Source organism: Leucoraja erinacea, unplaced genomic scaffold (assembly GCF_028641065.1).
Source record: "Leucoraja erinacea ecotype New England unplaced genomic scaffold, Leri_hhj_1 Leri_105S, whole genome shotgun sequence".
In the NCBI taxonomy this organism is placed as follows: domain Eukaryota; kingdom Metazoa; phylum Chordata; class Chondrichthyes; order Rajiformes; family Rajidae; genus Leucoraja; species Leucoraja erinaceus.
Window position 1 is genome coordinate 241,696 of NW_026575297.1, and position 72,089 is coordinate 313,784.

General features: G+C 43.4%; 1 protein-coding gene and 2 long non-coding RNA genes across 4 annotated transcripts; 1 reads left to right on the forward strand and 2 right to left on the reverse strand.

Moving 5' to 3' along the window:
• Window positions 1-8,226: 8,226 nt before the first annotated feature.
• On the reverse strand, window positions 8,227-9,752 carry LOC129715221 (uncharacterized). The gene is made up of 2 exons (XR_008726459.1): window positions 9,448-9,752; window positions 8,227-8,401 (listed from the first exon to the last, which is right to left on the reverse strand). It is a non-coding gene; the product is annotated as an uncharacterized LOC129715221 (long non-coding RNA).
• A 121-nt stretch (window positions 9,753-9,873) lies between these two features.
• On the forward strand, window positions 9,874-30,127 carry LOC129715220 (nuclear factor 7, brain-like). Of its 2 annotated transcripts, XM_055665081.1 has the most exons (7): window positions 9,874-9,995; window positions 11,972-12,559; window positions 12,650-12,745; window positions 16,608-16,841; window positions 24,853-24,875; window positions 24,972-25,090; window positions 29,170-30,126. In XM_055665081.1, the coding sequence occupies exons 2-7, from the start codon at window positions 12,149-12,151 to the stop codon at window positions 29,700-29,702; spliced, it is 1,416 nt and encodes a 471-aa protein (XP_055521056.1). In that variant the 5' UTR covers window positions 9,874-9,995; window positions 11,972-12,148; the 3' UTR covers window positions 29,703-30,126. The 2 variants fall into 2 exon arrangements, with proteins under 2 accessions (XP_055521056.1, XP_055521057.1); XM_055665082.1 differs by lacking the exon at window positions 12,650-12,745 and having other exon boundaries at window positions 29,170-30,127.
• Window positions 30,128-48,771: 18,644 nt separating this feature from the next.
• LOC129715208 (uncharacterized) lies at window positions 48,772-52,385 on the reverse strand. Its single transcript, XR_008726458.1, has 2 exons — window positions 51,757-52,385; window positions 48,772-49,621 (listed from the first exon to the last, which is right to left on the reverse strand). It is a non-coding gene; the product is annotated as an uncharacterized LOC129715208 (long non-coding RNA).
• Between the last annotated feature and the right edge of the window lie 19,704 nt (window positions 52,386-72,089).

Here is a 72,089-nt window from a genome sequence, read left to right on the forward strand (position 1 = left end):
AGTCATGATTGAAACTGACCACCAACCTCTGGTCAGCATCTTTAACAAACTGATTCATGTTTGTCCAGGACATTTGCAGCGGATGTTGCTGCAACTTCAAAAGTATGACTTTGTTCTGACCTACAAACCTGTCTGACACTCTCTCGCGTGCACCCCGAAAGACCTGTGAGGGTCTGTCATCACCACATGATGACTTTATCAGATGTGCCCTTTATTCCTTCATCCTGTGTGGAGGACTAGGTTGCCCACACTGCTGCTGATAGTACCTTGTGGTCGCTCGCCTCCATCATTAATCACAAACATTACATTGTACCGCCGCCAGTTCAGCCTTTCTTTGTCGTCCGCGATGAGCTAGTACTGCGTGATGGCTTTATCGTAAAAGGCCATAAAGCTGTGGTCCCTGCTTCACTGCACAGCAAGTATTTTAACACTATCCATGCAGGGCACCCAGACACTGAAGTCACCGTCCTACGAGCAAAAAAAAACATGTTTTACTGGCCTGGTATGGCTGAATACATCAGTGAGCATGTGGCATCCTGTGCAGTGTGTCACAGTTTGGCACCTCATCAACAAAAGCAACCACTTCTCTCACATCCAGCTCCTGCCCTCCTGTGGTCTACAGTGGCAATTGACATATTTGAATGGCATGGCAAGCTGTACCTGGTGCTTGTCGACTCGTATTCCGGATCGTTTGACATTGATTTTCTTAGCAGCCCCACCTCGCGGGGTGGTTTTAAAGCTTGCTCGCCATTTTGCAGACCACTGAGCTCCTTGCATACTGCTATCTGATAACAGCAATCAATTTACTAGCCAACACTTCAAGGAGTTTGCTGCACGCTGGGGTTTTTGCTACATCACCAGCAGCCCTGAATATCCACAGTCGAATGGACTAGCTGAGCAGGCTGTCAGGAGTGCCAAACAGTTCATGGAACGATCGCACAGAGCAAATTACAACATGTACCTGGACTTACTCAACCTGCGTAACATCTCCCGTGACCCCATTTTGGGTTCATCTGCTCAACGTTAATTGTCAAGGCAGACCCGAGCCACGGTGCCTGTGGCAGATCAGTCATTCCACCATCAGAAGTCCAGTCCAGGCTGCAACAGAAGCATGACATTCAAAAACAGTGGTATGACAAAACAAGTAGGCGTCCGCCACCATGAACCAAGGGGCAGGTGATTCGTTTGCAAACTGACAGGGGTCATGACCGTATCGGTGTAATTTCTGGAACTGCCTCTGAGCCAGGCTCATATCTGGTCAGTGCTGATGGTGGCACCTACAGGCGGGACAGACAACATATCCTGCCTGTGAATGAGCCGGTTCCACCTCCGTATTATTCTGACCGTACAAGTGTAGTTCCGTCCACGTCCAGCAGCATCCATCCACCTGTACCAGCCCAACAACCCACTGGAGCGGTTCTGCCAATGGCAACGCTTCCTCCGCCTGTGCCAAAGTCCCCTGTTTCATCACCGGGCATGCTGTTTCAATCTCCGTCACCAGTCAAGCCATCGACTGTCCCTGGTGGAGAAAAATGGAGATGGTTTTCATCGCACACGTGCTGGTTGTGTTTGCAAGCCCACTGTGAAGTACCCGGCTATGTTTGACTTTCCTCCAGCTTATTATCAATTGCTATGCATGCCTTATTTAATCAATGGTTTTGTACTAACATTTAATTCTTTCAGAAGGAGGATGTAGATCACTCATGTTATGAGTCATACTTTGTGGCTCCATCCACTAGTTAACAGAAAGCTTCTCTTCCCTTTCTTCCTCAGTCTCCGGTTATGTGTTAAGATCAAAGTTACCTATGCTGTCTTGGTTTCTTGGTCCTCCAAAATATTCCAAATGGAATTTAAACTGGAGGTGGTGAAAGGAGGACTTAAGCCAGAAAGGGTTATTAGGAAGAAAGAGCTACTTTCATACTGTCATGCTAATAAAGTATTTGGATCTTAATCACTATGCCTGATCTAAGTTATTCAAACAGCAGAGCTCAACGATTGGTGGTAGGGTGAAAGAGTGATTTCATTGAGCTGTGAACCTGTTGAATTCAGCTTGATTCTTCAACAATTCAAGGAATCCATCTTGATCTCCTTGGCTTGGCACAAACGAATGATAGACAGGCCTCTAATAATCGTACTGGCTTGCTCAGATCAGGCCTTGGAAAAGGGTACTGAGTTGTTGGTTTGTCCCGAGCCTCGACATAAGTCCTTTCGGTCTAGCACCCAGTTGCTGAGATGAGGTTTTCCCCATCTTTTGGCTGCGTGTTAGTTCCGAGTCATGTGGCTGGATATCCTCTGGCTGCAGATTTGATTTAGCTGTTGTTTCCTTTTGTGCAGTTCCTTTTCTCAAATAAGAGTTTAACCCATCAGATGTTTTGGAGCCGCATCTTGAATCCTCACTTTCCATTATCTCCTTCTTCGATTTGACAACCGTCAACTTTGTGGCTAGCTCCAGCTGTTCTTATTGTCACCTCATCTCCTTCTTCTTGTCTCCTCATCTCTCCTTTCAGCTGTTCTTCTTGTCGCCCAATCTCATGTTTCTTCTCCAAGGCATCCGCTTCCATTGAGAGAGCGACTAGATCGGCTTCAACTTTCATTCGAGCAGAGGCCCTAGTCGCTGAACTGGCTATAGAACCAGATTTATGTCCTGAGTTTTGTGTAGATACATTCGAGATACTATCTTGTGGTGTAATCTCCTCTTCCATTTCAGCACCTTGTTGCATTGTACTTTCAACTCTACCATAAGTAAGTTGTCTGATTTCAATACCCTGCTAAGTAGCATCTCCTTCTATAACACATGCAGTCCTTTGTTCAATTTGAGCTAACCATGTCTTGGCATCTTCCATAAAATCATCAAATAACTTCACCTTTTCTTCGAACCACTGGGTGTATCTTTCGCGTTCTTCCTGATGCGTCTTTGAACCCAGCAGTGCTTTATGCTTATCTCCAACCTCTTTACTGAGGCTGAATAGTTGGCCCAGATTAGATTGCACTTTGTTCACATTCCCATCTGATTCCATTAGTTCCTACTGGACACCAAATAACTTTACCATCTTCTTCCACAACTTGTTTCTCTTCTTCTGGGTTTCTTTCAGAAATGCAACTTGGGCCTTTTCGGTGAATTTAACTAGTCTCTTCTCATATCTTGGCCTCTCTCCCACCACCTTGTGGCTCTCCTGACTCACCTGCTCCATGGATTTAAATAGGTCTTGGCAGATTGCCAAATATGCTAATTGGACAAACAGTTTGCTTCAGTCACTATTGATAAACAGTGATGAGGAATGTTCCAAAACACCACTTAAGAAACTAAAACAAACTGGACTTTCAGAAAACTTCCAAATATTTTTGAAGTACAGAAGTGACTTCAGTTCAGAAAGAATCTTATCTCAACTTCAAATCAAACCAAGGCCAGGGTCCTGGATCTTCAGTCACTCTCTCACCTTTGGCTGCCTTCCAAACTTAGCAGAACCTGCTTCTAATAGTTTTTCCAGACTCTTTTCAGAGCCTGTAACTTTTAAAAAACACGACATCGATCTTTAAGGGCCTGTCCCACTTGGCCGTCATTAACTCAGCATGACAGGCAGCATCACTGGAGAGAAGGAATGGATGATGTTTCAGGTCGAGACTCCTCTTCAGTCTGAAGAAGGGTCACGACCCAAAACGCCACCCATTGGTTCTCTCCAGAGATGCTGCCGGCCCCACTGAGTTACTCCAGCATTTTGTATCTTGGCCCCGCTCTGGGAGTAGGAGTGGGATGGATCTGGATCCACAATGGCTGTGAGCCCCAGGCCGAGCCTGGCGATCGTTTGCCTGCTTCTGCTGCGGTTGGAGATGAGATGTTGCAGGGTCTTGAGCCTGTCCCACTGTGGCCGTCAGTTATGCGACAGGCCGGTGGTGTGCGAGAAGAATTTGTACAGGACGAAGTCCACACTCCTCCACACCACTCCATGCGCCCATCCCGCACTACCCACGCGCTACCCACACGCTAGCCGGTCGCGTAAATGACGGCCAAGTGGGACGGGCCCTTTACTTTCACAACCTCTTATTAAAAAGCTGTTCTGAATTAAAGAGTTCCAGCTTTCAAATTCACAGCATAACAACAATAGCTGTTTTACTCACGATTTTGTGGTGAAGTTTTCCTCCCTTAGATAAGTCGCATGGTTCTCCATAAATCTTGAAGCAAATCCCTGGCTAAGATCTATTTTCCTCAGTTCTTCTTCTGGAACTAATTCTTCTGGAAGTAATCTCTCTCCAGAGATCCAGCCCAATCTTCTGCCCCTCTTCTTTGGGATTAATTCTTCTACGTCCTGTCTGTAAGGTAGCTTTTGACTAGATGTAATGGCAGATTATTATATCGTTCACAGAATTTTTTCCTCTAACCAATATGTTGAAAACAAAGGGGAAAGGAGATAGCCTCGTTACGCATGGGAGATCTCCATGAGACATTCAAAGCAAACCAAAGATAAATCTTCCCTCCAGGCTTCTTCGACTAAACTAAAACCTATTAGCGTCTGCGCAAGAATCCCAGCAGCAAACACGCCCCCGACTATGTAATAAATCCTACACACATAATTATAGGCAGACAAAAATTAAAGGCAAATGGCCATAATTTATAACATAATGAGTTAAGCGAAATGGCCACTACATCCCCTACTCCCAATTCCTCCATCTACTCCTCATCTGCGTCGAAGATGAGGTGTTCCATACCAGGACATCGTTCCATACCAGGACATCCACATCCTCATTCTTTACGGAACGAGGTTCCCTTCTTCCATCATAGATGAGGTCCTCTGTACCCCGCAGCTGTACTATTGCTCTCAGTCCGCCCCAGTCTCAACAGGGACAGAGTCCCCCTAGTCTCTACCTTTCACCCCATAAATTGTCGCATACAACACATAATCGTATGACATATTCACCACCTCAAACGGGATCCCACCACTAGTCACATCTTCCCATCTCCACCCATTTTCTGCCTTCCGCAGACACCGTTCCCTCCACATCCCCTTCAGGGCTCTCGCTTAACTTTTTTTTCCCCTGTTGCCAGCCGGGCAAACATGGCAGCTTTTTATGTTGCCAAATGACAGTTTAGGTGGTCATTTAAGATGGCTTGCATGACGCGTGCGATAATGTGCTCGGACGAAGTGCGTAGTCACCAGTCGGAATTATGGTCAATGAAGCAGTCACATATTATTTCTACTTCAAATAAAGTCACAAACTAAATATATTCACCAATCAAGACATGATATATCCCACAATGACATGCAGCAAAATTATATGACAGTATCTCAACTCCTTTTTACACATTGCAATTAATGCAATTTCTATTAGTTCTTTCCACTTCCAAACAAAAATGTGGTTGGATTATTCAGCGCATGATCAATCTGTGTCAATAAATCCTGGACCGTGGTAACATATATGCGTACGTATAGTTGTGAATGATGCTCATTAAATAACTACAGTACTGATACTCCATATTAAGAGCATTGATTTGTCGTTAAAATGAATTCTGTAATAAAGTGTCAACGGCAGCAATGACAATCGAACACTGCGGTTTTAATGTTTCCTGCGTTCACAATTTTATTAATCCATCTTTATGGATTAAAGCAAATAATGGGAATTAAAACACATTTGATTGCATTCCGTTAAAAACAGAGTCAATGTTCGCTCTGAAGACATTTCCAGCACAATAGGGTCAGGGAGGGGTGTGTGTGTGAATCAGTGCGGGGTAGATAGATGGCGGGGGGAGGCGGTTAGAAGGCAGTCGGTGCAGAATCGATGGATTGAGGCAGGTAAATTAGTACATGTTGGTTGGAGTAGGTAAAATTGTGAGGGGACAGCACGGGGGATGTCAGTGGTGTTAAATGGGGGGGGGGGGGTTCAGTACGTGAGGGATGGGAGTAGACAAAAGTGCTGGAGAAACTCAGTGGGTGAGGCAGCATCTATGGAGCGAAAGAAATAGGCAATTTTTCGGGTCGAGACCCTTCTTCAGACTGTTCCCCCCATTCTTCTTGAATGGGAGGATCAATACAGGATGGATGGGGGGGGGGGGGGGGGGGGGGGGCGATCAGCGCAGGATGAATGGAGGATGGGGGGGTCAGTGCAGTGTGGATCGGAGAGTCTGTGCAGGATGAATGGGTCTTCACTACAGGATGAATGAGGGGAAGGTGCAGGGTAAATGGAGGGTGGGTCAGTACGGGATGAATGCATGGATTAGTACGGGATGAATGGGGGATCAGTACAGGATGGATGGAGAAGTGCAGGATGGATGGAGGAGAGAGTGCAGGATAAATTGGGGGACCAGTGTAGGATGGATGGGGGGGGGGGGGGGGGGGGGGGGGGGCAGGAGAATCAATGCGATGTGGATAGGGTGATCAGCGCAGGATGAATAGATGTGTGGAGGCCCCCAGGGGATGGGGAGCACAGGGGATGTCAGTGAGGACTGAATAGGCGGGAATGGGGATCAGTGCGGGATGGAGAGAGGGGTCCCGGGATAAGGGGTGGGGGGTACAAGAGAGAGAGCGAGGGGGTGAGGTATGGAGGAAGGAGGGTCAGCGCCCCTCGGACATCATCCTTGGCCGTTGGGAATAGGGTGATTTCACCAAATGTCAAATGAGCGTAGATCCCCCCTCACGTGACCGAAAAGTAAGGCATTATTAACTTACTTTTGATGAAATTCAGCGAGCAAACGCGATAATTCCCGATATTTTGGATCTTTAAATCTCCACGGCAAATGTCAGCTGTTCACTTCCGCTGTTTTCCACCTTCAGTTCCCTCTTGTAATTACCTCACTTTCTATCTTTCTTTTTGCCTGAAAATTTAGGTCGCTGTGCTTCACGGTCACCCCGGCAGAAAATTTCAGCTCAAAAATCGGCCGTTTTCCATATTTTTAATGGGTGGGAAAGTGCGTGTTTCCCCATTCACTAACATGTACTGAAGTGAGATATGTCCTCCAGTTAAAATTTTCGGTCACGTAAGGGGGGATCGACGCTCATTTGATATTTGGTGAAATCACCCTATACCTCGCCACCGCCTCCCTCCTCCGCCAGCCAACAGCAAGGTGCGGGGCCGAGCGGTGCAGCTCAAAGATCCTATAGCTATAGTATATTTGGTGCAGCTGCTTCAGAAGGGTCGGAGCGAATGACGGGTCCCGCAGAGGCAGCAGTGGCCGCGGCTCCATCTCCTCCACCTCCCGCCCGCCCTGATAAGAGCCTCTGCTTGCAAATGCGCTAACAATACAAACCCGCACGGCAGGGAGGGGGAGGCCTCGCCGTGCGGGTTTGTACTGAAAGCGCCGTTAGCGCATTTGCAAGCAGTATCTTTCCCATGCAATACAGCCGTCACCGCCGGCACAAAACGTTGCGGTCCTTTTCTCCAGAGATGCTGCCTGACCCGCGGAGTTACTAGTTTTTTTGTGTCTTCGGTACAAACCAGTATCTGGTTGCCAAGCCGGGCAAAATGACTCGGTGTTTAGGTTGCCCAGCGGCGCTTTGAGTGGTCAGTGGCACCCGGGCAACCGTTAATTTCGAGCCCTGCCCTTGGTTAACATCGCTTCCCATTCAAACCACTCCCTCTCCAGGTACCTTCCCCTGCTACCACAGGATGTGCATCACCTGTCCCTATACCTCCTCTCTCGATGCTGTCCAGGGACCCCAACAGTCCTTTCAGGTTAGGCAGAGATTCACTTGCAACTCCTCCAACCTCATTTACTGTATCCGTTGTTCAAGATGTGGACTTTTATACATCGGCGAGACCAAATGTAGACTGGGCGATCAATTCGCTTAACACCTTCGCTCAGTTCGTCTGGACCGACCTGATCTACCAGTTACCAACAACTTTAATTCCCTGTCCCATTTCCATATTGACACTTCTGTCCTAGGCCTCCTCCATTGTCAGAGTGCGGCTGATCGCAAATTGGAGGAACAGCATCTCATATTTCATAATATCATAAATAAAGGAGCAGAATTAGGCCATTCGGCCCATCAAGTCTACTCCGCCATTCAATCATGGCTGATCTCTACCTCCAAACCCCCCGGGACTAGCTGCAGTTCCCAGGTCACCTGGGAGCCCCGGGTCTAGCAGCGGTTCCGCTGTCCGGCCCCGGCAGCCGCTCGCAGCCACCTGAGCTCTGAGTGAGTTTTTAAATGTGAACATCTCATAACTAAACATTTGTGGGTTAGCAGTATATTGCATCAATCCACTCAATTTTAAATCATTCTACAACAAAATTCATAAACAAGGATAACACTTTTTATTTCTGTCATTTATGGTAAGATTTACATAATTTATTGTTTTATGTGTGAGATATACAGGGTGTTCAGAACAAAGACGGTAGTTCTTTGACAAGTACTCCGTAGTTCGCTAGAGGAGATCTTATCAACGAGTATTCTGGACCCACTGTCAACATCTGAAATTACAGTAAAATATCATATAGAATTAACATAAGAACAAATCTGATTATAACTACATAACTGCAGAATGGATGATATGTCACTTAAATACAATTGTTTTCAGGGGTTGGCAGAGACATGTATATTTGAAGATGCATTTTTCCTCTAATAGGTCAATTTATGCCTACTGAATACATTCTGTATTCATGCCTACTATATTCTGTTGTGCTGAAGAAAGCAAGAATTTCATTGTCCTATCTGGGACACATGACAATAAACTCTCTTTACTTGACTTGATTTATCTTAAATGTAGAAGAGCTTACAATACCATGCATGCTTTACGACAAGAACAAAACCAAAAATGTACAGCAGTGTAAAAATTGATACCTTTATTATTGTTTAAGACGGAACTGCAGATGCTGGAAAATCAAAGGTAGACAAAATTGCTTGAGAAATTCTTCAGTATTTTTGTCTACCTTTATTATTGTGCTAAGTCTAGATCTATAAAAGAAGACTTTCTAATAACTTGCTCATGTACCAAAAAATGTCTATAATATAATACATTGTCGGGATCATAATAATAGAATTATATATGTTACATTGGGAAGGAAATTAAGGCTTTAATGTGTGCTCCTCGTGGCATGTCGTTGTTCCCTATAACTCTATTTATCATGTATTTTAAACATAAGTGTGCATTGTGTATATTTAACACGATTTATTCTGTATTTTAAACACTATTATATATCCGGCTTAAACACAAACCGATTCGGGACCTCCGCTGCTTGGAGATCCTGAATCGGCCGCCTCCTACTGGAGACCGGGGCTTCATGATGTTATAGGCCGCGGGCCGGCAGTCGGAGCTTTTCACCGGCGAGGAATCCCAGACTCCGCGAGGGTAAGTGCACGCTGACCCCGCGACTAGAAGCTCCACACACCGCAGCTTCAGAGTGTTATAGTCCGCGGGCCAGCGATCAGCGCAATTCTTCTGGCGACCCCCGGCTCCGCGATCTGAGCTCTAGGAAGAGATCGGCCTCAAGACAGAAAGTTATAATTTTTTTCTTACCTTTCGTCTTTAGTGGGGAACCTGAAGAAAGACGGCAATAAAGTGTTTGAATCGCTTACATTGGTGATTCGAGCACTATAGCAGAACGGCTCGCTACACGTGTAGATGTGGGCGCCACAACAGAAGCCCAGTCAAACCCCCTCTCCCCCTCCTCATATACATCAAAGATCGGATCTTTGATATATATGATTCCCAAAATGGCGCGAAACAAATTACAAATTACGACTACAGCTTTTTGGTCGAGTGGTTTATCTTGCTCCTCTCCTCTAGTATCATTGGTCCAGATTGGCCCAGATGTTCTGTGGAGCGCTCTGCTATTGGAGCGTTTAAACCGTCCTCATCCGCATCCTTTATTGGTTAAAATGTGCCATGGGATCGGCATTCTGATTGGCTGTTACTCTGCAGCCTTCAGGTGTTTTTTCGAAGGAACACAAACAAGCTGGAGAAACTCAGCGGCTGCAGTAGCAGCAACATCTATGGAGCGAAGGAAAAAGGCAACGTTTCGGGTCGAAACCCTTCTTCAGCATCTGCAGTTCCTTCTTAAACAGGTGTTTTTTCGATCCGTTTATGTAAATGAGATGTCCGGTTATTCTCCAAACGTTTGCTGTTGGCTGATTTGAATGTTCAAACCTGCAAATGAAAACGGGAAATGGCAACATTTTAATGATATTAAATGGCTTTAAAATATCCCAAGGACTGTTTCGATGGTCAATCTGAATATTTGATTGACTTTAGGAAAATATTTCCGTTGTCTGGCGAGCTAAATTTAGAATTGTATTTTTGTACAATGGTGAAAACATTGCGCACTCCAGAAAGTTTCGTATTTCATTTCTGTATTTATTTATGTCACAAAGGCTTGAAGAGACTTTCAATTGTTCAATTATTTAGCTTTTTCTTATTTCAGTAATCTAATTCAAAACAAAGCATTGAGATAACCCTCTCTCTCTCTGCCCCTCCTCTGCCCGCTCCCTGCACTTGTCTCTCTCTCTCTTTGCCCCTCTCTCTCTCTTTGCCCCTCTCTCTCTCTTTGCCCCTCTCTCTCTCTTTGCCCCTCTCTCTTTGCCCCTCTCTCTCTCTCTCTCTCTCTCTGCCCCTCTCTCTCTCTCTCTCTGCCCCCCTCTCTTTCCCTCTCTCTCATTCTGCCCCCCTCTCTCCCCCCCCTCTCTCTCTCTCTCTCTCTCTCTCTCTTGCCCCTCTCTCTCCCTCTGCCCCTCTCTCTCCCTCTGCCCCTCTCTCCCTCTGCCTCCCTCTCTCTTTCTGCCCCTCTCTACCCTCAGCCCTCTATCCCTGTATCTACCCTCCCTCTGCTCTCTCTCATAGTTGCTTAATCCCCTTTTTAAATGACTTGACATCGGGAGCAGCACATGTGTTGGGTGGTAAACTATCCCATTATCTATTTCAAAAATATACCATTCCAAATCCAGAGTATGCGGCAGGCGAACCCGCACGACCGGCTGAAGTGACGAGGCAGCTCAGTTCAGTGGTGCCCTCTCACAGGCTCCAAGATTCCATCATGTTCAATTGTCATAGTCACCAGGAACGGAACAATGGAATTCATACACACTGCGGCTTTATAGGCCCATTAACACAAAAACAGTACAAATAAACAGTTATCAAATATATAATGAATCAGTTATTCTAGTAACCATCCATTTAAGAGGCGCGTGTTATGTTTACAATAAACTTTAATTAGTGAACCCAGGAGCGTGTAATTCAGCTTCAGGGCTGAATAGTTGACGTCACAGGCAGAGGGAAACAGACGTGTCCGCTTGTGGGCCCAGTCCAGAGAAGGGTCTCGACCAGAAACGTCACCCATCCTTTCTATCCAGACATGCTGCCTGTTCCGTTGAGTTACTCCAGCATGTTGTGTCTACCTTCAGTGTAAACCAGCGCCTGTAGTTCCTTCATTTGCAGTGATGACCTTGCCTTACATTGGAGCGTATTGTGATTAAGTCAGTAAACTTCTTCAGAGAAGACAGTACATATTGAGATACTCTCTCACCCCAAGAGTTAATACATCCCACCCTGTTTGTTTTTTAGTTTAGAGATACAGCGCGGAAACAGGCCCACCAACTCCGCACCAGCGATCCCCGCACATTATCCTACACACTAGGGACAATTGACACTTATACCAAGCCAATGAACCTACAGACATGTACGTCTTTGGAGTGTCACGGGGAGAACGTGCAAACTCCGTATAAATAGCAAACCTAGTCGGGATGGAACCCTGGTCTCCGGCGCTGTCAGGCGGCAACTCAACCGCTGCGCCACCCTGTGTGGTACAGTTGTATGTCCTGTTTCTCACAGGTTATCTCAGTAAACCCCACTGTATCTATTACTCTGCACCACAATGTTAGCTTCAGGTCTCATGTTTGGTGACAAAACACACACTTTATTTGCCCTTGCTCCGAATTTACACCTTTTTGCATCCCAGGTCCATATAACTTTATTTTTAATTTCGCGTCTCTTTATCTCCTGCATTAGACTGTTACATGCAATTCTTTCCGGTTTTATTGATATCCAGGTTATTTAATGTTTGACTGAGTCCTCACGTGAGATTGGAGTTGGCATTTGCAGCAGAGCATTCAACCCGAGACGGCGGCGTGCGCAGTGGACACTCGCGGTACTGTAAGCAAAGCTGTCAGGGTTCAGCCGCTCTCGGAAAGTGAAAGCATTTTGAACCAGGAAGTGCCGAATTAACATGGCTTCCAAAGAACAGATCGAGAGTTGGACTGAGTTAGCAATTTGTCCCATCTGTCTGGATTTCTTTACCGATCCGGTGTCACTGGAGTGTGGGCACAACTTCTGCCGCTCCTGTATCACGCAGTATTGGGAAAGGGAGGGGAGAAACTCCTGCCCGGAATGTAGAGAGGTGTTTAGAGACCGCACTGTCAGGGTAAATCGCGTTTTAGCAAATCTATCTGAGAAAGCTCGGATATTGCACCTGAATCCCAAAGAGAAGGACGATAAACTTTATTGCGAGAAACATCAGGAAGAACTGAAACTGTTTTGTGAAACTGACAAGAAACTGATCTGTGTGATCTGTCGAGATGCGCGGGAACACAGAGATCACCGCTTCCTGCCCAGAGAAGAAGCTGTGGAAATCTACAAGGTAAAAGCAAAGAGATTTTTAACGACAACGTTGTTGAATCGCATGTTTATTGTCTAACTTTTATTCTCTGATTCCTAAAACTAATTTCAGGATAAAGTTAAATCTTGCTTCGAAATTTTCACTGAAAAGAAATCAAGGATCCAGCAAATGGAGCAGCGACAGAATCTGAATATTTATAGAATTCGGGTGAGGCTCTCCAGTTTCGATTTCCTGATCTTACTTAGATTTTTTTGTTGGTAATTATCGGGCAGAGTCGTGGCACAATAACTCACACCCGTGTCTCACAGTGTCAGAGACCGACATTTAAGAGTAGGAAGGAACTGCAGATGCTGGTTTACACACAAAATGCTGGAGTAATTTAGCGGGATTGGCGGCTTTTCTCGAGAAAGGAGCGGGTGACGTTTCGGATCGAGGCCCTTCTTCAGACTAGTAAGGGGAGAGGGAGTTACAGAGATAAGGAAGTGTAAGAGATCATAAAAGATGTAGATCTAAGAAAATGTAGAGTAGATCATTGCTAGCTAGGAGAAGTTGACAACAAAGCAAGCAGAGATAAAATGTAATCACGGGGACAGTCAGGCTAGTTGGAAAACTTGGAAGGGGGAGGGATAGAGAGGGAAAGCCATTGTTACATAAAGTTAGAGATCAAAATTCATACCACTGGGGTGTAAGCTGCCCAAGCGCAATATGAGATTATGTTCCTCCAATTTGCGCTGGGCCTCACTCTGACAATGGAGGCCCAGGACAGAAAGGTCAGTGTGGGAATGGGAATGGTAGTTAAATAGTTTAACAATCAGGAGATCAGATAGGTTTAGGCAGACTGGGCAGAGGTTCTTCAGCAAAACAATTGCCGAGCCTGCGCTTGGTCTGGCTGTTATAAAGGAGTCCACACATGTCTCAGCGGATACAATATAATATATGATGTTGTAGGAAATGCAAGTGAACCTCTGCCTCACCTGACAAGATGTTTGGGTCCTTGGATGGAGTCGACGGAAGAGGTATAGGAACAGGTGTAGCATCTCCTGCTGTTGCAGGGGAAAGTACCTGGGGAAGGGGTGGTTTGGGTGGAAAGGGATGAGTTAACTAGGGAGTTCTGGAGGGAATGGTCTCTGCGGAAAGCGGTGGAGATGGGAAGATATGGCTAGTGGTGGGATACCGTTGGAGGTGGTGAACATCTTAGAGGATTATGTGCTGTATGTGACAGCAGATAGGGTGAAAGGTGAGGATTAGGGTAACTTTCTATCGTGACTGGGAGAGGGAGAACAAGTGGAGCTGCGGGATATTGAGGAGGCCCTAGTGAGGGCCATATCTATGATGGAAGAGGGGAACCCCCGTTCCCTAAAGAGTGAGGACATTTCAGACGTCCTGGTATTGAAGATCTCACCTTAGGCGCAGATGTGGTGTAGCCAGAGGAATTGGGAGTAGGGGGGCAGAGTCTTTGCAAGAAGCAAAGTGGGAAGAAGTGCAGGCTAGATAACTGTGGGAGTCAATAGGTTCATAATTGATGTCAGTCACTAGTAGGAGATGATGAGGTCCCTTACAATCAGAGACAGGTGAATTTATAATGGGAAACGAGGAAATGGCAGAACAGTTAAACTAGTACTTTGGTACTCCACTAAGGAAGACACAAACAAACACCCAGAATGACTAGGGACCGAGGATCTAGTGGGAGGGAGGAACTGAAGGGAATCCACATTAGTCAGGAAATGGTGTTAGCAACCTGTTGTGACCAGAGGCAGATAAATCCCAGGGCCTGATGGTCTGCATCCCAGAGTACTTAAGGAGGTGGCTCTTGAAATCGTGGATGCATTGGTGATCATTTTCCAATATTCTCTCAACTTTGGACCAGTTCCTGTGGACTGGTGGGTAGCCAATGTAACCTCACTTTTTAAGAAAGGAGGGAGAAAGAATATAGGGAATTATAGCCAAGTTAGCCTTACATGGGTAGTGGGGAAGATGCTTGAGTCGATTGTTAAAGATGTTATAGTAGCGCATTTGGAAAGCAGTGACTGGATCGGTCAAAGTCAGCATGGATTTATGAAGGGGGAATCATGCTTGACTAATCTTCTGGAATTTTTTAATGTAACAAGTAGAATGGATAAGGGAGAGCCAGTGGATGTGTATATGGGCTTTCAAAAAGCCTTTGACAAGGTCCCGCACAAGAGATTAGTGTGCAAAATTAAAACACATGTCATTGGGGGTAGGGTATTGACTTGGATAGAGAACTGGTTAGCAGACAGGAGGTAAAGAGTAGAAATTAACATGTCCTTTTCAGAATGGCAGGCAGTGGCTAGTGGGGTGCCGCAAGGCTCAGTGCTGGGACCCCAGTTGTTTACAATATATATTAACGACTTAGACAAGGGAATTAAATGTGACATCTCCAAGTTTGCGGATCACACAAAGCTGGATGGCAGTGTGAGCTGCGATGAGGATGCAATGAGGCTGCAGGGTGACTTGGATAGGTTGGGTGAGTGGGAAGATGCATGGCTGATGTAGTATCATGTGGATAAACGTGAGGTTATCCACTTTGGTGGCAAGAACAGGAAGGCAGATTATTATCTGATTATTATGGTGTCAGATTAGGAGAAGGGGAGGTGCAACGAGACCTGGGTGTGCTCGTACATCTGCCACTGAAAGTAAGCATGCAGGTACTGCAAGGCAGTGAATAAAGCTAATGGCATGTTGGCCTTCATTGCAAGAGGATTTGAGGTTAGGAGCAAGGAGGTCCTAATGCAGCTGTACAGGGCCCTGGTGAGACCGCACCAGCAGTATTGTGTGTTATTTTGGTCTCTTAAATTGAGGAAGGACATTATTGCTATTGAGGCAGTGGGGCGTAGGTTCACCAGGTTAATTCCTGGGATGGCGGGGCTGACAAATTATGAAAGAATGGGTTGACTGGCTTGTATTCACTGGAATTTAGAAGGATGAGAGGGTATCTAATAGAAACATATAAAATTCTTAAAGGATTTTACAAGCTAGATGCAGAAAAAATGTTACCGATGTTACCAGGGGCCACAGTTTAAAAATAAGGGGTAGGCCATTTAAGACTGAGCTAAGGAAAACATTCTTCACCCAGAGAATTGTGAATATGGGGAATTCTGTGCCACAGAAGGCAGTGGAGGCAAATTCACTGGATGTTTTCAAGAGAGTGTTAGGTTTAGCTCTTAGGGCTAAAGGAATCAAGGGATATGGGGAAAAGGCAGGAACTGGGTACTGATTTTAGATGATCTGCCATGATCATATTGAATGGCAATGCTGGCTCGAAGGGCCGAATGGCCTACTCCTGCACCTGTTTTTCTATGTTACTAAGAAATGGTAGGGAAATGTCGGAGATGGCCCACGTGAATATGAGTGCAGGATGAAAATTAGCAGTGAAGTAAATGAAGTTCGTGTTTTCTCCATGGGTGCAGGAAGTTGCCCCGATGTAATCGTCAATGTTATATATTGCATATTTTGCTTGGGCAGCTTAAACCTCAGTGTCGTAATTCACTTGGGCAGCTTACACCCCAGCGGTATGGTATTGACTTCTCTAACTTCATGTTAGCCCTGGTTTTCTTCTTTCTCCATCCCTGCTCCCTCCCAGTTCTCCAAGCAGTCTGACTGGTAACCCACTGGTTACATTTTACCTGTTTGCTTTGATGTCACCTTCTCCTAGCTAACAATGATCTATTCTACATTTTCTTTGATCTTCATCTCTTTTGATCTCTTACACTTCCTGTTCTCTGTGACTCCCTGTCCACTGACTCTTAGTCCGGAGAATGGTCTTATACCGAAACATAGATGCTGCCTGTCCCGCTGAGCTACTCTAGCATTTTGTGTCTTTCTATCTACCTACATTTAAGAAGCAGCTAAAAAAGCTCTTGATTCAAAAGGCAAAGAATGCTGCAAACAAAATTTAGGTAAATGAGGCGAGTACAGTGGGTGGCATGAATGTTGGGTGGAAGGACCTGTTTCTGTGCTTTCTGACAAGATTAATGGACCCTGTGTTCACCATCCATTTCTACAGGAAGTAGAATTCACTGGCATCACATATTAACCTTCCATTTGACAGGAGCAGTCAAACAGCCTTCAGTCCCACATCACATCCCAGTTTGCTGAACTGCACCAGATTCTCACTGAGAAAGAGCGACGCTTATTGAGAAATCTCCTGGAGGAAGAGAAGAGTATTTTAATTCCAATGGTGCAAAATCTCCAAGAGATTAAAAAAAAACTGCACTCTATTCAGGAGGAACTCGGAAAGTTGCAGGAACAGATGGATCAGAAAGACGGAATGATATTTCTCAAGGTGAGTAATTACATGTCAGTTTGGTTCAGTGTAAGGGCAGACTCAGAATGTTGGGATATATATTTAAAAGATTTAATATATATTTAAAATAAAATAATTGCACTTCATTTAATACAAGAAACCTGACAGGTAAGACAGGTGATCTCAGGGCATGGATGGGTATATGCGGATGGGAATTTGTAGCCATTATGGAAACCTAACTAAGAGAGACAGGACTAGTAGCTTCATGTTTCATAACAAGAGGATTTCAGTATAGGAGTAGAGAGATTCTTCTGCAGTTGTATAGGACTCTGGTAAGACCACATCTGGAGTATTGTGTACAGTCTTGGTCTCCGAATTTGAGGAAGGACATCCTTGTGATTGAGGCAGTGCAGCGTAGGTTCACAAGATTGATCCCTGGGATGGTGGGACTGTCATATGAGGAAAAATTGAAAAGACTAGGCTTGTATTTACTGGAGTTTAGAAGGATGAGGGGGAATCTTGTAGAAACATATAAAATTATAAAAGGACTGAACAAGCTAGATGCAGGAAAAATGTTCCCAATGTTGGGCGTGTCCAGAACCAGGGGCCACAGTCTTAGAATAGATATAGATATAGATAGATATGCCATTTATTGTCACTATACATGTACAGTGAAATAGAAAGCTGCTCGTACTCAGTGCATACATATAATTTAGTACAAAAAACAAGAAACAGAAAAACAAAAAACAGAAGAAGGGAGAAGGGGGGGGGTAGGGGGGGGGGATAGGTGCACAATTCTGCGGCGCTATATACATATATACAGATGGAAGTCCGGGTGTTGGGCTGTGAAGTCAGTGCATGTGTGAATTTGAATTAAGAGTAGTTATAATTTTCGGAAAGCAACTATTTCTGAGTCTATTTGTCCTGGATTTGGATGGTTCATCCACTGATGCTCGTGGGTGGGGCTGAGTAATTAAAAAGAATAAAGGGGAGGCCATTTAAGACTGAGGTGAGAAAAAACTTTTTCACCCAGAGAGTTGTGAATTTATGGAATTCCCTGCCACAGAGAGCAGTGGAGGCCAAATCACTGGATGGATTTTAGAGAGAGTTAGATAGAGCTCTGGGGGCTGGTGGAATCAAGGTATATGGGGAGAAGGCAGGCACGGGTTATTGATTGGGGACGATCAGCCATGATCACAATGAATGGCGGTGCTGGCTCGAAGGGCTTCCTCCTGCACCTATTTTCTATGTTTCCATGTTCCAGGGTATGTGCTGCAGGAGAGGTAAAAGTGGGGGTAAGCGAGGAGGAAGTGTTGCCTTATTGATTAAGGAGGATGTCACAGCAGAAGTCCAAGATCACATTACTGATGGTTCATCCACTGATGCTCGTGGGTGGGGCTGAGTAATTAAAAAGAGATGATTTTATTGGGAGTATACCACAGACTGCCAAATAGTCAATGGGAATTAGAAGAGCAAATATGCCAGTTGATTGCAGACCACTGTAAGACTAATAAAGTTGTTATGGGGATTTATCTCAATATAGACAGGGACTGTCATAGTGCAAATTGTTTAGACAGGATGGAAATTGTATATGTGTTCAGGAAAATCTTCATGGGCAATATATAGAGGGCACTCTATGGGAGAGGGTAAAGCTTAAACTACCCTTAGGAAACTGGAAAGGACGAGATACCTGAAGTCTTTGTGGGTGAGCCTTTTGGGACCAGAGATCACTATTTTATTAGATAGTATGGATAAAGACAGGGTGGGCCCGCAAGTTAAAATTCTGAATTGGGGCAAGGTAAACTTTGGTGGTATTAGACAAAAACTTGCTCAAATTGATTGGAGTAGATTGTTTGTGACAAAGGGACATCCGGAAATGTTGATGTATTTAAAAGCATGAAGGGCAATGCAGCTGGGTGTAAGGAAGCTTGGATGATGAGAGAAATTCAGACTCTGGTCAGGAGTTTCTGGAACTGAGCAGTGTACTTAAAAAGGAAATCGTGAGGGCACAAAGGGGGCAAGAGCTAGCTCTGGCAGATAATATCAAGGGAAATTCAAAGATAATTTATTAGTACTTTAAGGAAAGAGGATAACTAAAGAGAGAATAGTGGCTCAGAAATCAAAGTGGTTATATCTATGTGGAGTCACATACATGGGTAGTCTTCAGTGAGTATTTCTCCTCTGTTTTTGCCACAGAGAAAGACATGAAGACTGGGGAATTTAGGACAGTTAAAGAAAGTGTCTTGAGGCCAGTCAATATTATGGTCGAGGAGGTGCTGAACCTCCTAATGTGTATGAAGGTAGATAAGTCTCCTGGGCCTGTTCAAATATATCCGATTGTGAGGCATGATCTCCACGTACAAATCCCTGCTGACTATCCTTAATCAGCCCCTGTCTCTCCAAATATATACATATTTCATCCCACAGAATACTCTCCAGTACCTTACCTATCACAATTTTGTTATTGTATTACTTATAGGTAGGATGTCAACAAAATAGAGAGAGTACAGAGGAGATTTACTGGAATGTTGCCTGGGATTCAGCAACTAAGTTACGGAGAAAGGTTGAACTAGTTAGGTCTTTATTCTTTGGAGCGCAGAAGGTTAAGGGGGGACTTGATAGAGGTCTTTAAAATGATGAGAGGGATAGACAGAGTTGACGTGGATAAGCTTTTCCCATTGAGAGTAGGGAAGATTCAAACAAGAGGACATGACTTGAGAATTAAGGGACAGAAGTTTAGGAGTAACATGAGGGGGAACTTCTTTACTCAGAGTGGTAGCTGTGTGGATGAGCTTCCAGTGGAAGTGGTGGAGGCAGGTTCGATTTTATCATTTAAAAATAAATTGGATAGTTATATGGACGGGAAAGGAATGGAGGGTTATGGTCTGAGTGCAGGTAGATGGGACTAGTGGAAAATAAGTGTTCGGCACGGATTTGAAGGGCCGAGGTGGCCTGTTTCTGTGCTGTAATTGTTATATGGTTATCGAAAATTACAACAGGATCTTGATCAGTTGAACAAATGGCTTGACGTATAGTTATTGCCGTTTAATATTGCCGTTTAATGCAGATACGTGTGAGGTGTATCATTTGGCAAGTACAGCCAGAGCAGGACCATCACAGTAAATGGTTGGTCTCTGGGAATGTTGTGGAACAGAGGAATCTAGGAGTGCAAGTGCACAATTCTTTGAAAGTGGCACCACAGGTAGATTGGATGATCGTGAAGGCTTTCTGCACACAGGTCTTCTTCAGTCAAGGTACTGAGCATAGAAGTTGGGATATTATGTTATAGTTATACAAGACATCGGTGAGTCCATGTTTGGAGTATTGTGCTTAGTTTTAGTTATCCAGCTCGGAGAAAGATATTGTTATGCTGGAAAGAGTGCAGAGAGGATTTCTGAAGATGTTACCAGGACTTGAAGGGTTCATTAGTGATATGAGCAGAATTAGGCTAGTTGGCCCGTCAAGTCTACTCTGCCAGTCAATCTTGGCGGATCTATCTTCCCCTCTCAACCTCATTCTCATGCTATTCTCCCCATAAACCCTGACATGTAATAATCAACTGTAGGGAGAGGCTGGACAGGTTCGGACTTTATTCCTTGGAATGCAGAAGGATGAGAGGTGAGCTTAAAGAGGTGTATAAGATCATGAGGGGAATAGATGATATGCAGAGATTTTTTAAACCAGAGTAGTGGTATCAAGAAAACATATATTTAAGGATCGAGGGGAAAGATTTAATAGGAGCACGAGGGGCAACCTTTTCACAAAGAAGCTGGAATATGGAATGAGATGCCGGCAGAGGTAGTTGAACATTTAAAATACATCTGAACAGGTGCATGGATGGGAAAGGTTCAGGATGAAATGGCCCAAATGCAGGCAGATGGGGCATCTTGGTGGCATTGTCAGGTTGGGTCAAAGGGCCTGTTTCCATTACTGCTGCATTACTTTTTTTTAAATAAAAAATATTTAAATATTCTCTATGTTTGTGGATTGAATTCTGATTTACAACTAGACAAATATTTTGCCTGTAGTGGCGCCGAGTTAATGTGGCCATGCAAATTAGCAGACTTTAGAAAATGTCCATGGAGTCCCAGGATGCCACGTATCTTCTCAAGAATGAGTTGCTGTGGTTTTGTGCATATGTAAAATCGGAGGGAATCCAAGGAAGTAGACAAGGCTTATGTCTGTGATGACAGGATCATTCTATCAAGAGAGCTTAAACAGGTTGTGTCTATATTTTATTGAGTTTGGGGTTGATCTGGGTGAAACATATAAAACCCTAAGGGGGCATGTGAGTGGAGATGTGTCATGAGTGGGAGGTCTCTAATAAAGGTGTGGGGAATTGGGGGCGATGGAAATATAGTCAAGAAAAGACATTCAAGCCTGGGGTAGATCAGCCTTGACCATATTGAATGGTGGGGCAGCCTTGAGTGATCAGGTTTTGTGTTTGTGTGTTGACATACTTGTGGATGGGCATGTCAGTGAGTGGGAACTAACAGTGAAATCCTGACAGTGGCATATACATTAGATTTGTCATTGATGTCCGGTTTACAAGGTGTAGTTGGTCATTTGGGGGGATTAAAACATTGTTTTGTTTGGGTATGATCAACATTGAATTAATCCCATTCTTCAACACAGACAGGCCAGGCTCCCCATCTTCTCCCATCAGATTTTCTGCTTCGCACAACCTTCCTCCCATCTACTCGCTTTATCCATCAACAACCATTACCTATTCTCGTAGAATTTGTTGGAGACTTTAGACATTTTACGCGCAATTAGGGATTTTTCGCCTTGCCCAATCAAATCATATAACCATATAACCATATAACAATTACAGCACGGAAACAGGCCATCTCGACCCTTCTAGTCCGTGCCGAACACATAATCTCCCCTAGTCCCATATACCTGCGCTCAGACCATAACCCTCCATTCCCTTCCCGTCCATATAACTATCCAATTTATTTTTAAATGATAAAAACGAACCTGCCTCCACCACCTTCACTGGAAGTTCATTCCACACAGCTACCACTATCTGAGTAAAGAAGTTCCCCCCTCATGTTACCCCTAAACTTCAGTCCCTTAATTCTCAAGTCATGTCCCCTTGTTTGAATCTTCCCTACTCTCAGTGGGAAAAGCTTTTCCACGTCAACTCTGTCTATCCCTCTCATCATTTTAAAAACCTCTATCAAGTCCCCCCCTTGACCTTCTGCGCTCCAAAGATTAAAGCCCTAACTTGTTCAATCTGGAGTAGTTCCAGAGGATTGGCGGGTAGCAAACGTAACCCCACTTTTTAAGAAGGGAGGGAGAGAGAAAACGGGGAATTACAGACCAGTTAGCCTAACATCGGTAGTGGGGAAACTGCTAGAGTCAGTTATTAAAGATGGGATAGCAGCACATTTGGAAAGTGGTGAAATCATTGGACAAAGTCAGCATGGATTTACGAAAGGTAAATCATGTCTGACGAATCTTATAGAATTTTTCGAGGATGTAACTAGTAGCGTGGATAGGGGAGAACCAGTGGATGTGGTGTATCTGGACTTCCAGAAGGCTTTCGACAAGGTCCCACATAAGAGATTAGTATACAAACTTAAAGCACATGGCATTGGGGGTTCAGTATTGATGTGGATAGAGAACTGGCTGGCAAACAGGAAGCAAAGAGTAGGAGTAAACGGGTCCTTTTCACAATGGCAGGCAGTGACTAGTGGGGTACCGCAAGGCTCAGTACTGGGACCCCAGCTATTTACAGTATATATTAATGATCTGGATGAGGGAATTGAAGGCAATATCTCCAAGTTTGCGGATGACACTAAGCTGGGGGGCAGTGTTAGGTGTGAGGAGGATGCTAGGAGACTGCAAGGTGACTTGGATAGGCTGGGTGAGTGGGCAAATGTTTGGCAGATGCAGTTTAATGTGGATAAATGTGAGGTTATCCATTTTGGTGGCAAAAACGGGAAAGCAGATTATTATCTAAACGGTGGCCGATTGGGAAAGGGGGAGATGCAGCGAGACCTGGGTATCATGGTACACCAGTCATTGAAGGTAGGCATGCAGGTGCAGCAGGCAGTAAAGAAAGCGAATGGCATGTTGGCTTTCATAGCAAGAGGATTTGAGTATAGGAGCAGGGAGGTTCTACTGCAGTTGTATAGGGTCTTGGTGAGACCACACCTGGAGTATTGCGTGCAGTTTTGGTCTCCAAATCTGAGGAAGGACATTATTGCCATAGAGGGAGTGCAGAGAAGGTTCACCAGACTGATTCCTGGGATGTCAGAACTTTCATAGGAAGAAAGACTGGATATAATCGGCTTGTACTGGCTAGAATTTAGAAGATTGAGGGGGGAGCTTATAGAAACTTACAAAATTCTTAACGCGTTGGACAGGCTAGATGCAGGAAGATTGTTCCCTATGTTGGGGAAGACCAGGACAAGGGGTCACAGCTCAAGGATAAGGGGGAAATCCTTTAAAACCGAGATGAGGAGAACTTTTTTCACACAGAGAGTGGTGAATCTCTGGAACTCTCTGCCACAGAGGGTAGTTGAGGCCAGTTCATTGGCTATATTTAAGAGGGAGTTAGATGTGGCCCTTGTGGCCAAGGGGATCAGAGGGTATGGAGAGAAGGCAGGTACGGGATACTGAGTTGGATGATCAGCCATGATCATATTAAATGGTTGTGCAGGCTCGAAGGACCGAATGGCCTACTCCTGCACCTAATTTCTATGTATCTATGTTTCTATGTAATCTTTCTCTGTAACTTAGTTGCTGAAACCCAGGCAACATTCTAGTAAATCTCCTCTGTACTCTCTCTATTTTGTTGACATCCTTCCTATAATTAGGCGAACAAAATTGTACACCATACTCCAGAATTGGCCTCACCAATGCCTTGTACAATTTTAACATTACATCCCAACTTCTATACTCAATGCTCTGATTTATAAAGGCCAGCACACCAAAAGCTTTCTTTACCACCCTATCTACATGAGATTCCACTTTCATGGAACTGTGCACAGTTATTCCCAGATCCCTCTGTTCACCTACATTCTTCAATTCCCTACCATTTACCATGTACGTCCTATTTTGATTTGTCCTGCCAAGATGTAGCACCTCACACTTATCAGCATTAAACTCCATCTGCCATCTTGCAGCCCACTCTTCCAACTGGCATAAATCTCTCTGTAGACTTTGAAACTCTACTTCATTACCCGCAACCCCACCTATCTCAGTATCATCTGCATACTTACTAATCCAATTTACCACACCATCATCCAGATCATTGATGTACATGACAAACAACAGTGGACCCAACACAGATCCCTGTGGCACCCCACTCGTCACTGGCCTCGAACCTGACAAACAACCATCCACCATTACTCTCAGGCATCTCCCATTCAGCCACTGTTGAATCCATCTTGCTACTCCACCATTAATACCCAACCATTGAACCTCCTTAACCAACCTTCCATGAGGAACCTTGTCAAAGGCCTTGCTGAAGTTCATATACACAACATCCACTGCTTTACTCTCATCAATTTCCCGAGTAACATCTTCAAAAAATTCAAGAAGATTAGTCAAACATGACCTTCCAGGCACAAATCCATGTTGACTGTTCCTAATCAGACCCTTTTTATCCAGATGCTTATATATATTATCTCTAAGTATTCTTTCCATTAATTTGCCCACCACTGACGTCAAACTAACAGGTCTATAATTGCTAGGTTTACTCTTAGACCCCTTTTTAAACAATGGAACAACATGCGCATTAATAATTTTGAATCCCTCCATCTGACTGTCTCTGACACTGATGCAAATAAGAAAAACATAACCTCTCCAGCCATTCCAGAAAGTTGCATCCACTCAGTCGTGGCACAATTTTCATAACATAGGTATTCTCCCGTTGTTCTAGGTCTTTTCTGCAATATCCTTTTTCTGTCTGTGTCAGCAGAAGTAAGAGTTGGGAAATGGGAATGTTCAGAGGCTTGTAATATGGGGGTTAAATTCCTGCTGTTGTGATGTCATCGTCCATCTCACCCAATTCAGATTTGTGTTTTATTTATTTCAGGAGGAAGCTCACCAAGAGAGAAGGTAGGACTTGCTCTTTGCTGAATCGCTGCACCATTTTCTAAAATGACAGACATTTACATGTGTATATTTGTTTAATTAGATCTTTAATAATTTTAGGGTTAATGATGATGGCCAAGTATTGTCAGTGGCAGATGGTGCCTTGCCAATTGGAAAATTCGATCAGCCCTTTTTGTTGAATACTGTGTTGAGAGATGTGGTTGGAGTCATGAAGCGAGGTAAAGCTTATATTATTTCCGTTCTCCTTGTTTGTGGTCCAAATGCCAAATATAATTAGATCTACACATTGACTTTAATAATGGGTGGAGAGGGAGTTGAAGTTGCAATACATCATCAATCATAGCTACCATGAGGAATTACTTTCAAAATTGTCAGACTCCTGAAATCTACCGACAGAGGAGCATAATACAACCTTTACAAGGGCTCTTCCATCTACAACAGCATCCTGAACTTATCCACATATCACCATCACCCCTTTCCCCACATGCCCCGCCCCCCACAATATCATTACATCCTATTACAGTAGCTGGGGAATTAAAAATCAGTTAATGAAATCCTAGGAGGATAAAAGCTAGACCAGTATGATGACCGGATTATCATAACGACACGCTGGCATCCTTCAGAGAAGGAAGCCTGCACCAATAACCATGCCTGAATGGTGCATGACGGCAGACTCATGTTGACTCGGATCAGTCTCCTGCTGGACTCACCAGCATTACACATTCATATATTAAAGGAATGAGATAGGATGGACCAACCAGCACCGACTTCAGCACCGGGAAATCACATGCAGCCCAGTCGATGTTGCCAACTTTCCTTCACAAAAGCACTCACATTGGTTTATTCCCTGAGTAACGTGTAATCCATCCCTTTCAGAACCAGTCTATTTACTAACATAAGGAACCTACACATATATGGTGCACACACTCACATCAATGCACACTTCGCATGTGACTAATGTGCATTAACGCATTTATATACATGCAATTGCCACGGATAAACACTCCATTGATGTTCATTCTAATTAATACACACACACACACACACACACACACACACGCACACCCACACAACTATAGTCAGAGTGGAAGACACGGCCAGGAGCACAGCCTCATATTTGCCATTTCAGAATTAAATCTTCCATAATCACCAAGTCTGAATATTATGCAGCACTTGACCTCCCTCGGAGCTACCTTGGCAAATCATCAAGATACAAGATACAATTTATTTGTCATTTGGACCCCATGATGTCCAAACGAAATGACGTTTCTGCAGCCATACATTACAAACAAATAGACCCAAGACACAACATAATTTACATAAACATCCATCACATTGCTGTGATGGAAGGCCAAAAAAAACTTATCTCTCCATTGCACTCCCCCCCCCCCCCCGATGTCAGAGTCAAAGTCAAAGCCCCCGGCTGGCGATGGCGATTGTCCCGTGGCCATTAAAGCCACGCCGGGTGATGCAAGGTCGCACACCGGGTTCTTGATGTTCGAGCCCCCAGCGTGCGCTCGCAGAGTCCCGCGGCCATTTCAAGCTGCGCGGGGCGGTGCTGTAAGGCCCCGCTCCAGGAGCTCTTCGACCCCGCAACTCGGGCGGGAGAAGTCGCCGTTGTGGGAGCCTTGAAAAGTGGTCTCCCTCCAGGGACCCGTGGGCTCCCGGTGCCGCCGTCCGCCAGACCCGCAGATGCAGCCTCCGAATCTCCGGAGGTCGGGCCGCAGCAGCACCACCGCTCCACCCGCTCTGGAATCGGCCAGCTCCGCGACGGTGAGGTGAGTAGTCGGCACCAGAGCCCCCGGTCTTCCTGTTGGAGGCCGCTCCTCGTTGCAGCCCCAACGACAACGGAGACCCGACAAAGAAAAGGTCGGGTCTCCCGTGCAGGGAGAGATTTAAAAGTTTACCCCCTCCCTCCCACCCCACCCCTACACACACATACCCCAACAAAAAATAACAAAAACTACATAAAAACATAGACAAAAAATAATAAAAACGCAGACGGGCTGCAGAGGCAACTGCTGACGATAGTCGCGCCGCCTACCGCCCATCAGATCAAGGGCAGCGTGGGTGGCCACTTAAATCAGGCCTTCTTTAGTAACAGTCACATGTTTTGAACCACACACAGTCAGGGATAGGCACCAAATCACTCATGATCACACGTAAGAAACATGACCAACTGTAGGCCCATGTCCATTCAAGCTCAGCCCACTTATCAAAAAGACCATGGCTATCTAACCAATTTTATGGCATCACCACATTTACTTTCATAAAAAAATATAGATTAATCTCGGTTTCAAATGAACTCGCCCTCTATTCAATTGCATATCCCTTATTCTGAGTCTGTGAGCACTAATTCCAGAAACCAGTGAAGGGAACCATCCTCACTGCATCCAGCCTGTTGTACATTGTACAAACTTTGTAACTTTCAATGAAATCCATCAATGTCCTAGCCTACAAAGCCTCATCCCAGAAGCAGGTGCGGCAGAGATGAAGAAATTAGGAGCAGGATATGGCGTCCTTGCAAGAGACATGGTGGGAGGAGGTGTAGTCAAGGTAACTGTGGGAGTCAGTGGGCTAATAGTAGATGTCTGTTGATAATCTGCCACCTGTGATGGAGAAAGAGAGATCAATGAAGGGGAGAGAGGTGTCAGAGATAATCAAAGTGAATTTGAGGGGTAAAGTTAATAGAGAATTGTTAGTAGAAGGAAACCGATTGGGTTTCTGTACCAGGAGGAACCAGAAGGCCTTAAAACCTTCCTGGCTGAAAATGGAGGTGCAAAGGGGCGGGATGCCAATGGTAAAGATGAAGCAATGGGGCCAAGAAATGGGAACTTATTAAAATATTGAAGACATGTGAGGTGTCTCAGATGTAGGTCGGAAGGGATGGACAAGACAGAATTAATGTACTTGGGGGTGAGTTTGGTGGGGCAGAGGCAGCAGAAACAATGTCTGTCAGGGCAGTCCTGTTTGTAGATATTAGGATGTAGTTAGAAGCAGGCAGTATGGGGCTGGATAACTATCAGTCTGGAGGCTGTGGAGGGGAGATAATCAGAGGTGATGAGATCACTGATGGTCTGTGAGACTGTGGCCTGTGGTTCGTCTGTGGGGTCATGGGCAAGGGTTATGTTTGAGAGGGCGTGTCCTAGAGCTTGGCCTCAGCACAGTAGAGGTCAGCCCACCAGACCACACCAACACCTGCCTTGTCAGCAGGTTTAATAACAACATTGAAATTGTTACTTTTCACAAAGGGTGAGACTGGTTTGGGTAGAAGGGATGGAGAGGTTCAGATGGTTGATGTCACGCTGGTAGTTGGAAATAAAAAGGTTCAGAGAGGCCAGCAGGCTGACAGGAGGAGAAAGGTTCCTTTCTTGTTGCCATAGTGCCATTCTTGATGAAGGTTCACCAGACTGATTCCTGGGATGTCAGGACTTTCATATGAAGGAAGACTGGATACTCGGCTTGTACTCGCTGGAATTTAGGAGACTGAGGGGGGATCTTGTAGAAACTTACAAAATTCTTAAGGGGTTGGACAGGCTAGATGCAGGAAGATTGTTCCTGATGTTGGGGGAGTCCAGGACAAGGGGTCACAGTTTAAGGATAAAGAGGAAATTTAGGACCAAGATGAGAAAAAACATTTTTTCATGCAGAGTGGTGAATCCCTGGAACTCTCTGCCACAGAAGGTAGTTGAGGCCAGTTCATTGGCTATATTTAAGAGGGAGTTAGATGTGGCCTTCGTGGCTAAAGGGATCAGGGGGTATGGAGAGAAGGCAGGTACGGGATACTGAGTTGAATGATCAGCCATGATCATATTGAATGGCAGTGCAGGCTCGAAGGGCCGAATGGCCTACTCCTGCACCTATTTTCTATGTTTCTATGTTTCTTCTACAATCAGCCCAGGGCCCTGTCGTTCACAGTGAAAGTTCTACGCTGATTTGACTTCCCAATTCATTTTAAATTCCTGTACATTAGCCACGCTTTAACTTTCTGGAACTGTACCTGTGGCTACCGATGACACAACCCCCTTTGTGTGTAAGAGCCCATGATCTTATAAAATGCCTAGATAACCACTGACCTAAAATGCCTCTCCCTTCCCCTTCCTCCATATTTTTCCCTCCTTCGCAACCATTAATCCTCCAGAGCTTTCAGTCCTGCCCATTTTCCATTTGTATGATTTCAATTATTTGGCCGACTATGCCTGATTCTGAACAGCGTTGCCCCGGTCCAGTAGGAATGCTGCTCGAATTTCCCCCACCCCCATTGATTTGCAACTCTGCTTCTCCCCGCTCCTCCCAGTCTCCGTGACGTTGGATGTGGAAACGGGAAAAACGAATCTCGAGGTGTCTAAGGATCGGAGGAGCGTGAGGTGGGCCAAGACTGAGATGAGTCTCCCTGACACTGAGACGCGGTTAACTGTCTGGGAGTGTGTGCTGGGATCGGAGGGATTCACATCGGGGAGACATTACTGGGAGGTGGAGGTGGCCAGGAATCGGGTCTGGAGTGTGGGAGTCGCTGCAAAGTCTGTGAAGAGGAAGCAATGGGTGGCGCTGGTTCCTGAGGCTGGAATCTGGACCATCGGGCGGCAGAGTGACGGTTTTAATGTAAACACTTCACCTCGATCCCGTCTCCCCGCCAAGCCCATTCCCAATAGGGTGGGAGTCTATCTGAGTTATGAGTCCGGCATAGTGTCATTTTACAACGCAGGCACAAAGTCGCATCTCCACACCTTCGCTGGGAATAAATTCACCGAGAAACTTTATCCGCTTTTCGGAACTTGGGATGTAAAGCAATGGCTGACAATCTGTTCAGGTTCCGCTCTGGGTGTGTAAAAGGGTCATTTGATCTTCTGTTCAAAGAGTGTACCGAATTCAATAGCGTGGCTTGGAGAAGGTAGACGTGAAGTAAATAATAATTTGCCTCGATGTCAGAGGTTGTTGTCGCCTTCCACACTTTTCCATCGAGAGGAAAGCAATTTCTCACAAATTTGATCACATTCCATTGAACAATGAACTTTGTAACTGCGTTAATCATAATTGCTGGAGTGTATTGTGCATGATTTCTGCACAAATACATTTGTAACGGGACTTAAAAATGGTTACAATAAAAATAAGATAATATACCTTACCGTGCTGTAGAACTTGTACTTGTTTTATGGGGTGGTTGTGGATGTTCTGATGCCTCGGGAAACCCGTGCAGAATAGAACCATTGGAATGTGTGAATAAAAAAAATGCACAAACGTTTTAGATTAAATGCGTTGTTTCATCATTTCAGATCTTGGTTAGGCATTATACTTAATTTAAAATGGAGAAAATAATACAGATACTGAGCCTCTGAAACAAAAATGTCAACATCAGGAGGAAGGTAACTAATATCACTTGAAGAATATCATTTATCATCTATCTATCTATATATTACTAAAAGTCTGATCTTGACTACTTCCTGTTGTTCTTTATATTGATTTTAGAAAAAACGCTGCCACTTACGGCTGTGATTTTTAGCCATCTTGCACAGTCCCTCTCCGCTGCGCAGGGGACAAGAGGATTTTTCCCATCGATGAAAAATACAAGAGTTATTAGTGTTTAAAAAATGTTGATATTCTCTCTCCTGAAGGCCAAGCCCCTTCCTGAGGGACTATAAAACCCGGAAGTGTTGAGGGCCTCAGTCGGTCTCTGCAAGATGGGGAGAGTGAGAGGGTCACGCCTTTCAGTCTGAGCTGTGAATAACACCGAACACATGTCTGCTAAACTGTGAGTGTGGTTTTACTGACCTTGAGTGCCCTTAATGTGGTTTGAAAATGAAAATGTTGGTTTGATAAAGCACAGCAAATTGTTGGTGGTGGTTGGTTTGAAATAAAGCACGGCAAATGGTTGGTGGTGGATGGTTTTAAATAAAGCACAGCAAATGTTTGGTGGTGGTTAGATTGAAATAAAGCACAGAAAATGGTTGGTGGCGGTTAATTTGAAATAAAGCACGGCAAATGGTGGTTGGTGGTTGGTTTGAAATGGCAAATGATTAAAAGTCTAAACTTGACAACTTCCTGTTTGCACTGTATATTGATTTTAGATAAAATGCAACCACTTACAGCTGTGACTTTTGTCCATCTTACTCAGTCCCCCTCCGCTCATCAGGTGCAGAGCATTTTTCCCATCAATTAAAAGTTAAAGTGTTATTAGTTTTTTTAAAATGTTGAGACTCTCTACTTTCAATCACGCCATGAAGGCCTTGCCCCTTCCGGTGGGAGGGGGGAGGGATTATAAAATCCAGAAATGTGGGTGTGGCTCAGTATCTGCAAGATGGGGGAGGGAGAGGTCACGACTCTGTCTGAGCTGTGAATCAACTGAGCACACTGAATGTCTACTGAACTGTGAGTGTGATGTTTTGTGTGGTTTTATGGTGGTTTCACCCAGCTTGAAATGGTATGAAACTGCATTTGAATTTGGTGGCCTTGCACCCTGCTTGAAGCGGTAGGAAACTGCATTTGAAATTTGGTGGTCTTACACCCGGCTTGGAATGGAATTTCAAGGAATAAACGTGAGTGAACTACCAGCCCAGCAGCCGTGAGTGAGCTGCCAGCACATCAGGCTTGAGTGACTGTGCTGCCACCCCAAGAATCCATTTGTCCCACAATGTCCATATTAGCCCTCAGGAAACCAGTCCCTTCAGCCCACAACACCCATACTAGCGCTCCAGAATGCCCCCCCCCCCCCCCCCCCCCCCCCCCCCCCCCCCCCCCCCCCCCCCTCCACCTCTGCCCACCAAGATTGGAATTGGTGGAGAGGTGGAATATTGCATTGGGGGACCAGCCCTCCTGTGTGAACATGGGACGCAACGGGCCCCACTTATAATATATTCTAAACCTCTCATCTTCTTTGTTTGTGATTCTGCCTGTCTGTCCGTGATTCAGGGATGCTCAGAACTACGCCAAACAGTACACGATAGTGCTACAATGTTTGGACCACCTTACTCACAATTGTCCTGTGGGTGTTTTTTTATCCCGTTTCGTTAAGATTGATGTTATATTTTACAAGTATTCACATTTTAAATTTACAAAATCTTACCTCATCTGCACTGGCAGTTAGCAGCATATGATTTCACAATAGGATCTAATTTACATAAACTGCTCGTCAACAGTGTTTCACCCAGTGCAATGAGAGATTTGTTACATTGTTGTAAGGAGAGGGAGGCAGTGGGGGAGGGGAGGGGAGGAGGAGAAATGTTATTTAAACAATGTGTTTAGGGGGGAGAGGAATAGGGGAGAGGTGAGGAGTGGGAGAGCAGAGTGATAGAGTGAGAGGAGAGGGTACGGAGGGGAGAAGGTTTATGGAGGGAGGGAGCAACTGAGGGTAGAGGAAAGGAGATGGAGGGAGAGGTGAGGGAGTGGAGGAGAAGAGGGGAGAGAAGGGGGAGGGTGACGAGGAGGAGTGGGGGAGGGAGTGTTGTCGATGAGGAGAAATGAGCCGTGCCTGCGTAGTGGGGGCCTTTGGGTGAGTGGTGGAATATTGCATTGGGGAACGCGTTGCATTGGGGGAATGGGTTAAAGATATAAATGAGTTGCTTTGAATGGGTGAGTGGTGTGATCTGGCATGGGGGAACGGAGTCCAGCGGGTCCCAGATGGTCTAGTATATTACTAAAACTCTCATCTTATTTGTGATTCTGTGTGTGTGCATGATCTTGGAACTGTGCCAAAATGGTACACATTAGCGCTACAATTTTTGGACCACCTCAGATTTATGTTACATTTTACAAGTTATTCACATTTCTAACTTTACAAAACCCCACATTGAGAAAAATTGCTTCCATCTGCCTGACAGTTAGCGGTTATGACGTTGCAATGGGATTGTAGCCCTGCCCGCTACAATGTTGCAATCCCGTGGCATGGAGTCCTGCTAGCCTTAGCAAGTACAATAGCATTTTTTTTTTAAGTTTAAAATGAGGGAGAGTGAATAAGGGGAAATAAGCCACCTCTGTGCAGTTGGGGGTTATGGGTGAGTGGTGGAATATTGCTTTGGGGAACAGGTTGTGTTGGGGGATCAGGCCTCCCGTGGGGGCTGTGGGTGAATGGTCGAAAATTCCATTGGGGGAACAGGTTGCATTGGGGGACCAGGCCTTCCATGTGACAGGGACCCAATGGGTCCCAATTGGTCCAGTTGTAAATTAAAATTACTCCCGATACTATAAATTCATGTTTCAAGATTCAATTTAATTGTCACATGTACCAATTTAAGGGCCTGTCCCACTTGGGCGTCATTTACGTGACATCATTTACGCATCACACTCTCGTCGTGACGCATGCATTCCGCGAGCAATGGGATTCACAAAATCTTCACGTGCCACCTGTAGGTTGTGCAAATGTTGCCCAGGTGGGACAGACACTTAAGGTACAGTGAAATTTGTGATAGCATACAGCCATACTGAGTAAAAAAGCAAAAATACACACAGCACATAAAATAAAGTTACAAATAAACATCCACCACAGTGGAATCAACATTCCTCACTGTGATGGAAGGCAATAAAGCTCAGTCATCTTCCTCCGTGGTCGGGGCTGAATCCCCCCGCACTTGCCATTACTGACTGTCCACTGATCAACCCCTCTCGTCGGGATGATCAAAACTCCGACGTCGGAACGGATCAGAACACTCCGCGGCATGGACCTCATGAGTCGGCCGCTTCTTACGGGAGATCGCTGCTTCACGGTGTTAAAGTCCACAGGCCCCACGGTCGGAGCTCCAACACTGACGATCCTCGACAAAAAATCCCAGGCTCCATGATGGTAAGTCCGCGTTATACCTGCGGCTTGACGCTCTGGGCCGGTCTCCAGGAAGGGCCGCACCACTCCACATTGTAGGCCGCAAAGAGGGGGGGGAGGATGCGGCACAGAGAAAAATCGCATCTCCTTCGAAGTAATTGACGGAAAAAGGTTTTCCCCGAGCCCCTGCACCGCCCTTATAAAACAAACCAAGAGACATTAAAACAAACATTGAAGACATACTTCAAATAATAAAAACAGAGAAGGCACAAGTCAGACAGCTAGCGAGGTGGCCATTACTGGCCGAGCTTTGAAATATAGAAAGGCAAATCATATTAAAACAAAGATGAGTGATCTATAAATAATTTAAAAAACTCTTGAACGACGTTGTTTAGAAAAAAATCTTAGAAAATACCTTCACAGCAGTGATGAGGTGTTTATGTTTAAAACCTGCGCTGCCCTTTAGGTGTTTTATCTTTAAAACCTGCACTAACCTTGCCTTTAGATAAGACCCGCAAGGTGATGAAAATCCTGCTATTTTCAAGGGAGTCAGAATGGCAGTGTTGGTGAGTAAGTGTGTCGTGTTCAGAAAGGCATGATCTAATGATTTACTAATACCAATATGAAGCCTTATAAGAAGCAGAGGAAATACCTGAAAGCTTATGTGCACAGAGTGCTGACTCCAGTTCACCTATCTGTAACTACCGACATCTCTTCCAAGGCCATGAGTGTCATTAACTCATTCGTTATCCATATATTTAAGTGCATTGCAACCAAAGCTTCTCATGTCATTCACTATAACAAACGTCATGTCTAAAGGCATTAGAGCTGTGATGAAATGTACCAACTGGGTCTGAGCAAGTGGAGGCGAACAATAATTGACAAAACGGGCCTTTCAAGAGCCACATACAGTAACCATAGGATGGGTATTAGAGCAAATAAGTTGACAAGAAAACAAACAATGTTATTATTAAACTTAATGTTCCAACCAAGTTGGGAAAATATGTATGGATTTATATTACTGGATCTCAGGTCATTGATCACCGGATCAAGACAGGTTTACAGGGTCTCACTGTCTATCCTTCACCAAAATCTTTCCCACATTTTCTCACACAAGCCATTTGCCTCAACCTTTCTTCTAACCTTCGCATGCATTTCTAGAGAAGTACATACTCCAAAATTAAAAGTAACCATTATTCGTCTGTGGGATTAAAGACTGATGGTTAAGAACGTTAACTTTAAAATGAGGCTTATTTCCGTGCTATTTTCACATAATGAAAAGTTTCTGGTCAAATCACAAGATAAGGACATACATGTGACCTTCGTTTTTCGGATAAGTGACCAGATAAGGCAGCAAAGAGGTTGGCGTGGAGAGCTCTTCTATTTGTGATATGTAAGTTACACTTGGGAGTTCGAGGGTGATGTTTGACAATGATATCATAGCAGGGGTCATTAGTAAACTGTTAAATAGCCAAACTGTTAAATAGCAGCCAGAAATCTTTGCAGGGAAATGAAATTGTGGAAAGAATGAGAAGTTGACAAATACAAAAAAGTGGATCTATTTTAGTGGGGGAAGGAACACAGAAACCGGTGTAAGTTCAGAAAAATCTTCAAATCAGAATGAAATTTAAATACATTTAAAATACATTTTAAATTATTTGTTTTATTAATGGAGGAATAGGCTGAGAAAAAAGAAAGATTGCTGTATTACTGACACAGCCCATCTCCGTATAACACAGTGGTACAATACTGGTGAATGTAGCAGGTCTGCTACTGCATCATAGAAACATAGTACGGCCAAGTACACTCTTGTAACCATGTAACATTGGGGTATAGTGCTGCTGAGAACAGCTCTTTTTAACATTAATAGTCGTTTCAAATTATTTTAGTGAAAGATCAGCCAGGGGCAATAATGAACTCTCAGTTGCTTTGGATTACCATCCTTCCGTTAGCTTCCCACCCAGATTTACTCTGAACAGAGACATTCACATGTACCTGAACAGGGTGATGTTTATCCACAAGTAACCATGACTTTAAACTTCGAGAATCTGGCCAATTGTTATGGCTTCCTGACGGCAATTTTGCTCTGATCTTTCCAATATGTAACAAGTACTTCATTACCTGTTGAAAAAGTATTTCAGGACATAAGAAAATATGAGCAAGTGTAGACCATTCGGCCCCTCAAGTCTGTCGCATCATTTAGTATGATCATGACTGATCTGTCATGGACCTTATCACATCTTCTTCACCAGTTCTCCTTAGCTGTAAATTCCTTGGTCTACATCTAAATTGAGATTTTAAAAATCTACATCTTCTTAAAGTACCTCTCCTCCACAACCTGCCAGGGGGGTGAATTTCAGACATTCATCAATCTCTGCCTAAAGCTCCCACATTCCTAAGTTTTAATTGATCACCTCCTTATCTTATAACCATGTTCCCTCACTTAAGATGCACTATAACTAAAAACATCTGAGCATTTATCCTGTTAGGCATTTCCCTCCCCACCTAGGATCATACATGTAGATTGGTTATTTCCTACTAGCCAATTGTAGTGCTTGTTAATAGTGACTCCGCCTAATGTGCGGTTTATATTAACAAGGGCTTGCCTACGCCAGTCAGTATGAGTAGCTGTTAAGAAATGTAATGTCCTGCAGATCGATACTGTAAGTAGATTTACTTGGCCTGCATATGGGGGAGATGTTCTACACCCGCTTGGACAAACTAATTTAAAGATTAAATCTACTTACAGTATCGATCTGCAGGACATTACAGGACATTTATTAATCTGAATAAAAGTAGTTAATAAACATGTGTTGTATCTTGACATATGTTTGCTTGACACATTACATGGTGTCCAAAAGTGAGTCTTACCTGCTCTGTTCACGTTTATCGGGTTTTGTCTTTTTAAATTAGTTTATGTGCCAGTTATCTCTATGATGGCAAATTCATCGCGCGTCCTAGTCCCCTGATCTTTGACTCTGACATTGATAAACGCTGGCATCTTTTCAAGCATGACTACATTCACTATGTTCGCATTGTTCATCACAACGACCCCCCAATGTAGGTGCTTCTGCATTGCTCAACTTGGCGGGCCCTGAGGCAATGAATCGTGTCGACAATTTCACATTTGAGCCTGCCGTTTTGGATGCTAATGGACAGGTCCTGGTGCCTGCTGAGACGATTGATGACCCTGCCGTTTTGCTTGCAAAGTTCGGACAGTTGTGTGACCTGCCTTCGAACTACATTATTGAACGAACCACGTTTTATGCTCGTATGCAACAGATTGATGAACCGATTGAATGTTTTTACGTCTTATCATACGTGATAAGATGGTTGGAGGTATGCTTGATAGCAAGTTAAGGGATGAACTTCTTCGTAACACTGACCTAACCCTTAATCAAGCAGAGCACGCCTGTCGGATTGCGGAGATAACATCTTCTTGCACTAAGTCTGTGCCGTCCGGTCAGTGATCACAGTTTGGTGTAAATCTTACAGATACCTCCTCCCGTAACAGACATTCCCAACCCTCTCCTGCCTGCAGCAGAGAGGATCTGCTGTTCGATTGCAACAACTTTCATGCTACGGGTTGACAGTTCTGTATTGCTTATGGTAAAACCTGTAACTTCTGCAACTCTTAGCGAGCGGCAGTGAGGAGCGGCCTAGTGAGGGAAGTGCCCTGTGAGTAAAGTGTGAGTCTTTGGCTCGAGAGTCTTCGGCGAGGAGACTGAGGAGAGAAGACCAAGCAATACGCTTGAGAGGTAGAGACGAAAGAAGGCGATGTCAGGCAAGCTGATTCAGTGCGATGCTTGCAGTATGTGGGAGGTCAAGGACACCGCTGGTGCCTCTGGCTGCTACAAATGCGAAAAGTGCATCCAGGTAGAGCTCCTGAAGGGCCGTGTTGGGGAACTGGAGAAGCAAGTGGATGACCTCCGGTTCATACGAGAAACGGAGTCGTTCCTCGACAAGTCCTACAGTACGATTGTGACACCTAAGGTACTGGAAGAGAGAAGGTGGGAGACAGTGAGAAAGGGAGGGAAGCATGGAATGCCAACGTCCCCGGGTGGTGTACCTCTTGTGAACAGGTTCATCCGCTTAGAAGCTGTTGGGACAGAAGACGTGAGCGGCGGACTGGCTTGCGATGCGAATAGGGCTGTTGAGCCAAAACCAAAAAGGCCTAAGGCAGGCAAGGCCATTGTAGTGGGAGACTCCATTGTGAGAGGTACGAACAGGGGTTTCTGCGGCAACAGACGGGATGCGAGGATGGTGTGCTGCCTTCCCGGTGCCAGGATCCAGGATGTCACAGACAGAGTGCAGAAAATCCTCAAGGGCGAAGGTGAACATCCGGAAGTGGTAGTGCATGTCGGCACAAACGATGTCGGAAAGAAGTGGATGAATATTCTGCAGCGTGACTTTAGAGAGCTCGGAAAAATGTTGAAAAGCAGGACCTCCAGGGTTGTTATCTCCGGTTTGCTTCCAGTTCCCCGTGCTGGCGAGAGCAGGAACAGGGAGATACGGGACCTGAACGTGTGGCTGAGGAACTGGTGCATGGGGCAGGGATTTAGATTCTTAGATCACTGGGATCTGTTTTGGGGTAAGGGGGAACTGTACAAAAGGGACGGATTGCATCTTAACAGGTGTGGGACCAGCATTCTGGCAGGCAGGTTTGCCACTGCTACACGGGTGGCTTTAAACTGAATAAGGGGGGTGGGGTGTTGAATGGGATAGTGGAGGATGGAGTTAAAGGGAAAGGGTTTCTTAAATGTGTGAGCGTAGAGACCGAGGGGTGTAAAATGAGGGTAGAAGCAATAGGTAGCAAGGTGAAAGTAAAAGTGGCAGGCAGACAAAACCCGGGCAAAAATCAAAAAGGGCCACTTTTCAACATAATTGTATAAGGGGTAAGAGTGTTGTAAAAACAAGCTTGAAGGCTTTGTGTCTCAATGCAAGGAGCATTCGTAATAAGGTGGATGAGCTGAATGTGCAGATAGCTATTAATGACTATGATATAGTTGGGATCACGGAGACATGGCTCCAGGGTGACCAAGGCTGGGAGCTGAACATCCAGGGATATTCAATATTCAGGAGGGATAGAGAGAAAGGAAAAGGAGGTGGGGTAGCGTTACTGATTAGAGAGGAGATTAATGCAATGGAAAGGAAGGACAATAGTTTGGAGGATGTGGAATCGGTATGGGTAGAGCTGCAAAACACTAAGGGGCAGAAAACGCTGTTGGGTGTTGTGTACAGGCCACCTAACAGTAGTAGTGAAGTTGGAGATGGTATCAAACAGGAAATTAGAAATGCGTGCGACAAAGGCAAAACAGTTATAATGGGTGACTTCAATCTACATATAGATTGGGTGAATCAAATTGGCAGGGGTGCTGAGGAAGAGGATTTCTTGGAATGTATGCGGGATAGTTATCTAAATCAACATGTAGAGGAACCAACGAGAGAGCAGGCTATTTTAGACTGGGTATTGAGTAATGAGGAAGGGTTAGTTAGCAATCTTGTTGTACGTGCTCCCTTGGGCAAGAGTGACCATAATATGGTCGAGTTCTTCATTAGGATGGAGAGTGACATTGTTAATTCAGAAACAATGGTTCTGAACTTAAAGAAAGGTAACTTTGAGGGTATGAGACGTGAATTGGCCAAGATTGACTGGCAATTAATTCTAAAAGGGTTGACGGTGGATGTGCAATTGAAGACATTTAAAGACTGCATGGATGAACTACAAAAATTGTTCATCCCAGTTTGGCAAAAGAATAAATCAGGGAAGGTAGTACATCCGTGGATAACAAGGGAAATCAGGGATAGTATCAAAGCGAAGGATGATGCGTACAATTTAGCCAGAAAAAGCAGCATACCGTAGGACTGGGAGAAATTCAGAGACGAAACGGAGGAGGACAAAGGGCTTAATTAGGAAAGGAAAAATAGATTATGAAAGAAAACTGGTAGGGAACATAAAAACTGACTGCAAAAGGTTTTATAGATATGTGAAAAGAAAGAGATTAGTTAAAAATAATGTAGGTTCCTTGCAGTCAGAAGCAGGTGAGTTGATCATGGGGAACAAGGATATGGCGGACCAATTGAATAACTACTTTGGTTCCGTCTTCACTAAGGAAGACATAAATAATCTGCCTGAAATAGCAGGGGACCGCGGCTCAAAGGAGTTGGAGGAATTGAGTGAAATCCAGGTTAGCCGGGAAGTGGTGTTGGGTAAACTGAATGGATTAAAGGCCGATAAATCCCCAGGGCCAGATAGGCTGCATCCCAGAGTACTTAAGGAAGTAGCTCCAGAAATAGTGGATGCATTAGTAATAATCTTTCAAAACTCTTTAGATTCTGGAGTAGTTCCTGAGGATTGGCGGGTAGCAAACATAACCCCACTTTTTAAGAAGGGAGGGAGAGAGAAAACGGGGAATTACAGACCAGTTAGTCTAACATCGGTAGTGGGGAAACTGCTAGTTATTAAAGATGGGATAGCAGCACATTTGGAAAGTGGTGAAATCATTGAACAAAGTCAGCATGGATTTACAAAAGGTAAATCATGTCTGACGAATCTTATAGAATTTTTCGAGGATGTAACTAGTAGTGTGGATAGGGGAGAACCAGTGGATGTGGTGTATCTGGACTTCCAGAAGGCTTTCGACAAGGTCCCACATAAGAGATTAGTATACAAACTTAAAGCACAAGGCATTGGGGGTTCAGTATTGATGTGGATAGAGAAATGGCTGGCAAACAGGAAGCAAAGAGTAGGAGTAAACGGGTCCTTTTCACAATGGCAGGCAGTGACTAGTAGGGTAACCGCAAGGCTCAGTGCTGGGACCCCAGCTATTTACAATATATATTAATGATCTGGATGAGGGAATTGAAGGCAATATTCTCCAAGTTTGCGGATGACACTAAGCTGGGGGGCAGTGTTAGCTGTGAGGAGGATGCTAGGAGACTGCAAGGTGACTTGGATAGGCTGGGTGAGTGGGCAAATGTTTGGCAGATGCAGTATAATGTGGATAAATGTGAGGTTATCCATTTTGGTGGCAAAAACGGGAAAGCAGATATTATCTAAGTGGTGGCCGATTGGGAAAGGGGGAGATGCAGCGAGACCTGGGTGTCATGGTACACCAGTCATTGAAGGTAGGCATGCAGGTGCATCAGGCAGTAAAGAAAGCGAATGGTATGTTAGCTTTCATAGCAAAAGGATTTCAGTATAGGAGCAGGGAGGTTCTACTGCAGTTGTACAGGGTCTTGGTGAGAGCACACCTGGAGTATTGCATACAGTTTTGGTCTCCAAATCTGAGGAAGGACATTATTGCCATAGAGGGAGTGCAGAGAAGGTTCACCAGACTGATTCCTGGGATGCCAGGACTGTCTTATGAAGAAAGACTGGATAGACTTGGTTTATACTCTCTAGAATTGAGGAGATTGAGAGGGGATCTTATAGAAACTTACAAAATTGTTAAGGGGTTGGGCAGGCTAGATGCAGGAAGATTGTTCCCGATGTTGGGAAAGTCCAGGACAAGGGGTCACAGCTTAAGGATAAGGGGGAAATCCTTTAAAACCGAGATGAGAAGAACTTTTTTCACACAGAGAGTGGTGAATCTCTGGAACTCTCTGCCACAGAGGGTAGTTGAGGCCAGTTCATTGGCTATATTTAAGGGGGAGTTAGATGTGGCCCTTGTGGCTAAGGAGATCAGAGGGTATGGAGAGAAGGCAGGTACGGGATACTGAGTTGGATGATCAGCCATGATCATATTGAATGGCGGTGCAGGCTCGAAGGGCCGAATGACCTACTCCTGCACCTAATTTCTATGTTTCTAAACCACTTTGCTAGATGCTGCCTTTCCTGTGCAACTCAACCAGCTCCAAGGACAAGCGTGCACTTGTTACAACATGAGCTTGCTGATAACGAATTCCAAGAGCCTGACTTGCCATCCCCCACTCGGCTCTCAGAAAGTACAGATACCAGCTCTGCCATCCACTCTCCTCCCTTTGTCTAACGAGCAACTTGACCCTGAGGTAACCATGTTTGTGAATAACAGACCTGTGATCGGTAAGGTTGATACGGGGGCAAACTACAACGTCATCTGATTATTAGAGTTTAAAAAAAATTCATAACGCTGAACATATTGAAAAGGTTTCAGCCACACTTCGGGCTTATGGGGGAGATGTTCTACACCCACTTGGACAAACTAATTTAAAGTGCACCATAGACGAGCAGCCCCATGCCTTAATGTTTTATATTGTCAAGGAGGATTCAGAGACTTTGTTCAGTATCAATGCATGCCACGAACTACGCCTGGTATACTTTGGCCGCACTGTCCATATAAATATAGACACATAGAAAATAGGTGCAGGAGGAGGCCATTTGGCCACTCGAGCCAGCACCGCCATTTATTGTGATCATGGCTGATCGTCCCAAATCAATAACCCACGCCTGCCTTTTCGCCATATCATTTGACTCCACTAGTCCATCAACTCTTTCTTGCTGACGTGCCCACTCAACGAGTACTCTCTCAATCCAAAGATCTGTTTATCAATGAGCTTGGCAAGTTGCCCCTCAAAAACCACATTGTCATCGATCCCAACGTGGCTCCTGTGGTCCGAGCGCCATATAGTGTTCCGCATACCATGCGTGACAGAGTTCACAATGAACTCAAGTAACTGATCTCCATGGGTGTTAATGCCGAAGTTACAGAACCATCTGACTGGGTTTCCACCATGGTGGTCACAACGGAACAAAAAACAAGGAGGAGGTCCATATCTGCATAAACCCCAGAGATCTTAAAACTGCTATCAAACGCCCGCATTACCCTTTGCGAACATTAGAGGAAGTTGCTGCTCAAATAGGCAACGCATCAGTATTCTCCGTTCTGGATGCCAAAAGCTTGTTTTGGCAGATTCCACTGGACCAGGACTCGTCCAATCTTACTACGTTCTGCACCCCCTTTGGCCGATACAAATTTCTGAGAATGCCCTTGGGCATCAACTCCACCAGCGAAGTTTTCCAGGGTACGATGGAACAATTGTTTGCTGAGTATCCATGCACCATCATTGTTGATGACATTCTCGTCAACGGACACGACCTTGTTGAACCTGACGCCAATCTGAAGAAATTACTAGACCGTGCCAAAGATATTCAGCTCAAACTCAATCCCCTGAAGTGCAAGTTTAGAGTCCCAGAAGTTACTTATGTCGGACATGTTTTCGCAAGTGATGGTCTCAGACCGGACCCATCAAAAACTGCAGCTATCAACGAAATGCCAGTTCCTACTGATGTTGCGAGTCTACAAAGGTTCCTTGGAATGGTCAACTACCTGGGGAAATTTATTCCCAACCTCAGCGGGACATATCTGCCCCCCTGCGAGAACTCACACACAAGGAAGCTGCATGGTCCTAGTATCCGCAGCACCAAAGAGCTTTTGACACTCTCAAATTGCAGCTGGCTAGCGCACCTACTTTCACCTACTTTGCTTTTGAGTTATCAGTAATGCTCACTTGCGATGCGTCTCAGTATGGACTTGGTGCTGCTTGCCTGCAGACCACTACCGATGACGACCGCAAGCCTGTTTCCTACGCCTCCCACACACTAACTGACACTGAAGTTTATTTAGATATGTTAAGGGAAAAAGAGTAGCAAAGTCAAATGTGGGTCCCTTGAAGGCAGACACAGGTGAAATTATTAAGGGCAACAAGGAAATGGCAGAAGAGTTGAATAGATACTTCGGATCTGTCTTCACTAACGAAGACACAGACAATCTCCCAGATGTACTGGAAGTCAGAGGATCTAAGGGTGTAGAGGAACTGAAATAAATTTTCATTAGGCGAGAAATAGTATTGGGCTAATGGGACTGAAGGGTGATAAACCCCCTGGACCTGATGGTCTGCATCCCAGGGTCCTCAGGGGGGTGGCTCTAGAAATAGTGGATGCATTGGTGATCATTTTCCAATGTTCCATAGATTCAGGATCAGTTCATGTGGATTGGAGGATAGCTAATGTTATCCCACTTTTCACGAAAGGAGCGAGAGAGAACACGGGGAATTACAGACCAGTTAGCCTGACTTTGGTGGTGGGAAAGATGCTGGAGTCAATTATTAAAGAGGTCATAATGGAGCATTTGGATAGCAGTAAAGGGATTAGTCCAGATCAACATGGATTTATGAAAGGGAAATCATGCTTGACTAATCTTCTGGAATTTTTTGAGGATGTGACAAGTAAAATGGATGAAGGGGTGCCAGTGGATGTAGTGTATCTAGACTTTCAGAAAGCCGTTGATAAGGTTTTTGATACGGGAGACTGGTGACTAAAATTAGAGCACATGGTATTGGGGGTAGGGTGTTGATATGGATAGAAAATTGGTTGTCAGACCGGAAGCAAAGAGCAGGAGTGAACGGGTCCTTTTCAGAATGGCAGGCAGTGGCGAGTGGAGTATGGCAAGGCTCGGTGTTGGGGCCGCAACTGTTTACCATATATTAATGATTTGGAAGAAGGAATTAGGAGCAACACTAGCAAGTTTGCGGATGACACAAAGCTGGGTGGCAGTGTGAATGAACTGCGAAGAGGATGGTAGGAGGTTGCAGGGTGACCTGGGCAGGTTGAGTGAGTGGGCAGATGCGTGGCAGATGCAGTATAATATTGATAAATGTGAGGTTATCCACTTTGGTGGCAAACACAATGGGGCAGATTATTATGTCAATGGGGTTAGGTTAGGTAAGAGGGAGGTGCAGCGAGACCTGGGCATCCTTGTACACCGGTCACTGAAAGTTGTCTTACAGGTACAGCAGGCAGTGAAGAAAGCTAATGGAATGTTTGCCTTCATAAGAAGAGGATTTCAGTATAGGAGTAAAGAGGTTCTTCTGCAGTTGTATAGGGCTCTGGTGAGACCACATCTGGAGTATTGTGTACGGTTTTGGTCTCCTAATTTGAGGAAGGACATCCTTGTGATTGAGGCAGTGCAGCGTAGGTTCACGAGATTGATCCCTGGGATGGTGGGACTGTCATATGAGGAAACATTGAAAACACTAGGCTTGTATTCACTGGAGTTTAGAAGGATGAGGGGATATCTTATAGAAACATATACATTTTTAAAAGGACTGGACAAGCTAGATGCAGGAAAAATGTTCCCAATGTTGGGCGAGTCCAGAACCAAGGGCCACAGTCTTTGAATAAATGGGAGGTCATTTAATAATAATAATACATTTTATTTTCGGGGGCATTTCAAATCTCAAGGACACCTTACAAAGATTAACGGAAGAGAAAAAAAACATATAGTCGGAGAAAAATAAATAATAACGACATCATCAATATAAAAATTAGATACAAATCGCTCCAAAGACACAAAATCAAAAAAATCAAAAAACACAATGTGAAGAGAGAGCAGTGGCAGCTAAAGCGCGCCAGTGTCCACTCTCCCTTCCGACAGCCATCTTGGACACAGACTAACATAGTAATAAGACACAGAAAAATCATCCCCCCACAGTGGTTACCACTATCAAGTCAAACTGAAATGAAAGAACGGGTGCAGAGAAATGCTACATTGAAATCACGAGACAGTGATTAAAGTGGGCGGAACCCCAGCCTGCCGAGTTCTGCCCGGGGCTTTCAAAAGGGCACACAGCACCAGAAGCCAGTGAAGAAGACAGAAAAGACTTGCGAGCGGCAAAGCTTGAACAGTAAATCAAAAGGACTGTCCAAAAAGACTGTCATGATAGCCAGAAAAGGCAAGCAGGACTGATTTTCTACAGACCCGATTGGCAGCCGGTAAGGACTGAACTCTAAATGAACTGAGCCGAAGACTGCAGCCCCAGAGACTCTGTTTAACCCTTTAATATCTGAGAAACTTGTCTGGCTAACGTGTTGATTGAGAAAGTTTGAAATATTGGTGGTGTTTGTTAACCAAGATGACAGGGTGATGATAGTGTTTGTTGTCTATGTAAAGTGCATCCTGCTTCATTGTGGGGTTAAGGGCTAATGTGAGCTAATTTCTAATGCTTATATGCTATGTGTGGTGTTAGTTTAAATAATTGCATTTTAAAAAATATGGTAAAATGTGTTAAAAAACAGGAAAGATTCATATGATATTAAGCTAAAAAATTGGTAACAGTAGTGGGCATTATCTGTATTTTTCATTTAATGAAATGTGAAAATTATTTAAAAAACAAAATGGCTGCTATGAGTTGGAATGTTAGATACATGTAATTTTCTGTTATTTATATTTGGTTACAGTAATGTGTATATTTTTTACCTTTGTGTGTAAAGGTTTTTCACCTGGTAAAGGCTAAAACTGCTAAAGATTAATCTGCCAAAATAAAAGGAAGAGAAAATAAAAGGTGGAAAAGAAGTGTTTGGTCTGAGTGAATCCAGTTCATCATTTCGGGGTAGATAAATCAAATCCCTTTCAAGCGGGGAATCTGCAAAAACATTAGAAGACTTGACAACCACTGTGGGGGAAGGCACAGAGTCCAGTCCCCAACCCCAGTTCTCCCAAAAGTCAGGCCTATTGAGGCCACCGCTATTGCCTCTACGGAGGCCCAATGTTCCTGGCCATTCTGGCCGGGTGGAGTTGCCCCGGCGTCGGCAGAGTCCTCACAGTGGCTGGGCCACCTGGAATGGCCACTTCCCAGCAGGGGATTGTCGGCTTCCAAAGCAGACAGGGACGCACTGGGTTGGAGCTCCCAGGCTCCCGATGTTAAAGTCGGCTCCGCTCCGCAGACCCGCAGTCCGAAGGTGTTGATCACGGCGGTCACAGCTCACCGGAGCTCCAGCGCGCCAATCCAGCACGGCGACCCAGGCAAGGCATCGCCCGCTCCGCTCCATGATAACGCTCCAGCGCTGTGCCACCAACGAAGCAAAGGTGGTGGGCGGTACCCGCCAGGAAACGGCGCTCCACGCCCGCTGGTAGGCCACGAGGAAGGGTCGACATGCAACCTGGAGAAAAAGCTGCCTCACTGACCAGGTAGGGACCTAGAAGTAAGATTAGCTCCTTCCCCCCCACATTAAGAAGTCCATTTCTCCTACAGACGAAAAACAAGACTTACTAAAAACTGGGAAAAAAATGGATTAAACGGACGGCTGCTGGTTAGCAGCCATTCCCCAAGATGGCTCCTCCTCCTACGAGACTGAGGTGAGGAAAAACGTTTTCACCCAGAGGGTTGTGAATTTATGGAATTTCCTGCCACAGAGGGCAGTGGAGGACAAGTCACTGAATGGATTTAAGAGAGAGTTAGATAGAGCTCTCGAGCCTAGTGGAGTCAAGGAATATGGGGAAAAGGCAGGCATGTGTTATTGATAGGGGATGAGGCCAGTTCATTGGCTATATTTAAGAGGGAGCTAGATGTGGCCCTTGTGTCCAAAGTGATCAGGGGGTATGGCGAGAAGGCAGGTAATGGATACTGAGTTGGATGATCAGCCATGATCATATTGAATGGCGGTGCAGGCTTGAAGGGCCGAATGGCCTCCTCCAGCACCGATTTTCTATGTTTCTGGACTGCAGGCGGAGATCAAACTTGTTGCTGTAAAAGCTGCCGGGATGCAGGGGAGCACGAGTTTGGCGAGACATCAGTCGTTGGGCTGGAAAACCCAGTATGGGATCCCTTGCAATGTTCCTTAAGTTGAGCAGGTCTAGGTATACATCCAATTTTACAAGGTATGACCACTCCATTAGTTGTTTTGCGCTTCAGACAGCGCAGTCCAGAAACATAGAAAATCGGTGCTGGAGGAGGCCATTCGGCCCTTCGAGCCTGCACCGCAATTCAATATGATCATGGCTGATCATCCAACTCAGTATCCTGTATATGCCTTCTCTCCATACCCCCTGATCCCATTAGCCACAAGGGCCACTTCTAACTCCCTCTTAAATATAACCAATGAACTGGCCTCGACTACCTTCTTTGGCAAAGAATTCCACAGATTCACCACTCTCTGTGTGAAAAATGTTTTTCTCATCTCGGTCCTAAAAGAATTCCCCCTTATCCTTAAACTGTGACCCCTTGTTCTGAACTTCCCAAATTCGGGAACAATCTTCCTGCATATAGCCTGTCCAACCCCTTAAGAATGTTGTAAGTTTCTATAAGATCCCCCCTCAATCTTCTAAATTCTAACGAGTACAAGCCGAGTCTATCCAGTCTGTCTTCATATGAAAGTCCTGACATCCCAGGAATCAGTCTGGTGATCCTGCTCTGTACTCCCTCTATGGCAAGAATGTCTTTCCTCAGATTAGGAGACCAAAACTGTACACAATACTCCAGGTGTGGTCTCACCACGGCCCTGTACAACTGCAGTAGAACCTCCCTGCTCCTATTCTCAAATCCTTTTGCTATGACTGCTAACATACCATTCGCTTTCCTCACTGCCTGCTGCACCTGCATGCCTACTTTCAATGACTGGTGTACCATGACACCCAGGTCTCGTTGCATCTCCCCTTTTCCTAATCGGCCACCATTCAGATAATAATCTACTTTCCTGTTTATTGCCACCAAAGTGGATAACCTCACATTTATCCACATTATACTGCATCTGCCATGCATTTGCCCACTCACCCAGCCTATCCAAGTCATCTTGCAGCCTCCTAGCATCCTCCTCACAGCTAACACTGCCCCCCAGCTTTGTGTCATCTGCAAACTTAGACATGTTGCATTCAATTCCCTTGTCCAGATCAATAATTTTTATTGCAAATAGCTGGGGTCCCAGCACTGAGACTTGCGGTAACCCACTAGTCACTGCCTCCCATTCTGAAAAGTACCCTTTTACTCCTACTCTTTGCTTCCTATGTGCCAGCCAGTTATCTATCCACATCAATACTGAACCCCCAATACTATATGCTTTAAGTTTGTATACTAATCTCTTATGTGGGACCTTGTTGAACAACTACAATTCAAGCGTAAAACAGAGAAACGATTTTTGACAAATCCAGTAAGCCACTCTCGCCAGTAGACAAGTGGTTCATCTCCAAACTACAAGGGCTATTGCTGTTTGGGTCATGTCTACGGCCCAGAGATGGTACACAAAGTCCTGGAAGATTGGAAATTAGATATGGAAAGAAATTTGACTGAAAATGTTGAAGAAGTAAATGAAAAACTGAATAAGATGGAATCCAGATTTGATTCTAAACTTGAACCTATTGTGAGATTCAAAAATCACAAATGCTCTTGAGACAAATTCAGACAAAGAAGTGTTTTTATTAATTTCATATTCTGCAGAATAGGTGCCTCTCCTCTGATGTCCCCTAGAGGCACAAAGAAAATGGAGATGCTTTCTATCTTTATACTTTTCTTCACTATGGTCACTACCTCATGTCTCCCCATCGAGTTTCGTCCAATCATAACATAAAGCCCACATTCCCACGAGAAAGTCCAGGAATGTCTCGGACCATCTCCTGACGTCAAAGACTCCCAAGGCCTTCTGCTGAAGTTTTTATCTGTTTGCTACTTTTTATCTAGAATTTCTCTCTGTTCTGTATATTGTTACTTTATTCTACCAGCAGTCTGGCTTCTGCTGATAAGCTAATTTCTTTCTAAGTTATATTTTTCAGAGTTCTAGTATAATTCAACCATCCCTATAAACCCTTTTCTCACAATCCACCATTTTTCTTTTTGCTACGCATCTTTTGAATTATACTATATCTTCCTTTTCTAGTGCTAGCAGCAGATTCTTCGCCTCCCTATCCTCCTCTCGCTAGTCATACTGTGTTCTGAAGGCCAGCGCAGGGAATAATACAACATCCGAATAGGCACAAAGTCAATGGTTCCTTCCCTTCACGCACAGTCTACGGGCTGATATTGTCCGGTGGGGCCTCCAGAGGACCCTTACATCGGTTTGCGTGTGTCCACCCTTTTTCTTTTGTTCGTACTGCTGTCTCGGTGATTAATAACACAAGGTAGGGTCCAGTCCACTTTGGTTGCAGCTTTTCTTCCTTCCATGATTTTACAAGATCCCAGTTCTCTGCTTTCACAGAATGGATTGGCAAGTCGAGATGGGGACTCTGTGCCAACAGCTCCTTGGTTTTTAATTCTGTAATAGAATGAGATACTGCCAGTAAACAGTTCCTTAAGAAAACATCATTACCATGGTGGGTATTCCTTCTATCTTTCCCAAATAATAAAAACCTAACTTGTTCAACCTTTCTCTGTATCTTAGTTGCTGAAACCCAGTCAACATTCTAATTGATCTCCTCTGTACTCTCTATTTTGTTAACCTTTTTCCTATAATTATGCCTACCAAAATTATACACCATACTCCACAATTGACCTCACCAATACCTTGTACAATTTAACATTACAACCCAACTTCTATACACAATGCTCTGATTTATAAAGGCCACACCAAAATCTTTCTTTACCATCCTTTCTACACGAGATTCCACCTTCAGGGAATTATACATAGTTGTTCCTAGATCCCTCTGTTCAACTTCATTCCTCAATTCACAATCATTTACCATGTAAGTCTAATTTGAATTTGTCCTGCCAAGATGTATCACCTCACACTTATCAACATTAAATCCATCTGTCATGTTTCAACCCAGTCTTCCAAATGACTTAAATCTCTCTGTACATTTTTTAAAATCTACTTAATTATTCACAACACCACGTATCTTAGTATTATCTACATACTTCTTAATCTATCTTACCACACCAACATCCATATTATTGATTCACATGACAAACAACAGTGGTCCCAACACACATCCCTGAGGTACCCCTCTAGCCATTGACCTCCAACCTGATAAACATCCATCCACCATTACTCTCTGACATTTCCCAACAGTCACTTTTAATCCATCTTGCTATTCCTTACTAACCACTTCTTAACCAACCTTATTTCCTTTATTGAACTTTGTCAAAGGCCTTACTGAAGTTCACCACTTTAACCTCATCAATTTTCCTAATAACCTCTTTTAAGAAAAATCATGATTAGTCAAATGTCACAATCACAAATCCATGGTAATTCTTCCTAATCCTACCCCATTTATCCAAATTCCTATAATATTGCCTTTAGTATCCTTTCCATTATTTCCCACCACTGATGTCAAACAAGTTCTTGTTAAAACTCTACTCTTCTTTGTCCTCCTGTTCATTTACCTCAGGGCTATTGTCTATTCGTACCTGTGGGACAGCCCTCATGTAATTATTGAAATCGTACTAGGTATCTCAACCTTCTAAACGAACATCGGTCGGTGATTTAGAAAACTCATACATACACCTTGTCTTCAGGTTTAAAGGGTCCTTCTTCCTGGTCCATCTCCGACAGCTTTTACTTTACCTGTTCATAAATAGACTTGTATATCATTATTAACTGTTTCATATACTTTTTTAATTCTATCTGTAACTGTTCCAAACTCGGTCCCTTGCAGGAACTTCTCCATTGTGTCACCTGCTGGTTAGTTTGCATGCAACATTTCTTCAGTGCCAATGGCAGAGCATTACACAAATCTTATTTATTTTAACCTTCAATGTTCCATTTATTCTTTTCATCAAATGAAAACAATCCGTTGTCAAAGCTGATTTCTGTAGGTTTACCAAACCTCTTAATTACCTTATTCAGCATAAACGACACTACAGTGCTCATACCTAAATCGATTCAGACTTACCCTGGACATCTCTTCCAGATGCTGTTTCAGCTGCTTTGTCTGCATTTAATTTAACTTCTTTGACATGTACTTTTTCCATTTCACCATACAATTTCAAAATTTCCAATCTAGTCTGAACTATATCCTGCCTTTCCCAAGGTCATCATCTGCTGTCTTATATTCTGAAGTATTTCTCTCTCTTCACTTGTGGAACAAACCAACAAATTGTCCACATCAGCAAATACTTTCTAAGGGTATACCATCTAACCATATATCGAACCTGCCTCCACCACCTTCACTGGAAGCTCATTCCACACAGCTACCACTCTCTGAGTAAAGAAGTTCCCCCTCAACTTTCAACTCTGCCTTTCCCATCTAATTAAAAAAACCTACCTCATCCTGGCCTTTCTTGACATCCTTCCTTAAATCCCTTTCTCTCTCTTGGGGACCCCAGTCCTGTTAGGGCTTATAATCTCCAGATTAATTTCACTCCTGATAGGACTTTGAGGAAAAGTTCCCCAAGACATGTATTATTGGCATGTAATTCTCTGGCCCCGCTTGGTTCCCTCATAGGACTCACTTGTGTCAGTTCATCACTTATTTCAGTCTTTTCAACCAGGGGCTTTGTTCATTGACATTGACCGCAGAGACCAACTGTTTGCTGAATCGGGGGTTGGAAATAAATGACAATCCCACCACCTCCTTCAATTCTGCTTGACTTTAAGAAGAATGACTTCCACCACAATAGTTCATAATATAATGTCCACATGCCTTCTTTTTCTTGTTCATTTTCAACTCTCCACCTTCTCATTCCCCTTTGTTCCTTGGGGTTCACCTTAAGTGGGTAACATTTGCTGAGGGGCCTGCATACCCTCGGTCATGACGTCATCCAACCAGAAGATGGCGCTGTAGCCGGTAAGTTTGTGAGCGGCGGCCATGTTTGTAGTCTTTTGTCGGCCCGGTTGTAACAATTTACATCATCTTTATCTGACACATAGTGGTTCCCACCACTTTTACCAATGGTGCCTTCAAATCTTTCATGGCCAATAATCGTCCCACGTTCTCCTCCTCCAAAGCCCTAATCCATTTCCTTCCCCATCAGGGATATAGGGTGAAGCATTTTTATTTATTATTTATTTTAATTTTTTTTATTTAGATTTTTTTTTTAGCCCTCTCAGTTTATGGGTGCCCCAAGGGATAATCTGTCATCCTGTCCTCTCTTCTCTCTCTCTCTCTCTCTCTCTCTCTCTCTCTCTCTCTCTCCTCTCTCTCTCTCCCTCTCCCTCTTCTCTCTCTCTCTCTCTCTTTCTCTCGCTCTCAATCTTTCCCAAACTTCTCTAAAAACTTTCTCAAAATTTTCTCAAAACTTTTCAATGTCGCTTAAACTTTATCTCGCACCCCTTCCCTCCCTCTATCCCTCTTTCTTTCTCTCTTTCTTTCCTCCCCCCCCTCCCTCCCTCTCCCTCCCTCTCTCATATTTTTCAGAGTTCTAGTATAATTCAACCATCCATATAAACCCTTTTCTCACACTATCTTCCAGACATTAAACCAACACCACAAGATTGTAAAAGAATTTGAGGAATTTGCTGAGACAAGTACCGCAACTACAAAACAACTCATCACCGAGAACCAATGCCTATCAAAGTTAATGCGTCAAATTACCGAAAAATGTACAGACTTGGAGGGACGACAAAGGCGTCAGAACTTAAGAATCATTGGCATCCAGGAAGGCAGAGAGGGGACTCGTGACCCCCGCGAATTTGCTGCAGATGTACTGAAAACAATTTTGAACCTGGACCAGGCACCATTACTTGCCCGAGCGCACAGAATGCCGGGATGTCGCCCAAAGGCGGGCGACCCTCCAAGAATAATGATAGTAAAGGTCCAATATGACCATGTATTGGATGACATGATGACGAAAATTGTCAAAAGCAGAAATCTTGTATATGAAGGAGACAAGATTAGCGTATTCAGAGATTATCCTGTGATAGTTGCTAAGAAAAGAGCATTGTTCACAGAAACAAGAAGAATACTGAAGAACATAAAGAATTTGAGATATGGACTGTTATACCCCGCAACACTAAGAGTTACTTACAAGGAGAAGAACACTTCTTCATCAAGCACACAGAAGCATTTGAATTTGCCAAGAACATCAAGGACAAGATCGAAGATTGAAAAATATTCAACACTCAACACCTACCTGGATACTGCTATCTAGCAGAGAAGATATGGAACTGTAAACTTTAAACTATTATATTTAAGAGTTGTCTAAAATTCACAATAAGAATTGGGTAAATATCCTGCAACGGATATATAATACTTACATTCTTGTATTAACTTCTAACAACTATTAATAATCATGAATACTAACTAGCACTAACTATTGATAATTAGATTATTTAGATTATTTTTGACTTAACTAAAAGTATGAAATATAAGTAAAGTGTGATTCAGGTATTTTATAATGAAAAATGTATGGTTGCGCTCTCTCTGAAGTTTTTGTTTTTGATTACTCTTTGATAAATGTTTATATTATACAAAACTAGCATTTCAATTTGAGACTACTAATTACATCATTAATGGACTATAATCATTATTTCTTTCCCCCCCACAAATTGTTTGCATCGAATTGGAAACTTTCTTTTTAAGGAAAGTACTGAGCTAGTATTTTTATTAACCAAAAGCTATGGAAGTCCATAGATGCTTAGCCACATTAGGGTGGCTATCACTAACTGCACTCATTGTAGTTGTAGTTGCTTTTTCTTTTTACTTTCCACACTTTACTAATCCAATTTTCTATCACTTTCTTTTATCTTATATCAAATTATATTTTGTATTTGGAATGGAATTGCATATTTTATTTAAGGAGATTTGTTCGAATGGAAAACAGACGTGACCTAAAATTCATCTACCTGATGTTCGAGTATAAGGTAGGGTTGAGTGTGCTGAATCATCTGCTCTACCACTTAATCACAAGATGCAAGACATGAATATAAAAATTGGGGGTGAGGGAATTAAATTCTGTAGTTGGAATGTTAAGGGAATTAATGAACCTATCGAGAGAGGTAAAGTGTTAGCTCATTTAAAATCATTGAAAACAGATATAATATTTCTCCAGGAGACACATCTTAAAAAGGAAGCACAACACAGACTGAAAGTAAAATGGATTGCTAAAGCGTACCACTCTTCATTCTCACATAAATCTAGAGGTGTTGCAATATTAATTCGTAAAGGTATATGCTTTAAACATATATCAACGATAGAAGACATTAAAGGCAGATATATTGTAATAATAGGGGAGTTATACTTAAAAAAGGTGACTCTCCTCAATGTGTATGGACCAAATGTTGATAGCACTCTGTTTTTTAAGAGAATTCTTAACAATATTCCGGAATGTACACAACAAAACTTAATAATCGGTGGAGATTTAAATTGTATATTGGTTGCTTGTTTGGATAGATCATCAACTCAAAGAAAACTAAAATCTCGATCAAGTGAATTTTTAAACTCATACATTAATACTACTAACTTGCATCGTTAGCTTTTAGAAATGTTTGAATGCTGCACTGACTGGCTGACATTTTAAATTTTGTTGTACATGGTTCATGTTACAATGACAATAAAGAAACAATTCTATTCTATTCTACTAATATTAAGGATGTCTGGAGAATTGAAAATCCATCAGGCCGAGAATATTCATTTTACTCACCAGTACATAAAACTTACTCAAGGATAGACTATTTTTTAGTAGATTCAAAACTTATCCCATTTACCTATAACTCGCAATATAATAACATCATAATCTCAGACCACGCCCCACTAACATTTATGATCAAACTAAACAGAATGGTAGAGACACAGTCCCAATGGAGATTTAATCCCCAAATTTTAAAAGATAAGTTATGTAATGAATACCTAGTAAAACAGATTTAAATGTTTTTTGAGGCTAACGATAGCCCTGAAATCTCTGCTTCCCTTCTTTGGGAAACATTTAAAGCATTTGTACGAGGGGCATTAATTTCTTCCCAATCATTTTTTAATAAAGAGAATAGGGCCAAACAACAGAAACTGGAAATGGAAATAAAGCAATTAGACACAGAAAATGCAGCAGCACCATCCACGATAAAACACAATAAAATTGCAGTACTGAAATATAAACTAAACAAGATATATTCAGACCAAGTTATAAAACTTTATCAACATACAAAACAATTAAATTTTGAATTTGGTGATAAACCACAAAAACTATTAGCGCGTCAACTTCGTAAATTGGAAGGGGGAAAAAACAATATACAAAATTAGAACAGACAAGGGAGAAACATTAACACTGCCTAAAGATATTAACGATAGATTTCTACAATACTACCAAAAATTGTATTCATCTAAAATAACAGAACAATCAATGGGAATGGAAACATTTTTAAGGAATTGTAAGCTTGCGGGTCTAGATCAGAAAGAGAGAGAATTACTAGGGGCTGAAATTACGATAAAAGACATCGAAGAGTCAATCAAATCTTTAAAATACGGAATGGCTGCAGGCTCCGATTGTCTAAATTCTGAATTTTATAAAAAAAATTATGATTTGCTTTCCCCACTCCTACAGACAATGTACAAATACGCTTACACTCAACAGAAACTCCCAGAAACTCCAAATGAATCTACAATCATACTCATACCAAAAACGGACAAGGATCTTGAAGACCCAGGTTCATACAGAGCCATAGCCCTCTTAAATACTGATCAGAAAATATTAACTAAAATTCTATCTAATAGATTGAGCTTAGTGATCAGCAAATTAATACATCCCGACCAAACAGGGTTTATCCCCAAACGGTATTCATTTTATAATCTGAGAAGATTATTTAATATTATATACTCCAATAGAATTCCTAATGCAGATCTAGCAATTATTTTGTTAGATGCTGAAAAAGCATTTGACCAGGTAGAATGGCCATATTTATTTTCGGTGATGGAAACATTTCAACTAGGAGAGAAGTACTGTACATGGGTTAAATTGTTATATTCTAATCCAACAGCCAGAATATTAACAAACAAAATGTTATCAACTAAATTTAATCTCTCTAGAGGCTGTAGACAAGGATGTTCACTATCCCCACTATTATTTGCTCTTGCAATAGAACCCCTAGAAGAAAGCATTATAAACCATCCAGGAATATATGGATACAATACTAGAGACACAAGGAATAAAATTTCCTTATATGCAGATGATGTTCTAATATATATTACAAAGTTACAAACTAGTATTCCAAACCTATTAAATCTAATAACTCAATTTGGTCAGTTTTCAGGATATAGAATTGGAATAAAAGTGAAATCATGCCAATAACAAAATTCAATTTACATACAATACAACAATCCCCTTTTAAAATAGTTAAAGATAAATTTAAATACTTAGGAATCTATGTAACTAAGACATATACCTCTTTATTTAAACTAAATTTCCCACCCTTACTGAATAAACTACATAAGAATATTCAATACTGGAAAACACTCCCCATTTCTATGCTTGGGAGAATTAATGCTATAAAAATGATTTTTTTTACCACAACTGCTGTACCTATTTCAATTAATTCCAATATATATCCCAAAAACTTTTTTCAAAAAAGTCGACTCCATTGATACAAGTTTTGTCTGGGATTATAAGAATCATAGAATAAGTAAAAAACATTTATGTAAGTTAAAAATAAATGGAGGTTTGGCTTTGCCAAATTTCTTATTTTATTTTTGGGCAGTCCATATTAAAAACATGAATTTCTGGCTGGAAGAAATGGATCGACAACCAGATTGGTTAATGATGGAAAATGATGGAAAACTGTCTACCTTTTGAAATAGGTCCGATCATATTTGCCCCCACAAAACTGCACAAAAAAACCTATAAAGAAAACTCCATAATACATAGTGGAATACAAATTTGGAAACAAATAAAAAAAGATTTAAAATTGAATAATATACCACTATGCCTTCCCATTGTAAATAATCCTTTATTCAAATCATCCTTTTTGGACAAAGGTTTCATACAATGGAAAAATTATGGAATCAAAAATATTGGACATCTTTATGGGAAAGGCACTTTTCTTTCATTTCAAGAGTAACAACAGAATTATGGACTGCACTCAAATAATTTCTTCAGATATCTACAAATTAGAGATTATGTTAAATCTAATACACAAGTCTACAGGAGTAGGGAATCAAAAATTCTTGATGAATGTTTGAACAAGCATCCTAATACTGAAAAACTAATAGCTTATATTCATAACACCCTACTAAACAACGAGGTACCAACGTCCGAACCATATAGATACAAATGGGAAAATGAAATGGGTCACCTTATAATAGGTATGTTGCAAAGCCTACCTGAATCGTCGTTGAAAATCTGTCCCAGCCCGTGTGCGCGATTTTGGCGCTGTTTAGAGGGGGCGGGTTTAAAACGCGATTTTTACTAGGCTGTTGCAATCGAAAATGTTCAGCCTAGTAAATCATTAACGAAAAATCGCTGAAAGACCCCGTCGCAAAAGGTGATATTAGTTTTTATGGCCTTGTATAATAGTTATAGTAGCTTAAAAATCACTCTCTAAACCCGCAACCTCTCGCAGCCCCAGGGTTTTATAAAGCAAACAATTAAAGGTATGTAGCTTATTTTTACATTAAAAAGGGCTTCTTAAGAACCCTTTATACAAAGTTTACTATAGCGAGTAGTTCATTTTGGGCTCTTTATATCCCGCAGTATTTTTCTGGGCATTTGAGGGCACAAATCCAGCGCAATGTGAACGTTCTAAACCAGCGCGTTCCACAGGAACCCACTAGAAAGCTGATTTAAAATGGACTTTAATTTGCAGCAATTGAACACAAAATTCCTTCTATTTGGCCTATAAATTAATGTAAATGAGATTTCAAAATCATGTTTTATTGTGAATTATTTATGAATATTATTTGGACACTTGGGCTATTTAAAAATGTTAATCATTTATTAAGAAATGGATAGATGTTTAGATCTAGTAATTGAAGTTTGAAATTTGCTACACTTGGGTAACTAACTAATTATATGTTTTAATTTCAGGTCCTCCAAGTAAGATTATTTTATATTTGTTTCAGAATGCTTCAATCTACGATAACTGAAAATTTCATTCAGTTCTCTTAATTTTTAAGAAAGTTATGGGCTTTTGACTACCCACGGTCAAAGCTTTTTTGTTATGTCCATAGAAAATCAATAGGGAACAAGATGCTAATTTCCGAGTATGAAAATGGCCATAACCTTTTTAATACTTGAGATATGAAAGTGAATTAGGTGTCAAATTAAACTTATTTTTATGCTTTATCTGATGGGATAAATTACATACTTGATTTTTTTAATCTGAAAATTTTGTAACATTGTAACGAAAGATATGTGGGACGAAAGTTTACAACAAATACATCAATGTTCATTAAATGCCAGACATACTTTAATACAATTTAAGGTCTTACATAGACTACACTACTCTAAAATAAAACTAAATAGAATCTTCCCACAAATCTCTCCTATTTGTGATAAATGTCTACATCTAGAGGCTAATTTAACATATACGTTTGCAAACTGTATAAAACTTAAACATTTCTGGACTGATATTTTTGAAATAACTTCAGAAGTTATGAATACAAAACTGGACCCAGACACAAAATTAATAATACTTGGAATATCAGAGCAAAGTTTAACACTCACAACAAACCAAAGAAATTTCCTCGACTACAGTATAATAATCGGGAAAAAATTAATATTAAAATTTTGGAAAGGCCCTACAACCCCCATAATTAAAATATGGATTACGGAAATGTCGGAAACCCTATACTTAGAAAGAATTAGACTCATCTTAATGGACAAAGAAGATCTTTTCGATAAAATCTGGGCTCCATTCATTAAGTATCTGAAGGGATAGATTGGCACAGCACGAGGACCCAACTGAAACTTGAACTCAGGATCAGGTGAAAAGCTATACTTTCTGCGAACCTATCTCCATTGACGTATTATAGGTAACCCATTCCATCTCTTCCATTTTTCTGTTTTTTTTTATTTGTAACTTTCTACCCTCTCTTTCTCTCTCTTTCTATAAAAAATAAAAACACTAGAAGCAGAAGTAATTGATAATTGAAAATTTTAATAATGTATGACTGATGTATATGAAAAGTATTTTTACTATAATATGTAACTATACTTTATAATATGTCTACTTTTAATAAAAATATTATAAAAAATAAATTAAAAAAAAGAAAGTAGGCATGCAGGTGCAGCAGGCAGTGAAGAAAGCGAATGGCATGTTAGCATTCATAGCAAAAGGATTTGAGTATAGGAGCAGGGAGGTTCTACTGCAGTTGTACAGGGTCTTGGGGATACCACACCTGGAGTATTGCGTACAGTTTTAATCTGAGGAAAGACATTCTTGTCATAGAGGGAGTGCAGAGAAGGTTCACCTGACTGATTCCTGGGATGTCAGGACTTTCATATGAAGAAAGACTGGATAGACTTGGCTTGTACTCGCTAGAATTTAGAAGATTGAGGGGGGATCTTATAGAAACTTACAAAATTCTTAAGGGGTGGACAGGCTAGATGCAGGAAGATTATTCCCGATGTTGGGGAAGTCCAGAACAAGGGGTCACAGTTGAAGGATAAGGGGGAAATATTTTAGGACCGAGATGAGAAAAACATTTTTCACACAGAGAGTGGTGAATCTCTGGAATTCTCTGCCACAGAAGGTAGTTGAGGCCAGTTCATTGGCTATATTTAAGAGGGAGTTAGATGTGGCCCTTGTGGCTAAAGGTATCAGGTTGAAGGCCGGTGACTAGTGGGGTGCCCTGGGGCTCTGTGTTGGGTCCACTGTTGTTTGTCATATACATCAATGATCTGGATGATGGAGTGGTAAATTGGATTAGTAAGTATGCAGATGATACTAAAATTGGTGGTGTTGTGGATAATGAAGTAGATTTTCAAAGTCCACAGAGAGATTTAGGCCATTTGGTGGATGGTTGTTTGTCAGGTTGGAGGCCAGTGACGAGTGGGGTGCCACAGGGATCTGTGTTGGGTTTGTTTTGTCCTGCAAAGATGTAGCACCTCACACTTATCAGCATTAAAACTCCATCTGCCATCTTTCAGCCCACTCTTCCAACTGGCATAAATCTCTCTGTAGACTTTGAAACTCTACTTCATTACCCGCAACCCCACCTATCTTAGTATCATCTGCATACTTACTAATCCAATTTACCACACCATCATCCAGATCATTGATGTACATGACAAACAACAGTGGACCCAACACAGATCCCTGTGGCACCCCACTCGTCACTGGCCTCCAACCTGACAAACAACCATCCACCATTACTCTCTGGCATCTCCCATTCAGCCACTGTTGAATCCATCTTGCTACTCCACCATTAATACCCAACCATTGAACCTTCTTAACCAACCTTCCATGAGGAACCTTGTCAAAGGCCTTACTGAAGTCCATATACACAACATCCACTGCTTTACCCTCATCAATTTCCCGAGTAACATCTTCAAAAAATTCAAGAAGATTAGTTAAACATGACCTTCCAGGCACAAATCCATGTTGACTGTTCCTAATCAGACCCTGTTTATCCAGATGCTTATATATATTATCTCTAAGTATTCTTTCCATTAATTTGCCCACCACTGACGTCAAACTAACAGGTCTATAATTGCTAGGTTTATTCTTAGACCCCTTTTTAAACAATGGAACAACATGCGCAGTACGCCAATCCTCCGGCACTATTCCCGTTTCTAATGACATTTGTAATATTTCTGCCATAGCCCCTGCTATTTTACACTAACTTCCCTCAATGTCCTAGGGAATATCCTGTCCGGACCTGGAGACTTATCCACTTTTATATTTCTCAAAAGTGTCAGTACTTCCTCTTCTTTGATCCTCATAGTTTCCATAGCTACTCTACTTGTTTCCCTTACCTCACATAATTAGAAGGGCTGAGATTAACATATAAACATAGAAAATAGGTGCAGGAGTAGGCTATTCGGCCCTTCGAGCCTGCACCGTCATTCAATATGATCATGGCTGATCATCCAACTCAGTATCCTGTACCTGCCTTCTCTCCATAACCCCTGATCCCTTTAGCCACAAGGGTCACATCTAACTCCCTCTTAAATATAGCCAATGAACTGGCCTCAACTGCCTTCTGTGGCAGAGAATTCCAGAGATGCACCACTCTCTCTGTGAAAAATGTTTTCCTCATCTCGGTCCTAAAATATTTCCCCCTATCCTTAAACTGTGACCCCTTGTTCTGGACTTCCCCAACATCGGGAACAATGGCCTGTTTCCGAGATGGCCTGTTTCCGTGCTGTAATTGTTATATGGTTATATGGAATGGAGAGAAGGCAGGTACAGGATACCGAGTTGGATGATCAGCCATGATCATATTGAATGGCGGTGCAGGCTCGAAGGGCCGAATGGCCTACTCCACCTATTTTCTATGTTTCTATATGGTGATTTTGTATAACTATACAAACTTCCCCAAATGCTTTAGTAACGTTCCACCACCTATATTGCTTAGCCATCTATGCTTTATTTTGTTTCTACAAGGAAAGATGTAGATTGGTTATTTCCTACTAGCCAATTATAGTGCTTGTTAGTAGTGACTCGGCCTAATATGCGCTGTATATTAACAAGAGCTTGCCTACGCCAGTCACTATGAATAGCTGCTAAGAAATGTAATGCCCTGCATATCAATACTGTATGTAGATTTAATAAACAATGTGTTGTGTCTTGATATGAGTTTGACTGAACTCATTACAATACATCTATATTACTAAAAGTTTGATTTTGACCACTTCCTGTTTTGCTGTTACATGACTTTAGAAAAAACGGCACTACTTACGACTGTGATTTTTGGCCATCTTACTCCGCTCCGCAGGACAAGAAGTCTCCCTCCGCTGCGCAGGACAAGAAGATTTTCCCATCCATGAAAAATGTTGAGATTCGCTCTGTTGCCCCTGCTGGTGGGCGGGGGAAGGACTATAAAACACGGAAGTGTTGTGCCTCAGCAAGTCTCAGCAAGATGGATGAAGTGAGAGGGTCAGGTCTCTCAGTCTGAGCTGTGAATAACACTGAACACGTGTCTACTAAACTGTGAGTGTTTTACTATTTAAACAATGTTGAGAATCTCTCTCCTATCAATCATGCCTTTTCTGGTGGGAGGGGGGACGGATTATAAAACCCAGAAATGTGGGTGTGGCTCATTCTCTGCATGATGGGGGAGGGAGACGTCACAACTTTGTTGAGCTGTAAATCAACTGAACACATTGAATGTCTACTGAACTGTGAGTGTGGTGTTTTGTGTGGTTTTATGGTGGTTTCATCCTGCTTGAAATGGTATGAAACTGCATTTGAATGTGGTGTGATTAACGTAAGACACACTCTAATTCAATTTAAAATCTTACATAGATTATATTACTCAAAAACCAAAATACGTAAACTTTTTCCTAACGTCAACCTATTTGTGATAAATGGCTATCCCAAGAAGCTACTATAGCGCATTCATTTTTTTTTGTATAAAAATTCAAAAATTTTGGACTAAAATTTTTGAAATCTTTACAAAATTATTTAAAATAAAATTGATACCAAAAGCATAATTGATTATCTTTGGAAAAATGGAAGGCAGCCCTGAACTAACTGTGTTTCAAAATAATCTATTTAATTACGGGTTAATAACGGGAAAAAAGCTTATATTTAAATTCTGGAAAAACGCCCCTTTACCAACAATAAATATGTGGATTTCAAATATGTTCGAAACATTACACCTGGAAGATATGAGACTCCTTCTTGCAGGCAAAGCAGACCACTTCCAAAAGGCGTGGTCTGCATTTCTCGACTTACTACAAGTATAAGCTGCAACAGTACTTTAAAAAGAAATGGTTTCAGGATCTGGTATGGGGGGGGATGAAAAATACAAATTTGGTTTATCCCTTTCTGCTCGGTCTTCATAATAGGGCTTTTGTTTATTTTTCTCTTTTTTCTTTTCTACGGCATATTTCTTAACTTTTTTCCCTAACTCTTTGCTTAATGGGTCTTTCTTTGTGATCACTTTTTCACACTATCACCATTCTTTCTCACTTTCTTTACTTTTTTCTCTTTTTAAAGCTTAAAAAAATGAAATGGTACAATGAAGTGGTGCAATGTTATATTTGGCTTGTATTATTGTAATGTACTGTACTTCTAATAAATAAAATTATTTAAAAAAATAATTAAAAAAAGAATGTGATGGACTTGCACCCTGCATGCAATGGTATGAAACTGCATTTGAATGTGGTGGCTTTGCACCCTGCATGAAGTGGTATGAAACTGCACTTGAATTTGGTGGCCTTGCACCCTGCTTGAAGTGGCCGTAAACTGCACTTAAATCCAGTGGCCTTGCACCCTGCTTGATGTGGTAGGAACCTGTACCTGAATTTGGTGGCCTTGCACCCTGCTTGAAGTGGTATGAAACTGCACTTGAATTTGGTGGCCTTGCACTCTGCTTGAAATTGTAGGAAAATGGATTTGAATTAGGTGGCTTTGCACCCTGCTTGAAATGGAATTTCAAGGAATTCCTGTAGAAGTACAGTACATTACAATAATACAAGCCAAATATAATGGCCATCTACATTGGAATTGGTGGAGAGGAGGCATATTGCGTTGGGGGACCGGTCCTCCCGTGTGAACATGGGACCCAACGGGTCCCACTTAGTCTAGTGTTTCAATAAAATCACCACTCATTTTTCTAACTTCTGAAGAATACATTTCTTTAGCTACACATGATAGGACGATCCCCTCATCCCAGTCATTAGCTACGACATGTCCTTTGTATTTTCTCCAGTGCCAGTGTATCGGTTCTTAAGGAAGGGCACCTAACGGCAGGACTGAGACATGGCAAGGATGCCAACAGGAGGAAACTGGAGCTGAATCTTCAGCAGAACAACATGAAGGATGTGTGGTGCGGTATGAAGAGCATTACAGGCTACAGGAAGACCAGTGGCATGTGGACGGAAAGCAATCAGGACTGGGCTAACGAGCTAAACCTGTTTTTTAAATAAATTTGTTGGTGGGGCTTCTGCCCCCCTTCCCCCCTTTTCCCTGACAGATTCTCCACCTCAATCCCCCTGGTCAAGTTCCTCTGCCCTTTCTTTGTCGTGCCTGACCATCAAGGCTGAGCAGCTGAGGAAGGAGCTGAGCAGACTCAGCCCAGGCAAAGTCATGGGTCCTGACGGGAAAGGAGGGAAGGGCGAGAGAAGAGTGTATCTGCAAAAGAAAGAGAATCACAATAAATGCAGCATTAATTTCCAATCAGAGGAGTACAGTAAAAACTCAAGTAAAGATATATAAAAATAAATTGTCATGTGTGTTTCTAAAAGGGGAATGTGTGAGAGAGAATAATAGAGAGGAATGTAAGAGGGAGAGAGAGGGATGGTTGGGTGTGTGTGTGTGGGTGTGGGGGGGGGGGGCTAAAGCTGAATCATAGAAGGGGATATAGAGAAGGAAACTGATGGAAATCAAGAAAGCTTGATCTGGGGGAAGAGATCCTAATGCAAGGATCTCAGTAACAAAATCTTTTGAAGAAAGCAAACACAATGCTATAATTTATTTTAAGAGGGTGAGAATACAAAAACAGGGATGTAATGCTGAGGTTCTATAGGCAGTGGTCAGGATGCATTTGGAGTATTGTGAGCAATTTTAGGCAGCATATCTGAGGAAGGATGTGCTGGCTCTGGAGAGGGTTTAAAAGAACGATCCAGGAATGAGTGGGTTAACATATTGATGAAGCCGAGTTTTAGTTAAAAATATAAGAAGATATTAAATTGGTTTCTGGGCTAGCTTACAGCTTATATTTAGTGTCAAATTAGGCTTTCCTCAGGTTGCGGGGTGTGTGAGATAACATTGTCTCCCAAGTGAAGGAGCTAGAGAGATATCTTTGAAAGTAAGATGCCATAAACCAAATGACCAATGTTTATGGGGGAGGAGGCAATAAAGGAAGAGAGAAATAAACAGTCACATCTTTGTAAACAAATGACCTATGTTTATGAGGGACCAAATGACAGAGGAAGCAGCGAAAAGAGCTAGGGGTGGTCTATTTGGAGATAAAGCAAATAGCCAATGTTTTTAGTATATCTTGTACCATGTAAACAAAAGGTTTGATGTGATGTATTCTGTGGAAACCTTTTCCTGTACCTCTGACATGATTAATGTCTGTGGAAGGTGTTAAGGGGACAAAATAAACCTATTTAAGGCAATGTAATTCTGTTGTTAAGGGAAGGTGGCTGAGGACAGTCAAGTGTCTGTGTTGGTCACTTGACTGGAGTTCTCCCTCCCTTCCATCGGCCGATGTTAAGTAAAGTTTTGAACTGGTCTACCAAACAGTTTGTGTGGTGTCTGTTTATTAAGAAGCGAACCTGGTTTAGTAGTTAAAATAAGTAGCTTTTTCAATATGAGGGGCGTTTGATGGTACGGGGCCTGTACCAGGTTAGAGGAATTTCAAAGAATGAGTGGGGGTCTTCTTGAAAAGTACTGAATAGAGAAGCAATTTGATAGAGTGGATGTGGAGAGAATGTTTCCACTAGTAGAAGAGTCCGGGACTAGAGGTCCTAGCCTCAGAATTAAAGAACATTTTTTTAGGAAGGAGATGAGGAGGAATCTCTTTCGTCAGATGGTGGTGATGGATAGATTTTTGATTAGTTCGGGTGTCAGGGGTTATGGGGAAAAAGCAGGGGTTAGGAGAGATATATCAGCCACGATTGAATGGAAGAGTAGACTTGATGGGCCGAATGGCATAATTTTGTTCCTATCCCTTTTGACCTTAGACCTTCAATGAACGAACCGTGTTTACCGTATCGGCTAGGTATTGCTAGACATCAGCAACATGACATCCCAACTCTTATATTAACTGTGTTGGCCTCTGAAGACAATCATGCTGACTGTCTTCCTCTACTCGTGTCACCATTTTCAATGAGCTATGACATTACACGCCAAGATTCCTCTGCAGATCAACATTTCTGAGGCCGTGCCATTTATTGTATATGCTCCATTAATGTTTGACATTTCAAAATACAATCCCTCATGTTTATCTGGATTAAATAACATGCCTTTTTATGCTTCCCATCAAATTGGCCAATTTCACATTTTCCTACATCACATTGCATTTGTCAAATCTTGGTCCTCTCACTGCACCTAGTTATATCCTTCAGTAATCTCTTTATGTGTAAGTTTAGTTTAGTTTGAAGTTTCTTTAGTTTAGAGATACAGTGTGGAAGCAGGCCCTTCAGGCATATAAGTCCACATTGACCAGCGATCCCTGCACATTAACGCTATCGTACACAGCTATTGCCTGCGGGTGCCGCCAACAATGGCTGCCTTGCCAACAGTTTATTTGTCCCTTCCTTCTTTTGTTGTTTGTTTATCTGTGTTAAACGTATGTTTTTAGTGTTCTTTAGCTTGCTTTATAACGGGGGCGGGGGGGGGGGGGGGGGGGGGGGGGGGGGGGGGTGGTGGGAGTTGGGGGAACCTTTTTCTTATCTCTTACCTCGACGGAGATGTGATTTTTTTCCGTATCGTATCTCGGTCCACACTGCAGCACAACATTGTGGAGTTGGGGGCCTTTGCTGGAGACCGACTTCGAGAGCTCCACCGCGGGTGCCTGCGGACTTAATTACACGGAGCCCGCGATCGCTTTGCCAGGGATCGACCTCTGAGCTTTACCGCAGGAAACTGCAGACTTTAACATCATGGAGCTCGTGGTCTCTGGTCAGAAACCGACCGGCAACTCCAAGCCGCAGGAGCTTCGACTGCCCCGACGCGGGAGCTTCGATCACCCCGATGCGGGAGAATAAAGAGAGAAGATTGGACTGTATTGCCTTCCATCACAGTGAGGATCGTGGGGAATCAGCTGAGGTGGAGGCTTATGTTAACTTTTATGTTGTGGTGTGTCTTGTTGCTTTTTTTCTAGTATGGTAATTAGAATTCCACTGTGCCTTAAGTGGTACATGTGACAATAAACAGACCTTGAAGCCTTGAAACAACTAGAGACAATTTACAATTTTACTTCGGAGTCACGTGAGTGTCTACGTGAAGATCCCACCAGCACGCGTGCGCGACATAGCGTCTCACGCAGTGCAACAGCGACGGGCGGGGGTGGAGCGCTCCCACGGAAAAATTGAAACGGACCTACAAGGTAAGAAGAAAAAATTTACGTGAAGTTGTATTTCTTCCCCTTGCTGTGTTTGATGTTGCAGCACGTTGGACAAGGGGAAGAAAAAACGGAGACCTGGACCACAGGCTGCGGGGAACCAGGTAGGTCCCGGCAGCCGACAGCCATGGGCGACCAGCGGCTCCAGGATCGCAGGCTGCGGGGAACCAGGAAGGTCCCGGCAGCTGACAGCCATGGGCGACCAGCAGCTCCAGGACCGCAGTCTGTGAGGGACTAGGAAGGTTCCGGCAGCCGACAGCCGAGGACGACGGGCGCAGGCTGAGCCCAGCACCGCGAGCTGTATACCCGGAAACAGCGCAGTGGGCTGGAGGCAACCAGAACAGTAGTCGGTCCGGCCGATAGACTCAGGGAGCCCGGCCAGGGGGACGTACTGCCCAAGGGCAGTGGAAGTGACCATTGGAGTGGTTACTATGGTCTGCTTACCGACTCCAACTCTGCTAAACTGAATCCAGCGCCATGAGCCGTACAGCTCAAATCAGCGCAGCAAGCTGGAGGCAAAGCCCAGCAGGATTCAGCCCGGCCGATCATACTTGTCTGAGTCCGGCCAAGAGGACGCACTGCCCGAGTGCAGCAGAGTTCCGCCCGTGACTTGCTCTGGGAGATGGAGCAAGCTCACTATGGGAGTCTTCGCACTCCCACAACAGCACTTTATCGAGGGCTGTAAAACAATGCATCTCCCTCGATAGAGGAGAGCATTGTGGACCAGGGCTGGGCTGGTCCTGAACAAGGGGACGAGGCTGAAGAAAACGGCAGTGTGTTGGGGGTGCAGAATCCTAAGGAGCTACTGGGAGTGATCACCAAATTTGCGGATCAACGAAAGCAGGAGTACCATTGCAGACCAAGCTGGCGGCCAGCATCGACTACCTGTACTTCCATCCTCTGCAGGAACAGGTAACGAAATTACGGAGAAGTATATGCATCCTGTGAACTTTACTTCGTTAAAAGTGCCTGCAGCAAACAATGCGATCTGAGGGTACAGTGGGACTGGCCAAAAACCCAGGAGGTCAAACTGCAGAAGATTCTAAAACTTCTGACAGCAGGCATATCATTGGTTGCTCGCTCAGACAATCGTACAGAGATGACGGCATTCAGCAGGACTGACATTGCTGTGCAAAACCCACTATGAAAACAATTGCTTGCGAGAGCACAGTAAACCTGCACTAAACCCCAAATCTGCAGGGTTATGCGGAACAGCAGCAGCACAACCGTGTGGGGAAACTTGTCTAAACAAGTAAAAAAGCTTGACGAAGAGATTAAAGCCATCGGGTTCATGACAGCGTCATCAGCAACGGGCAGGCCACACACCTCAGAAGGTAGCACCCCTATGCAGCCACCAGCAGGCATCAACACCAGAACGCTGGTGAAAGCATGAGGGCCTTTTTGAGGCCAAGGCCCAGAGTGACCCTCATGGAAAACGTGCCAACCATGCATTCCGGCGCCTTCCACAGAAGAGGCAGAAATTGAAGAAAGGGACGTACCACCGGCAACCAGGGAGGTAGGTGGATCTGGTTCTTTCCTGAACACAAAGGTGTACGATCTGCACTAACAGGGGGAATGTTACACTTATTTTGGGAGACATGAAGGGATCATTGTCGATACCTAAAATTTAACAAGATGGGGCAACTATGGCAGAGTATAGTGTTGCCTAATGGGCTAAACTTCAGCCCCAAGACTGTTCACCAATATAATAAAACTGGCCTTGGCAATACTTAGGAAACAAAACATATTGTCATGGCATATTTTGATGATACAGGTGCACAACCTTTTATCCGGAGTTCCGGAAACCGAAAAGCTCCGAAAAAAACCGGCCATTTTTTCCAGGATGTCGTCTGCACACCAAAGCTCGCGTTTGGCAAAGAACTTGACCCGAAACGACCCACGGTCAACCCAGGTCTGTACTACTGTAGCGGCTGCCTCCTCCCCAGAGACCGGGGAGACACTTAAACATCTGTAAATCATTGCTTAAATGTTAATCAGTTAGTTTGGAGGGCTTTTATGTGAAGGGGGGGAGGGGGAAGGGGGAAACTTTAATTCTTAGTCCACTACCTGGTCGGAGAGGCGGGGAGTGGGCTACCAGCGGGGAGCGGGCAATGCCTTACCGGGTCGCCGTGCAGTAAGCTCCGGAGCGCTGTGGCCGCCAACTCCCAACATCACGGAGCTGGGGCTGCGGGCGTCCGGCTGCGGGCGGCGCCGGTTGTAGCTCCGACCTCGGCAACTCTACCCCTGGCTGCGCGGCGCTCCAAATTCAGCGCGGCCCGCGGCCGGACGCCCGCAGCCCCAGCTCCGCAATGTTGGGAGTCGGCGGCCACAGCGCTCCAGAGCTTACAGCACGGCGACCCGGTAAGGCATTGCCCGCTCCCCGCTGGTATCCCAGCGCTGTGGCTGCCGACTCCCAACATCGCGGAGCTGTGGCTGTGGGCGTCAGGCTGCGGGCCGCGCTGGATTTGGAGCGCCGCGCAGCCAGGGGTAGAGTTGCCGGGGTCGGAGCTCCAACCTCTGGTGTCATCTTCATCCAGATAAATCTAAGTTGACGGCATCCACAACTATGGACAACTATGGATTTACAATTAACATTATCCATATGTCTGTAACATTGCTAAAGAGTAAAGCAGCAGACTTGGTGGAAGCCTACAACAAACTTAATTATTGCAAAATAAACCATCTATTCGACAGGAGACAAGAGTAATTGGGAAACTAGTAGCATCATTTCCAGCTACTCAGTTTGGGCCTTGCATCATTAATGCTCAAAAAGGGCAAAAGTGCAAGAGCAAAAACACCTTGCAGGTCACTTTAATCGACATATGCAGTTACCAGCCAAAGCAATTCGGAGTTATAATGATAAAAGAGAATACTTGGCATAGTTCCAGCCATCATTATTAGTAATCATCATTACTAAAAACACTGGGTATAAATTATTTAAAGATGTTGGGTGCAATTCATGGGCTAAAAGCCTACTGCTCACAATGCTCCATCTGCATGTCCGCCTACAAATTGATAATACCATAGAGGTGGCATATATTAATCATATGGGTGGAATAAAATCGATATCATGTGTCAATCTGACCAACACAATCTGGCAATTGTGTATTAACATACATATTTGGCTATCAGCAAACTTACCAACCAGGTAAGCTCAATACAGTGGCACACACCAGGTCATGGAAATTCTATGACAGCACCGAATGGCTGTTGGACCACAAAAGGTTTGCTGATATTACTAAAAGATAGGGACACCAGATATCGATCTATTTGCATCTAGACCCAATCACCAGTCACCACCATATGCCGCTTGGGAACCATACTTGGGGCAGCAGCAATGGACGTTTCTTACTGACTTGGGTAAAATTGTTTACAATGTTTTTCCTCTCCTGCCTTATCAGCCGGATCCTATGCAAAATACATATGGTCTCAGCATCAGGTGTCTTGGAGGTACCTGATTGGCCTACACAGCCATGTGATCCTTGACATAGACTCTGAACCATAGTCCACCATGCTAAGATCCGGGCTGGCAGACAGGACCATGAACATGATCACGGCGGCCTATCAAGAATCAACAAGGACTGGGGTAGCGTATCATACAACTACAATCACCAACGCCCTGGGAATTCCTATCCAGCCTTCATGTAGACGAAGGACTGAACGGCAGCACTATAATTGCGCAGGAGTGCCCTAACAGCTATCTGGTGGCAGGTGCCACAACATCTCTCCATGGGATCTCACCCTCTAGTTGCCAAACCTATGATAATTATTTACAACACCAACCCTCCTACAGTGAGGTACTCCCAGATCTGGGACGTCAGTGTTGTACTAACTTTGCTAGGGGCACCAGCAATGTCCCTGTCCCTGGGGGGAAACTGACATTTAAAACAGTATGCTGATGGCTCTAGTCTCAGCTCTAAGGGTCCAGTTCTACATAAACTGAGACTGGGAAAATGATGGCATCTCCAGAAAAGATAACGTCGCATATTAGAGCTTGTTAAACAAGATAGACCAGGAACATCAGGACAAAATTTGGAATCCCAGGCATACCCATCTGACATCCTACTGTGTGTAATGACACACCTTCTATACCTTAAGACTACCTAAACTTTAAGAGGAAGTAAATTGTCACTATGAGCAGCCAAAAACAGCCTAATGGCCGGGTATCAATACAGACCATCTCTAGATGGCTCAGACAGGTTTGGGAGCTGCTGGGGTGGATACTGACATCTTAAATCTCTATCCACAAGGGCTACAGCAACACTGGCAGCAAGAGACAAGGAAGTGCCTATGGACCATATCCTGGCAACAGCAGGATGGTCTAGAGAAAGATCTTCCATTTAAAAAAAAATAATAAGCCAATAACCAAACCTGCAGTGTTGCAGAATCAAGTTTGAATTCTGTAATATATTTAGCCCCAAGGGAGTATTATTTTGGTAAAATAAATTGTTTTTGTTTGAATTGGATACATGGCTGAATACGATAACATACTTCCTCCCTTGAATGACTTTGGCAGTGAGTGAAGCATGGATTGTTCCACGGCTTGAAATCACAGATCTTTAAAATCTTCACGTAGTCACTCACGTGACTCCGAAGTAAAATAGTAAGATTAAACGAGAACTTACCAGTTTGAAGTTTAATCGTAATTTTATGAGCAGTTACGATAAGGGATTACGTGCC

Coding starts and splice junctions, on each gene's coding strand:
- LOC129715220 (XM_055665081.1), top strand. CDS start 12,149: ATGGCTTCCAAAGAACAGATCGAGAGTTGGACTGAGTTAGCAATTTGT. Junction 24,876..24,971: donor GAAGCTCACCAAGAGAGAAG/GTAGGACTTGCT, acceptor TAATAATTTTAG/GGTTAATGATGATGGCCAAG. Junction 25,091..29,169: donor GGTTGGAGTCATGAAGCGAG/GTAAAGCTTATA, acceptor CGCTCCTCCCAG/TCTCCGTGACGTTGGATGTG.